The sequence below is a fragment of the Emys orbicularis genome, chromosome 1 (genome assembly GCF_028017835.1).
Source record: "Emys orbicularis isolate rEmyOrb1 chromosome 1, rEmyOrb1.hap1, whole genome shotgun sequence".
Classification (NCBI taxonomy): Eukaryota; Metazoa; Chordata; order Testudines; family Emydidae; genus Emys; species Emys orbicularis.
The window spans coordinates 119425215-119496623 of record NC_088683.1 but is presented as its reverse complement, the minus strand read 5'-3'; the positions used below and the strand labels follow the sequence as shown (position 1 = coordinate 119496623).

At 46.6% G+C, this 71409-nt stretch overlaps 2 protein-coding genes and 1 pseudogene across 2 annotated transcripts; all 3 read left to right on the top strand.

The window, feature by feature from the left end:
- The first annotated feature begins 16965 nt into the window (after positions 1–16965).
- Positions 16966–32680, top strand: LOC135890761 (aldo-keto reductase family 1 member C3-like). Its single transcript, XM_065418181.1, has 9 exons — positions 16966–17052; positions 21475–21642; positions 23035–23151; positions 24419–24496; positions 27259–27381; positions 28785–28894; positions 29133–29298; positions 30262–30344; positions 32641–32680. The coding sequence occupies exons 1-9, from the start codon at positions 16966–16968 to the stop codon at positions 32678–32680; spliced, it is 972 nt and encodes a 323-aa protein (XP_065274253.1).
- A 555-nt stretch (positions 32681–33235) lies between these two features.
- Positions 33236–38650, top strand: LOC135882304 (aldo-keto reductase family 1 member C23-like protein; annotated as a pseudogene).
- Positions 38651–55774: 17124 nt separating this feature from the next.
- On the top strand, positions 55775–67773 carry LOC135894591 (estradiol 17 beta-dehydrogenase 5-like). The gene is made up of 9 exons (XM_065422729.1): positions 55775–55861; positions 57687–57854; positions 58442–58558; positions 60454–60531; positions 62670–62792; positions 64428–64537; positions 64776–64941; positions 65857–65939; positions 67734–67773. Exons 1-9 carry the CDS (start codon positions 55775–55777, stop codon positions 67771–67773), a joined length of 972 nt encoding a protein of 323 aa, XP_065278801.1.
- The last annotated feature ends 3636 nt before the right edge of the window (positions 67774–71409 follow it).

Sequence of the window (71409 nt, the reverse complement as noted above, 5' to 3'; positions counted from 1 at the left end):
TGATCTCTCTCCTGCCATCCATCTCCACCCTCTGACAAACAGAGGCTAGGGACACCATTCCTTACCCATCCTGGCTAATAGCCATTAATGGACTTAGACAAACCCATGCATTTATCTGTTTCCTAGAGACTAGCTCCATAGGGTCCCTCACAAACGAGACGGTTACTGTGGGTTTGTCTTTAGTATAGCTTATGTACATACTCCATGAACTGAGCATTTGAGCTTGTTCCATAATCTGGGATGAGCCTATGTTGTGAAAACTGAAATGCTCAAAATAGCACATGCATGTGAATGGACACAGGGTGCTAAAATTAAATTAACCCAGGGGTTCTCAAACTGGGGGTCAGGACCCCTCAGGGGGTCACGAGGTTATTACTGGGGGTTGTGAGCTGTCAGCCTCCACCTCAAACCCTGCTTTGCCTCCAGCATTTATAATAGTATTAAATATATTAAAAAGTGTTTTTAATTTATAAGGGGGGGTCGCACTCAGAGGTTTGCTATGTGAAAGGGGTCACCAGTACAAAAGTTTGAGAACCACTGAATTAACCCCTCTGAAGCCTCGGGGAATGCAGGGGAGGGGGGGGGCCTCCCTTGGTAGGGTTGGGAAGGAGGTAGGTGGTGTAGGATATTGCTCTTCTCATGTGATCCCTCCCCCAGTGGCTAATTTTAAATGAAGTTACCCTCCGCTGACATGAATCTCCCTATGGCCCTGAAATTAAATATAAACTATAATTTGGCATTTGAGAATTGAAAGGGATGGTAGCCCTAAGGCAAAAGCTAACAGCTTGGCTCTTCTGCAAGCCTCAGACTGCTGAATGAGCTTTAGGGTAGGGAAGGCTGTGCCTCCCAAACAGCCTGGCCCTGCCCCCTATCCGACCCCCACCCACTTCCTGCCCCCCGACTGCCCCCCTCAGAATTCCCGACCCATCCTGCTCCTTGTCCCCTCACCATTCCCCAGAGACCCCCCCAACCACCACCCGGGACCCCACCCCCTGCTCCCTGTCCCCTGACTGCCCCAACCCCTATGCATCCCCCCCCCCCCCCCGCCAAGTCCTGACAGACCCCCGGAACGCCCACGATCCAACCCCCCCGTTCCCTGTCCGCCCCCGCAACCTCTGCCCCCTCCCTGTCCCCTGACTGTCCCTGGGACTCCCTGCCCCTTATCCAACCCCTCCCCGGCCCCTTACCCCTGACTCTCCCCTCACCCGGAGCCTCAGCGCGCCACGTCCAGTAGCGTCCCTGGACAGCGCTGCAGCGTGGCTCCGGTGGGGCCTGAGCTCCTCCCCGCTCAGAGCCGCGTGGTAAGGGGGCGGGGCTGCGAGCTCCAGGCCAAGCGGAGGGAGCTCAGGCCCCGCTGGAGCTCGCAGCCCCACCCCCTTACCACGCGGCTCTGAGCGGGGAGGAGCTCAGGCCCCACAGGAGCTAGCCGCTTTAGCTCTGTCCAGGGCCGCTCCTGGATGCGGCGCGCTGAGGCTCCGGGTGAGGGGCGGAGGTGGGGTCGGGCCGGGGAGGGAGCCTCAGCCATTCTCGTGGGGGCCCCTGCGGAGCCCGGGGCCTAAGGCAAATTGCCCCACTTGCCCCCCCCCCCCCCGGGCTGCCCTGGTGATCAGTAGTTCAAATTGTTAACAGTGTTATGCCCTAATGTTGTTCGCCGAGTTCAGTGGTGTTTAGTGTAAACAGTCTCATTACACTCTGTCTTTTCACTGAGTGTAAAGGTCCTTTTTAATGTCTCTTCTGTGTGTCATTCTTGGGTGAATGACCACAAGGCAAATCACTTGACAAGTTTGATTCTGTTTAATTTCAGAATCAGTTTAATTTATTAATCACAAAAAAAGGAACTCTACAAAATATTTTTCTCATTAATAAATTAAAGTTGATAGTGTGATTATTTGGGGGGGGGGTTACTGGGTTCAGACTGCATAAGCCAAACTTCAGCCTGAAATAAACATTTATGTCCAAGTGATATTAAGCTGCTATAACATATTCATGAGTTACCCAATACTGACTCCCACTAATGCCAAAATAACTCTCTCCTATTTTCTTTGCTGTTTCTTGGAACTGAAGAACATCTGAAGCCTGAGGGTGAGTCAGCCAGAGATCAAGCAATGGAATTAGCACGGTTTGCTGTTTCTACCTCAGCACTCCTTTTCAGTAAGACTCAGGGTATGTCTACACTACGAGAGTAGTTCGATTTTACTTAAATCGAATTTGTGGAACCGATATTACAAAGTCGAACGTGTGTATCCACACTAAGGACAGTAATTCGACTTTGTGAGTCCACACTAACGGGGCAAGCGTCGACATTGGAAGCGGTGCACTGTGGGCAGCTATCCCATAGTTCCCGCAGTCCCCGCTGCCCACTGGAATTCTGGGTCGAGCCCCCAATGCCTGCTGGGGGGAAAAAATGTGTCGAGGGTGGTTTTGGGTAACTGTTGTCATCCAACCGTCACTCCCGCCCTCCCTCCCTGAAAGCGCCGGCGGGCAATCAGTTCGCGCACTTTTCTGGTGAGTGACAGCGTGGACGCCACAGCACTGCGAGCATGGAGCCCGCTGCGATCATCGCTGCAGTTATGGCCGTTGTCAACACCTCGCACCTTATCATCCACCTTTTCCAGAGGCAGATGCTGAGAAATCGGGCGAGGAGGCTACGGCAGCGCGGTGAGGACATTAAGTCTGAGAGGGGCACAGACCTCTCACAAAGCACGGGACCCCGCGCCGTGAACATCATGGTGGCAATGGGTCATGTTGATGCTGTGAAACGGCGATTCTGGGCCCGGGAAACAAGCACGGACTGGTGGGACCGCATAGTGCTGCAGATCTGGGATGAATCACAGTGGCTGCGAAACTTTCGGATGCGGAAGGGAACTTTCCTGGAACTTTGTGAGTTGCTGTCCCCTGCCCTGAAGCGCAAGGACACCCGGATGCGAGCAGCCCTGACTGTCCAGAAGTGAGTGGCCATAGCCCTCTGGAAGCTTGCAACGCCAGACAGCTACCGGTCAGTCGCGAACCACTTTGGCGTGGGCAAATCTACCGTGGGGGTTACTGTGATGCAAGTAGCCGACGCAATCATTGAGCTACTGCTGTCAAAGGTAGTGACCCTTGGAAACGTGGAGGTCATCATAGATGGCTTCGCCGCGATGGGATTCCCAAACTGCGGTGGGGCTATAGATGGAACTCACATCCCTATCCTGGGACCGGACCACCAGGCCAGCCAGTACATTAACCGAAAGGGCTACTTTTCAATGGTGCTGCAAGCACTGGTGGACCATAGGGGACGTTTTACAAACATCAACGTCGGATGGCCGGGCAAGGTTCATGACGCTCGTGTTTTCAGGAACTCTGGTCTGTTTAGACGGCTGCAGGTAGGTATTTACTTCCCAGACCACAAAATAACTCTTGGGGATGTGGAGATGCCTATAGTCATCCTCGGGGACCCAGCCTACCCGCTAATGCCCTGGCTCATGAAGCCCTATACTGGCGCCCTGGACACTGAAAAAGAACTCTTCAACTACCGGCTGAGCAAGTGCAGAATGGTGGTGGAGTGTGCTTTTGGACGTCTCAAGGGGAGATGGAGAACCTTACTGACTCGCTGTGATCTCAGCGAAACCAATATCCCCATTGTTATTGCAGCTTGCTGTGTGCTCCACAATCTGTGTGAGAGCAAGGGGGAGACCTTTATGGCGGGGTGGGAGGTTGAGGCAAATAGCCTGGCTGCTGATTACGCCCAGCCAGACAGCCGGGCGATTAGAAGAGCCCAGCGGGACACGCTGTGCATCCGGGAGGCTTTGAAAGCTAGGTTCCTGAGTGAGCAGGGTAACCTGTGACTATTAAGTTTCTGTACAGAGAAGCTGAACCTGCTCCCGTTTCTTTACCAAGTAAATATTCACTATCCACTCCAGTTACATACCCCGTTCCCCCCCTTCCAACACACGTTTAAAAATAAAATCACTTGAATTTTGTTAATGAACACCGTTTTCTTTATTACTGTTTTCGCGGGAAAGTGTTGAACCTGGGACGCAGACTGTGGTGGGGAGCGGGTGTAGTGTAGTGATGCAAAGGACGCTTCTAAACTCCAGGAATGACAGGCTCCGCAGTGGTGGACTGGTTGTTTCAACGGAGCCTGCCACCCCTCCTATTCGGGACTCTGTGTGGGGGGCTATGTGACTTTGTGGCAGGGGGAGGATGGTTACAGATCCCCTGCTGCGTGGCTCTGTGATTCCAGGATAAGGACCGCTGCATAAGATCTCTAACCGCCCTCCCCCGCCACAAAGTCACATAGCCCCCCCCGCCTCCCCCACATAACATGAAAACCACCTCCCAGACTGACCAGGGTAACTAGTGACAGCAATGTGTGTGTGCCCTGCTGCTGAACCTGCCCCCGCCTCTGTACCCTGGTAAAGGTGACTGTCCTGTCTAATTACCATCCCCTTTCCTCCCCTTCAGACAGACTCTCCTGTAAAATAACATGATGGAAACAGTAATTAACAGAAACGTCTTTTTTATTAGCAACTACACATGAAACTGGGGGATGAAACTTGGACGGGGGCTTGGGTGAGGCGGGAAGGAAAGGACTTATCAAATTTTGGGGAATGACAGCCTTCTGGTACTTGAGCAGTCTTCAGGGGTGGAGTGAGAGTTTTCACGGACTCTGCCGCCCCTCCTTCTTGGGACTTTGGGTGAGGGGGGTATGGGACTTGGTGGCGGGGGAGGGCGGTTAGAGAGAGACTTCAGCGGGGCTCTGTCCTCCTGCCTCCAGTCCTGCAGAACATCCACAAGGCGCCGGAGCGTGTCCGTTTGCTCCCTCATTAGTCCAAGCAGCGTTTGAGTCACCTGCTGGTCTTCCTGCCGCCACCTCTCCTCCCGTTCCATGTGTGATTGGTGCATTTGGGACAAGTTCTCCCTCCACTGGGTCTGCTGGGCTGCCTGGGCTCGGGAGCAGCCCATAAGTTCCAAGAACATGTCCTCCCGTGTCCTCTTCTTCCTACGCCTCATCTGCGCTAGCCTCTGGGAGTGTGATTGTGACGAACTGGGACTGTTCTTACTGTGATCTGTAAGTGCTGACAGGGGAGTGTGGCTAGGATGGTCTCCATAGGGGGATGGGAGAATGACTGAAGGGAAATACCTGAGCCTGTAACATGAGAACCCAGGAGGGGGCTGGGGCGAGGTGACACCTTTGCCCGGGAAACTGAACAAAGGCTGTGGGAGGGGTCGCTGAAGGCAGACTCGGGGAAGCTGGCTGGGGAGGTGGCTGGAGGCAGGGAGGGCTCTGACCTCTGGAGGGGGGCTGGGATGCCCGAGGACCCCAAGATGGACCTAACTGAGGGGTATCCTGTTGTCTGTGCCTGCACGACCTGTCTCGGACTGTATTCCCGTCGTCTAAATAAACCTTCTGCTTTACTGGCTGGCTGAGAGTCATGGTGAATCGCAGGAAGCCGGGGGTGCAGGGCCCTGAGTCCCCCCATACTCCGTGACAACTGGTGGCAGCGGTGGGATCTACTGCACCCCGTGGACGGCGCTTCCTGCAGTAAGTGACTGGGGAGAAGTAAAACGAAGGGGGATTGACGGGGACCAGGCGTGCTGAGGAGTCAGAGAGAGACGGTTATCACACCTGGGAGTGTGTGACCAGCGAGAAGGACTTTTGCAGTAACAGGGTCCCCCGGGGGATCGCAGCGAGTGGTCCCAGGGGCGGAGGAGTCTGCAGCTCGACCCTGGCAGAGAGGTGGTGACCTCGAGAAGGGCTGGCACACTAGGGGTCTCCCTGGAGACTGTGGGGAGCGGTGAGCACACAGGCCTGTGAGTGGCCAGCAGGAAGATGTATGCCAAGCGGCTTAAGAGCGACCTGGTGGAGCTGTGCAAGCAGAGGGGGGTGCGCATTGGGAGGCTCACCAAAGAACAGCTCATTGCCCAGCTGGAGAAGGGAGATCGCGCGAATGAACTGATCCCTGTCTCTGAGGGAAGCAGCCTGGCAGATGCAGCGCAGGCCCCAGTGTCTGTCCCATCTGGGAGTGGTGAGCCGGCTGCTGAGGGCTTCCCGAGACCCCTCCTTCCTATGCCTAGGGGAAGGGTGGGGAGGAGCCCAGCAAATACCGAGGGCGCACGGTCCCCCCCGGCCAGCAGGGGATCCTCCCGGCAACGCTCGCCGGCCAGCAGGGGATCCTCCCGGTCACGCGCAGCATCCGTGGAGCGGAATGGGCTGGAATGGGAGAAAGAGCTAAAACTGAGAGAGCTGGAGGATCGTGAACACCAGAGACAGCATGAAGAGAAACTGAGGCAGCATGAACGGGAGGAGAATGAGAGACAAAGACAGCATGAAGAGAGACAAAGGCAGCATGAACGGGAGGAGAAAGAGAAACTGAGGCAGCATGAAGAGAGAGAGAGGCATCGTGAACGGGAGGAGAATGAGAGACAGCGTCAGCAGGAACTGGAACTGGCGAGGCTGAAGGGCCGCGAGACCCCGGCTGCGGTGAGTGAGGGGGGACCCAGGACTGCACGAAGCTTTGATAAGTGCATCATGGCCCCACGCAAGGAGGGGGAGGACATGGATGACTTCCTGGATGCCTTTGAGACGGCCTGCGAGCTGCACCAGGTTGATCCTGCAGACAAACTCCGGGCTCTCACCCCCTTACTGGACCCCAAAGCCTTGGCCTTGTACCGCCAACTAGAAGAGGCGGAAAAAGGGGACTATGAACTATTCAAAAAGGCCCTGCTACGTGAGTTTGGGCTGACTTCTGAGATGTACCGGGAAAGGTTCCGGAGTCAGGATAAAACCCCGGAGATCTCATATCTGCAACTAGCCGTCCGCATGGAAGGATACGCCAGCAAGTGGGCTGCTGGGGCCCGGACAAAGGAGGACCTGGTTAAACTGCTGGTACTGGAGCAACTGTATGAGCGGTGCCCATCCGACCTGAGGCTGTGGTTGAGGGACAAAAAGCCAGAGAACCCGCGACATGCAGGCCGGCTGGCCGATGAGTTTGTAAAGAGCCGGTCGGGGGCTGGCAGGGAGGAGTCCCAAAGGAACAGTCCCACCTCAACGCAGAGCGAGAGTCACCATGGGCCATCCCAGCGGGAAAATGCGGAGAAACCCCACCAAAGGGGAAGATCCAGCGTCAGGTCCATCCAACCCACTCGAGGGGACCCCTGGGACATGGTCTGCTATCACTGTGACCAAAGAGGTCACATACGGGCCCAGTGCCCCAGGCTCAGGGACAGACTGAGCAGACCAAACCCACAGAGGGTTGACTGGGTAGAGACCCAGCCGGGCGAGAGGCAGCACTCCCAGGGAAGGGGGGCTGGCAGAGTACCACCTGCTAAGGAGGGAGGAGAGCTCCAGGCCTGCTCCTCTGCGGGGCGGGATGCTCCAGACTCAGGGTTTTTGGTTTATACGGTGGGCGCGGGGCGGTCCCTCCGGAAAGAGTACCTCGTTCCCCTGGAGGTGGATGGGAGGAAGGTCGATGGATACTGGGATACGGGCGCAGAGGTGACGCTGGCCCGGCCCGAGGTGGTGCCCCCAGATCAGGTGGTGCCCAACACCTACCTGACCCTGACGGGGGTGGGCGGGACACCAGTCAAAGTGCCCGTGGCGAGGGTACACCTGAAGTGGGGGGCCAAGGAGGGCCCCAAGGATGTGGGGGTGCACCCGTATTTGCCCACTGAGGTGTTGATGGGGGGGGACCTGGAGGACTGGTCAAGCAACCCACCAAGTGCACTGGTTGTGACCCGCAGTCAGAGCCGGCGAGGGGCACTGCGCCCTGGCCTTGGGGAGGGTGCCTTGCCCGAGGCGCAGGACCCTAACCTGGTGGGGAGGGAACGCCCAGGGACACGGCTCAGGGAGGCTGCGGCCTCAGACCCAGCCGGCAAGAGAGAGCAGGTGGCCATCCCTGTCCCAGCTGCTGAGTTCCAGGCCGAGGTGCAGAAAGACCCCTCCTTACGGAAGATAAGGGACCTGGCCGACCTCGGTGCGGTACAGGCCATGGGGAGAGGTGGCCGGAAAAGGTTCCTGTGGGAGAAGGGGTTCCTGTACCGAGAATGGGCTCCCCCAGGGAAAATGGAGTCAGGGGGGTTCAGGAGGCAGCTGGTGGTACCCCAGAAGTATCGCCGCCAGCTGCTGTACCGGGCCCATGACACCCCCCTCTCAGGGCACCAGGGAACCTGGCGTACCCAGCAGAGGCTGCTACGGAGCTTTTACTGGCCTGGGGTCTTTGTTACTGTCCGGCAGTACTGCCGATCCTGTGACCCCTGTCAGAGGGGAAGGAAGGCCCGGGACAAGGGGAAAACGGCTTTAGGACCCTTGCCCAGCATAGAGGAGCCTTTCCAGAGGGTGGCCAAGGTTAAAAGGGGGGCTCTGAACCAAGAGAGCCCGAAGCACAGACCTCCAGACTGGAGCGCTGGGAGAAGACCGCAGCCCAGTTGGAACCCCAGGGGTATTGGGGTGGGAAAAGGGCACAGGCCGCATAACCCTTCCCCCATGCGAACTGCAAATGCCCTCGAGCACCCCCGACCTAAGGGGGGGAGTGAAACTGGAGGGGCCTGGTGTAATTCTCACCCAGGAATGGGAGGGATGCTGGGGCATCCATGGGAACGGGGGTAGGTTCGAACTTCCCCGGGTCACTGGCTAAAGTGACCCCGCTCAGTTCGGTCTCGAAGGGGGGAGATGTGACGAACTGGGACTGTTCTTACTGTGATCTGTAAGTGCTGACAGGGGAGTGTGGCTAGGATGGTCTCCATAGGGGGATGGGAGAATGACTGAAGGGAAATACCTGAGCCTGTAACATGAGAACCCAGGAGGGGGCTGGGGCGAGGTGACACCTTTGCCCGGGAAACTGAACAAAGGCTGTGGGAGGGGTCGCTGAAGGCAGACTCGGGGAAGCTGGCTGGGGAGGTGGCTGGAGGCAGGGAGGGCTCTGACCTCTGGAGGGGGGCTGGGATGCCCGAGGACCCCAAGATGGACCTAACTGAGGGGTATCCTGTTGTCTGTGCCTGCACGACCTGTCTCGGACTGTATTCCCGTCGTCTAAATAAACCTTCTGCTTTACTGGCTGGCTGAGAGTCATGGTGAATCGCAGGAAGCCGGGGGTGCAGGGCCCTGAGTCCCCCCATACTCCGTGACAGTGATGCCAGGCTAGGTCGGGAGACAGTCGCAGCTGTGGGATGGGAAAAAGGGAGTGAATTCCTCCAAAAGATAAATTTAGTTGTGAACAAAGAACATAGTCTTTCTCTGTGAACAAGACCATGCACAGCACCTATCACATGCGCACTCAGGACAAGGTCGAATTTTCGGCCTTCGCATTCAATGCCTGGGGTCTTGCAGTGCAGATCAGAGAAGCGGGGCAGGACAACAGAATTTGTGTAGCAGGCCGACATGGTAAGCCGTAGACTTTTGGCTGCTTAAAACTTTAATAATAGCACTGGCCTCCTTTCACGTTGAAAGCAATGCCAGTCCCTGCTGCCAGCAATCCGGCAAGCATGAACTCTGCCCCTGTCCCACCCCCTCGCGGCTGTCCCAGGGAAAGATCCCTGTATGCTGCCCCTCTCCCGCCTCCACCACGTGGCTGTAAACCGCCGGTTACAGTTCTGTAAAGGAACAGGCAAGCAGTCCCAATACTAACATTCCCCTACCTAATTCAAAGCAGGTCACCATGAGCGACATCACTCTGATGAGGATTTCAGAGACCGAGAAAGAAAGGATGCTTCGGGAAAGCCTGCAAAGACCAGGGCCGTATGCCGCCATGCTCTGCAAGGCAATGATCCCGGAGTACTTGCTTGTCTCCTGGCGCAGAAACGTTTCCTACTACGGAGGACCCAATAAGGCCGCTCTCCCCAGGAACCTGATGCAAAGGCTTTCCAATTACCTCCAGGAGAGCTTCGTGGAAATGTCCCTGGAGGATTTCAGCTCTATCCCCGGACATATAGACCGGATTTTACTGTAGCTGCACTGGCAGGGACTAAACAGTAGAGCGGCTAGGGCAGAACAATCATGCTAAACCGGACATTGTTAGATTTTTTTTCAGTAGTTGCACTGCCAAGGACTGAAACGTTAAGCGCCTAGGGCAAAGTAATCATGCACAACCCATTGTTAATATTCTTAATATTCCTGTTCTGTTAAAAATAAATGTTTACATGTTTAAAACACTTACTGACTGATCCTTCCCCTGATTCTGTGTCCGGGTTAACGCCTGGGGACGGTTGGTAGGGGATCTCTGTAAGGGTGATGAAGAGATCCTGGCTGTCGGGGAAATCAGCGTTGTAAGCGCTGTCGACTGCCTCGTCCTCCTCATCTCCTTCCTCATCTTCCCCGTCCGCTAACATGTCCGAGGAAGTGGCCATCGACAATATCCCATCCTCAGAGTCCACGGTCAGTGGTGGGGTAGTGGTGGCGGCCGCACCTAGGATGGAATGCAGTGCCTCGTAGAAACGGGATGTCTGGGGCTGGGATCCGGAGCGTCCGTTTGCCTCTTTGGTCTTCTGGTAGCCTTGTCTCAGCTCCTTGATTTTCACGCGGCACTGCGTTGCATCCCGGCTGTATCCTCTCTCTGCCATGGCTTTTGAGATCTTCTCGTAGATCTTTGCATTCCGTCTTTTCGATCGCAGCTCGGAAAGCACGGACTCATCGCCCCACACAGCGATCAGATCCAAGACTTCCCGCTCAGTCCATGCTGGGGCCCTCTTTCTATTCTGGGATTGCACGGCCATCTCTGCTGGAGAGCTCTGCATCGTTGCCAGTGCTGCTGAGCTCGCCACGATGTCCAAACAGGAAATGAGATTCAAACTGCCCAGACAGGAAAAGGAATTCAAATTTTCCCGGGGCTTTTCCTGTGTGGCTGGTCAGAGCATCCGAGCTGCTGTCCAGAGCGTCAACAGAGTGGTGCACTGTGGAATAGCTCCCGGAGCTATTACCGTCGATTTCCATCCACACCTAGCCTAATTCGATATGGCCATGTCGAATTTAGCGCTACTCCCCTCGTTTTCGAGGAGTACAGAAGTCGAATTTAAGAGACCTCTATGTCGAACTAAATAGCTTCGTGGTGTGGACGGGTGCAGGGTTAATTCGATGTAACGGCGCTAAATTCGACATAAACTCCTAGTGTAGACCAGGCCTTAGATTAGCCAAGCTTTCACTTTGAGTAGAAGGCTATACATCTATACAATTTCTTGTATAGATCGATTTTTTCCAACTCGGTTTGAAAATTTGCAATAACTAGTATCTGGAGAAGCAGAAAGTTCAGTTCAAGGTAGCTTTTGATTTAGGTGAAATGTCTCGTTACAATGGAGAAGAAAGTTAATAAATAAGTTTATCTTAAATGACTCTTAGGTGTTACCAGTAGGGAGAACTCTTCATGGTGAATGCCCTAGTGCAAACGAATGCACCTAGGAGTATAACAATTAGGGTTGGAATAGGACTTTGCAAGTCATCTATTCGGTTGTCCACTGTGTGGCAGGATTGAGTTAAATAAATCAAATTCTGCTCTACATTACTCTAGCATAAATCCACAGTAAATGACTGCAACTGAGTTACATTGCTACATAAAAGTTACATGTGTTTAAATCCAGAGTAACATGTAAGCTCCTGTGTAATTCTTCCCTTAGCATTGCTCAGCAGCTACTAGGCACAATGCAGAATTGAATCTTCTGCATACTAACGTTCCTGTGGGAAAGTTTGCATCTAGCTTCAAAATTGTCAACTGGCCCTTTTGTCTATAAATGATGGGAACAAATTCCCAATTTCTGGAGAAGTTTGGATCCAAGTCTGGAGTTGAATTTAGAGTTTGAACCATATGTGTGTTAAACCTAAATAATTCCACTGCATCCAAAATCAATTATTCTAGGTTCAATGTTTACTAAGAATAAATATCCCCTGTAGCATCCTTCTACTTTCTGTGCCTACAGACAGTTATAGGTATGACCCAATTCAGCTTTATATAATGTTTATAAATGTTTGTTTATATATAAGCTTTATATAATGGTTGACAATTATATTTTGAGTTTATTTTACTTCCAAGTGAATAAAGGTATTGCTTATAAGCTCTGCCACAATGTAATATCTCAATGAGGACTGTACAGTAAGGTTTATTATTATTTTATTTATCAGTTGTATTACCATAGTGCCTAGGAGACCTTGTCATGGAGTAGAACCCCATTGCGCTAGGTGCCATGCAAACACACACAAAAAGATGGTCCCTGCCTCATGAAGTATTAGAGAAGACGACAGCTGGATACTGGAAGACCGGGGAGTACAAGGAAACAATGTACCCCCTCAGACTGGGAGAATCGCGCCACCACTCCCAAGAGAAATCAAAGGGGGGTGGTGGTTAGTGACTCCCTTCTAATGGGGACAGAGGCATCCATCTGCAAGCCTGAATGGCATGCTGGGAGGTGTGCAAACCTAGTAAGGTGGCTTTAAACTAGGTCCAACGGGCAGCAGGCAAAAGCCCACAGGTGAGTCCAAAACACGGAGACTTGGGTGAAAGGTCAGAATGTGGGGCGAACATTGAAAATCGCAGCATGGACAAAGTCGAGACAAGAAAATATAGTGGAGAAATCTAATAAACATCTTTAGATGTCTGTATACTAATGCAGGAAGTATGGGGAATAAACAGGAAGAAGTAGAAATACTAGTGAATAATCACAAATACCTAGGGCCCTACCAAATTCATGGCCACGAAAAAAGTGTCATGGACTGTGAAATCTGGTCCCCCTCCAGCAAAATCTGGTGTTTTGTGTGCTTTTACCCTATACTATACATATTTCATGGGGGAGACCAGCGTTTCTCAAATTGGGGATCCTGACCCAAAAGGGAGCTGCGGGGGGGGGGTCACGGGGTTATTTTAGGGGGGTTGCAGAATTGCCACCCTTACTTCTGCACTGCCTTCAGTGCTGGGTGGCTGGAAAGTGACAGCTGTGTGACAGTGACAGCTCTGAAAGCAGCGTCCCACCAGCAGCAAAGCAGAAGTAAGGATAGCAACACCGTACCATGCCATCCTTACTTCTGCGCTGCTGATGGCAGTGGCTCTGCCTTCAGAGCTGGGCTCCTGGCCAGCAGCCACCGCTCTCCAGTTGCCCAGCTCTGAAGTCAGCGCCACTGCCAGGAGCAGCGAAGAAGTAAGGGTAGCAGTACTGCAACCTCCCCTACAATAACCTTGTGACCCCCACCCCCACAACTCCTCCTACAATTACAACATCATGAACATTCAGATTTAAGTAGCTCAAATCATGAAATTTACTATTTTTAAAATCCTATGACTGTGAAATTGACCAAAATAGACCATGAATTTGGTAGGGCCCAACAAAGATGACATAATTGGCATCATAGAAACTTAGTGAAATAATTCACATGACTGGAATATTGGCATAGAAGGGTACAGCTTGTTCAGGAAGGACAGGCTGGGGAAAAAGGGAGGAGATGTTGCCTTGTATATCAAAGATGTATACACTTCCATTGAGGTTGTGACAAAAGTGGGAGGCAGACCTCTTGCTAGTCTCAGGATAAGGATAAAAGGGGGGGAGGGGAAGGGTGATGTCATGGTAGGGGTCTACTATAGACCAGATAACCAGGAAAAAGGGGTGGATGAGACTTTTTTTAAAACTAATAAAATCATGCAAAACACAGGAATTGGGTGGTGATGGGGGACTTCAACTAACCAGACATCTGTTGGGAAAATAATACAACAGAGCATAAATTATTCAGCAAGTTCTTGGTATGCACTGGAGACAACTCATTATTACAGAAGGTGGAGAAAAAGACTAGGGGAGAGGCTATTTTGGATTTGATGTTGACAAACTGGGAGGAAGTAATTAAGAATCTAAAGGTGAAAGGCAGCTTGGGTGAAAGTAGCATGAAATGGTAGTTAACGATTCTAAGGAGTAGTAGGAGGGAAAACAGCAGAATAAAGACAAAGGTCTTCAAGAAGGCAGAGCTTAGTACTCACAAAATTGTTAGTTAAGAGCCCGTAGGAAGAAGTCTGAGGGGGGGGGGGGGAAGAGTGCAGGAGAGTTAGTAGTTTTTTAAAGGCACGAGCAAACTGTACCAATACATAGGAAGATAGGAAATATGGTAGGAAGCCACCCTGGCTTAACCAGGAGATCTTCAATGACCAAAAACTCAAAAAAGAAAGGTCAAATTACAAAGGATGAATATATATATATAACACTCCACATGCACGTAGGAACAAAATTAGAAAGGTAAAGGCCAAAATTAGATTAAACTAGCTAGAATAAGAAAGCATTTTGTAAATACATGGGAAGCAAGAGGAAGACTAGGGACAGGTTAGGCTCACTTTTAAATGAGGAGGGAAAGATGACAACAGAAAATGCAGCAATGGCCAAAGTGTTAAATGCTTTTTTTGTTTCAGTTTTCACCAGAAAGTTAGCAACGATCAGCTGGCCAACATAGAGAACAACAGTGTAAATGGGATAGGCTCTGAGGCTAAAGTAGGAAAAGAACATGCTAAGAATTACTTTGACAGGGCTTGATGAAGTACATCCTAGAATACTTAAGGAACTGGCTGAAGAGATCTCTGAGTCATTAGCGATTATCTTTGAGAACTCATGGAGGACACAAGAGATACCCGAGGACAGGAAAAAAAGTGCAAATATAGTCCCTATCTATAAAAAGGCAAACAAAGACAATCCAGGGGATTATCACTCCTCTTAACTTTGGTCCCGGGAAAGATAACGGAGCAAATAATCAAACAATCTGTAAGCACCTAGAAGATAATAAGGTAATAGTCAATATAGATTTGTCAAGAACAAATCATGTCAAACCAAGCTGTAGCCTTCTTTGACAGAGTAATAAGCCTTGCAGATAACTGCTACTGCTTCCCCTATCAGTGGCTCACAATTGAGCTGGAAGGGCATATTGAGTGGGGTCTTCCAAGGATCTGTTCTGGGTCTGGTTCTAATCAATGTATTTGTAAATAAATTGGATAATGGCATAGAGGGTACATGTATAAAATTTGTGGACGATACCAAGCTGGGAGGGATTGCAAGCACTTTGGAAGACAGGAATAAATTTCAAAACCATCTTAACAAACTGGAGAAATGGTCTGAATTAAATGGGATGAAATCCAATTAGGACAGATGGAAAGTACTACACTTGGGAAGGAATAATCAGTTGCACAAGTACAAAATGGGAAATGACTGCCTAGGAAGGAGTACTGCAGAAAAGGATCTGGGGATTATAGTGGATCACAAACTAAATATGGGTAAACAATATAATATTGTTGCAAAAAAAAGCAAACATTCTGGGATTTATCAGTAGGAGTGTTGTAGGCAAGACGCAAGAAGTAATTCTTCTGCCCTGCTCAGTACTGATAAGACCTCAGCTGGAGTATTGTGTCCAGTTCTGGACACCACCCTTCAGGAAGGATGTGGACAAATTGGAGGAAATCCTGAGGAGAGCAACAAAAATGATTAAATGAAAGCCCTGCGGGAGTGGCAAATGGACAATGGGGAGGAAAAATGTTGCCAAGTATGCTTCTGCAACTGCCCCTGCCAGCTACCTGGAGTTTGTCTTCATTCCCACGTATGGAGGAGAAGAGTAAGCAGCCAGGCTGTACCAATGGATCCCTGTAGATGGTGGGTATCTCAGGAGTGGAGCAGCTCACAGGTGCATTTGCAACAGTCCCTGCCAGGTAGCTGGGGTTCATTGTACCTCCCAGTTCAGGGGGGGAAGAGTAAGGGTACATCTACACTGACTTTTAAAACCCACAGCAGTGAGTCTGAGTCTGGGTCCAGAGACTCAGATTTGTGCTACAGTGTCTACACTACTGTTTTTAGCATTCAGGCTCAGCCCCTGAGGCCCGAGCTCCGGCCCAAGCCACAATGTCTACGTTGCTGTTTTTAGCACCCAGCCCTTATCTGTAGACCCAGGCTCTGAGATCCCTGCAAGTTTTGCAGACATATCCTGAGTGGCCTGGCTGTGCCACTGAATGCTATGGTCATGGGCTGTATTTAAAAAAATTTAGTAGAAAGCATTGCACGTCTGCTCTTTGAGAGGCCTGCAGTGTGTATTCCGTTGTTCTAGCCATACAGTTGCATGTAGATATTTTATTAAAACTATTGTCTTTAGATTTGTGGTCCACCCCAAGTATTCATTTAAAGATGTATATTAAAAAGGATCCTTTCACTATTCCTGAATTTTTTTTTCTTCCACATAATAAAGAATCAGACCCACATTTCTTCTCCTTGTTGCATTATTGGAGTTATTCCAAGAAGAACACACTGCTCTGGGAGCCCAGAGCATACTGGTGATGTCAAGAGCTCTACACTGTACATTTTAAATAGAAATTCAGAACAACTTCTCTATCATGGTTCTAGCTTATTGGGAAGGAATGAAGGTCTCTTTGTAATGCAGTGATTGAGTCTTGTTTCTGATCTTGATAAAAGTTTCTTATCTATATTCCCTGAGCCAGTAGATCAGGGCCGCTCAAATTTGTAATTCATAGGAGCAATTAAACAGTAGGCAATTCTCTTGTACTGTTTTCACATGTAATTTAATTTTTAGTTGCTTCTTCTGAGTGTGAAAATTTAGTAACATATGTGATAAGTGTTAGTTCTAAAATGCTTTGTTAGAGGTTATATCACTTTTCCTAATTATATTTTTCTGGAAATGCTTTGCCCCCATTGTAGAGCGACTGTGAATTTGAAGGGAGATCTTTTGTACGCTTTTCTTCTATGTCACATGGAAACAGTATTAAGTCAATAAAGTTTGAGGAAAGAGACTGATCTTTGAACCTGTTGATAATGCTAGTGGGTTTTCTGAGAGCTTTGTCATTTTGCATTTATACTTTTTTTCCCCCCCTTTATGCGTGCTGCACCAAACTTGGCTACTCCTTTTAGGACACATCATAGAAAAATATAATTAAAATAGAAATTCATACTGTGTTTCCTTTCTAAAGCTCTCGCTGGCCCATACAGCAGTGCTGCAAAATTTCAGCATTCAGAAACGAATCGAGGAAATACTGTAAAGAGATGGAGTTTGACAACGACCACTGTATTAAGATGAATGATGGGAACAAAATTCCTGCAGTGGGATTTGGTACCTATTCCCCTGATGCAGTAAGTAAATCTTTCGTGGATTTCTTTGTCCTTAACCTGTTGATTAACATTGCTGGGCACTGCTATAACCATTGCCTGTATCAGTCCAGAAAGATCTGCAAGATGAGATCCCTGTATATCTAGTTTATAAAACTATTGACAATGTCTGAAAAGTGCTTTGGGGGGTTGAGTGAAAGATGATGCCTGTATATAAGTGTAAGAATATCATCATTCTGTAAGAAATGGTTTTTGTTTTTTATTATTTGAGTGAATCTCATGCTGATTCATGACTCCTTGACCTAGCTTTGCCAAAACACCTGATCGATAGCAACCCCAACCATTCACACCTTGAACCCCCACATGCATCTGTCAATCCACCTCTGTCCTGACCTCCAGCACCCAGCTAGGCTAGTCCAGAGCCACTATATAACTACCCATGCATCTTTGCCCTGACCTACAGCACTCCCTTTTCCAGTTTTCGGCCCGTATGTCTCTGCCAATGCATTTTGGTCCCAACCTGAGCTAAATGGAAACCAATTTCCTTTAAAGAGAAGTTAGTTATATTTAGCCCTTGTAGTGCTGCTCACTGAATTACACTGAGGGAAGGAAAATGAGTATATTTCCTTTTTTCTCCCTTCTCAACAGTCCTGCTATCTGCTGATCCCAGTGTGGAGGGGGCTGGTCTAGTGGTCAGAGCAGGGGACTTGGAGTCAGAAGATCTGATTCTGCCTCTGAGTCACTTATGTAACCTTTGGGCATCTTACTTGCCTCTTTGTGTTTCCCCAGTTTTGTAAAATTCTGATAATACCTGAATTACCTCACTGGGTTTAGCTCATAAGGATAAAATTTTCAAAAGCACATAAAAGACTTAGAAGCCTATGTCTCACTGAAAGGCACTTGGAAATGGCACTGCTTTTGAAGATTTTACTCTAAGAGTTTGTAAAATTGCACTGGGATTCTCAGATGGAAGGTGCTAAAATGTGCAATTTATTACATTTTTTAAAGTCTTTACTTATTTTTCGCTCCTTATTCCTATCCATGACTTGGGGAGAATTAAGCCTGACTAAATACTGTGGTTAAAAAAAAAAAAAAAAAAAAGTAAGGGCCCCTCTGAAGAGGACAGCTGCATGTGGATCTTTTTCCTTCTACCTGGTACGTATAAGCCTTGTGGCACCATTACATGTATATTGTCATAGGAATAAAGGTGAAGCATAGACATTTTCTGTAGAGCTCAGTGACTCAGCTCTTTCCAGTGAGTCCTTCTAATCTTCTAATCAGCAGGACTGATATGATCTCTCTCCTCTTCCTCCTTCTCCTCCTCCTCCCAGAAAAGACCATCTCCTAAAATATGACTTTCCTACACACTACAATCTGTGTCAACTGCAGCTGTTCACTCAGGCCTGTTTCTCAGTTATACTAAGGCTAGGTCTACACTACAGCGGGGGTCCGACCTAAGATACGCAACTTCAGCTACGTGAATACCGTAGCTGAAGTTGCGTATTTTAGGTCGGCTTACCTAGCGGTGAGGACGCGGGAAAGTCGACCGCTGCCGCGCTGCCGCCGACTCCGCTGCCGCCTCCTGCCGAGGTGGATTTCCGGAGTCGACGGCAGAGCGATCAGGGATCGATTTTACCGCGTCTTCACTAGACGCGGTAAGCCGATCCCCGATAAACCGATTGCTACCCGCCGGATCGGCGGGTAGTGAAGACAAAGCCTAAGACTCCTTAGGACCTCCACGCTAAAGTGGGTGTAATTTAAGGCCCCATCACACTGCCAGCAGAGGTGATGCATGCGATTTGAAAACCGTCGCCTGCTTCCTGCCAGAAGCTGGCAGATTGGAAGCTGGTGGGAGCCGCCTGGCCAGCTCAAGCCCTTGGCTCTCCGCAGTGTCTGGCTGCCCGGCAGCCCTCCCTGCCCTTCTCTCTGATCCGGGACACCTATGCATAGCCAGGGGCTCCCCAGGCAGGGAGGGTGGCACAGGTCCGAGCTGCTCTCCCAAAGGAGCCCGGCTGCCATGAGATACTCTTCAGGGTGCTCGCTCACTGCTGCCCTGGTGCTCCTGGCTCTGCTGCTTTTCCTCAGCCCAGAGGTGACATGTGGGTCGATCAGATGCAACCCCTCCCCCAAAAAACTTTAAATTGTGCCCACCCATCATCAAGAGTTATGCATCATCTCTGACTGCCAGAGTGATGTAAAGGGTGTGACGTTGCACTCCATATGTTTTATGGAAATATGCTTATGAGTGTGAATATGATGTAACTGGAATATGCTTTATGCAAAAGGTCTCTTGTAAGGTATCATAACAAAGGTTATAACCTACTGAATATATTCCTCCTATTTGTATGCATGTAGCATTCCTGCATCTGAAGCTAGAAATATGAAGTATAACTCTGAGGTCCTATTGTAATTACGCAAAGTGTGGGCCATTAATGGTGGTTTAGAATCTTCATGGCTCCCATTGACCAGAAAAAATCAGTTGTAAATGGCCTTAGTTACTTGAAAGCCTTCCTGTGTACATGTGGGCCAGCCCATGGGGAATGGAGACTGGGGGGTCTTACAGTGACATGTGACCGTGTCACCTGATAATGAAATCCATCTCAAATCTGATACTTTTCTATTTAGAAGGAGGGGTGGGGACCCAGAGAGACAAAATATTCCCACCTTGTGCCAAAGCTAGAAAAGGAGGTTGAGCAGGACAAAGGGGGGCCAGTCATGACAAAACCCCTGATTACCACCTAAGATGTCTGCTGGAACTAACAAGGACTCTATCAGGGGAAAGGATTGGGCCCAGACTAGGAAAGAGTCTAGTCTGTGAAAGAAGCTTATTGGAACATCTCTGAGGGTGAAATATTACCTGTAATCAGTTTCTTAATGTATTAGGCTTAGACTTTATTTTGCTTGGTGACTTACTTTGTTCTGTCTGTTATTACTTGAAACCACTTAAATCCTACTCTTTATACTTACTAAAATCACTTTTGTTTATTAATAACCCCAGAGTAAGTGATTAATACCTGGGGGACCAAACAGCTGTGCATATCTCTCTATCAGTGATATAGAGGGCGAACAATTTACAAACGTACCCTACATAAGCTTTATACAGAGTAAAACGGATTTATTTGGGGTTTGGATCCAATTGGGAGCTGGGTGTCTGGGTGCTGGAGACAGGTAACCTGCTGAGCTGTTTTTAGATAAAGTCTGCAGCTTTGGGGGTGTGACCCAGACCCTGGGTCTATGTTGCAGCAGGCTAGAGTGTCAGGCTCAACAAGGCAGGGTTCTGGAGTCCAAAGCTGGCAGGGAAAACGGGCTGAGAGGTAACTTCAACATGTCAGGTGACAGTCCCAAGGGGATCTCTGTGACCAAACCTGTCACAAAGGGGCCTTAGTGTAATGAGAATCAGGCCCACTTGTATTTATAAGGCCTGATTCTCCTTTCATACTAGGTTTTACACCACTGTAACTTCACTGATTTCAATGAGAGCAGATTTAGGCCCACAGGCTAGATTTTCTTTGATACTGGGAGAGAAATTGTTCAACAAATCCCTAGCTGAAGCTTGAAAATTAAATTTAAAAAAAGGCAAATGGGAAATCAGAAACCAATTTAGGAACTAGGTTTCTTTGCCCTTCTCTAGTATCCCCAAGAAGTTCGTTTGCCCCTCCCTTAGGTCTTGCTTATCTTTTTATTTATTTATTTATTTTGTCTTTATCACACCTGATTTCTCTGCTAGGAAGCATGGCTGTTGTCAGATTTTTTTAAAATCATTAATCTCAACAGAGTCAATATGGACCTAGCTGGAAGAAAGCTGAGTCATTATCAAGAACAAACAGGGGTTCATAAAATCATAGTTCTCACCAAACAGTTCTAATAGCTGCCTTTGTTACAAATACTCATGAAAGGAATGTGGTCCTGCCAAACCAAGAGTTCAAAACCATAAATCAGTTTGGGCAAAATCATAAATTTGACTTACAAATCATGAGATTTTATTTTTAAATAAACAGGCAATAGCTCAGCCAGACTGGGGGTTCTAATCCATAGTGAATGTTGATATTTGATTCTTACAGATCCTGCTCTTGGGGTCCTGTACTAGTTGTCCTTTGAATCTTGTAAAAAGGAAAGCTGAAATAATGGGCCTGATTCTCTGTTGCCCTGAATTTTAAGGCGTCATTTACTCCTGTGCACAGTGAGAGCAAAAAATACCTGCTATATCTGAATAGTAGCTTTTTACACCTACGTTCCATTTACTTTGCTGTGGTGTAAATGATAACATAAGATGCAGGGCAACAAAGGATCGGGGCCAGAATCCTGGAATTTCCTTTAAGGTAAATTCAAAATTCTAAATGTGCTACTCTACTTTGAAGTCTTTCTGATGGTGATCAAAGCTCTAGGTGACTGACATACCATATCCCTAATCCCGAGAGATTGACACTATACCTTCTTAACCGGTAGGTTCAAAAAAGTAAATGTGAGGAGGCTACAAAGGTGGCTATTGAAGTTGGCTTCCGCCATATTGATGGAGCCTTTGTATATGGGACTGAGGAGGAGGTTGGGCGAGCCATTCACGAGAAGATTGCAGATGGAACAGTCAAAAGAGAGGACATATTTTACACAGGAAAGGTAAGTGGGTTTTGTTTTAACACAAGTATTTTTACCCTACTGCTTCCTGTGCTAATTTTTTCTAATTTATAAAGAATGGTGTAACCTACTCAAGGCCAGCATTGAAAGGATTCCCTTTAGGGGAGTATTATTCACAGATGTGGGAAATTGCTTTCTATACAAAGTTACAGGTTTGAGCACCAGGCTCATCTCTACATGTGTGAAAGTGAAGCTAAAACGGCCTCTTCATGCCCCTTAAAGTACAGATCACCAGACAGAACATTTTTTTATTTAGCCACAATGAGCCATTCTAAGCTTCCTGTGCACAATGGTGACTCTGCTTGAAAGTGTAGATTTCTTTTGAAAAGTGATTGTGTAAAAATGGCACCTTCTTATTCAACCAACTTGTTCCCTGTGTGCATTCACAGTCCTATCTGTGTTTTCAGTGGAAGAAAAAATAAGCTGTCACTCCTTTCAGCTCTATAGAAACAATATGGCTAAGGGAGAGTCAGGTGGATTTTATTCCTCCTCGGGTCTCATGAACAAAATTGTTTACTAATTTCCAATCAATTACACTTCCACAAATGAATTAAAAGCAAGGGATTATCACTGAGAGCAAGATTTTTAGACATTGGGGTTGCAAAGGTGTCACTGAGAGTATAATTTGTTCTCCAGCATCTTTATTTCTGGAGGTGATGGACAAGAAGCAAAGAACCCAGCTTGATCCAGATTGAGTTTGTGGAGCTGTCAGTTGGAAAAGCATCCTTTTACTTGTAAATGGGGCACATTTGTATTGAATCACTGAGAGTCAATATTTAACACCAAAATCTCATTTTTACAGAGTCACTTTTCAGAGCAGAACCACATAGTAAATGGAGAACCGATGGCAAGAAAAGGAGAAAGGGGTTCTTGGGGTGGGATTCTTTCCACATTAGAACTGACATCTTGTTAGAAATGGCATTTGTATGAACTCCCATCTCCTGGTTCCCAGAGACAGACCAGAATTGTGTACAGAACTCAGTCACATACCAAGGGATATCTTCCATTCCATTCTTCTAAGGGCCATCTAATTAAGTCAGACAATAGAGTGACTCCTAATAACCAAGGAAAACAAATTTAGCCAGAAAGATTTTAACCCTGAGAGTGGCCTCACATAGGGTTCCTGTACTGAGCAAGTGCATTTCTCACATCCTGGCTGTATTTCAGGCCCTAACCCTGCTTCTTCAGGAAACATTCACTTCTCACTCTCATGTGCAGCTTTGCACACAACCACCTCACAACACAACCTTTCTGCCAAAAAAGTTAAGCCAGTAGAATGTCATGAATAAGACAATTTAGAAAAGTGTTTTTTACAGAAAGAAGAGACAAGAGAGGACTTTTTCAGAAAGAACAGTTGTTTTTGAATCATTACAGCTTGGGAGTACCTTTCACCGTCCTGAACTTGTCCGAAACTGCCTGGAACAATCGCTGAAGAAACTTAAGTTTGACTATCTTGATCTCTTCATTATCCATATCCCTGTGTCTCTAAAGGTAAACATTTATTTAAAAAATATACACAGGAAAACAAATGTTTGGTAGTATATCCATGGGCCAGAGCAGAGCTGTTTTAAAAAAAAGACCCGTAGTCCATCTAGTCGTATGTCCAGCCTACAAAAGTAGCCTATGATGGGTGCTCGAGGGGAAGGCAAAAGACAAAAGAAAAACTAATGCATGAGGCACACTCTATAATGCAAAAATTTTTGGGGGGGGAACTCATATTGTGTCTCATTCACAGTCGATATATAGTAATCATGTAGGTTAACAGTCTTATGCTTTTAATCCTTGCTATTAAAACATCATATGCTACCTGGGTTCACTCTATGCCACTAAATATATATATCTTAGTGCACTGGCAAATTTACAAACTGTCTGGAAAACTCTTTACATTCAAATAAACACTTAATGATCAAAAGCTAACTAGTTACTCTGGAAATGCACCAGTAATCTATAAAACTAATCTGAGGTTACTGTGATTTCTTATGGAGGGGTTATAGTTAATCAACTATAACCTCTTTAGTTCATTAAGTGAAGCTTCTTTCTCTTTGTCAATGAAGATGTCATTTTGTGTGACACCATATCATGATTTATCTGTACTATCTCTAAGCCCTAATTGCTTTCCACATGCATGCTTTGTTTTCATGGCGTATAAACACGATTTCTTATGAAAATAGTGTTTCGCTGAGCTAATTAATTTTCCAGTATTAACATTTATTGTCTTATTTACTCAAAATTATTTCTAGGCATCTAGGGTGACATTTACTCATGGAACACAAGGTATGCTATATATTTCAGTCATGTATAGGCCTTTTACTCAAAAGTGATGTGTAGCTAAATTCTCTAGCTCAGTTTGACAATTTACAGTGGCTGCTCTGCCTCTAGAGAAGTAGAAAATTCAGTTCAGTTCAAGGTAGTTTTAATTCAGATGATATCAGTTTTGTTCTGGTGCTGCTGGAGTCTTCCATTAGGGACTTAAAAGAAAGGGAATTGATAAGATAACTCTTAGGTGTTACTGGTAGGAAAATTCTTGGTGACTGGGCAATGATCCAGCTCTCAGTCTCTCATCCAAATGTTTTTAGCTTGTGGTAATCCAAATGGTTTAGATAAAACCATTCTATTATTTTTACCAGCTTTAGTGTTCGACACTTTCCCTCCTTCCCCACTCCTCCTGGTTACAACTCCTTCCTTGACCACAAAATAGTTAAAATCCACTTGTGTAAAAAACATCACGACCAAGGGGGATTTTCCTTTTGTTTTTAAGCCTGGGCCAGATTTATCACCAATGGATGAAAATGGAAAACTCATTTTCGATATTGTAGATCTGCGTCAAACTTGGGAGGTGAGTGACATGAATAACACAGTGTTAATTAAGAGCCCATCCAGTTTCCTTAGGCAGCCAGCTGACTGTTATCCAGAAAGTGTTCAGAGTTCTAGCTGTTTTTTAGTCATGTGACCTTTTTAGAGAGCTAGGGAGAATGTAATTGTTATGTATGTGGGAGGCTGGGATTGTGAGTAAGATATGTTCTTGAACTGCCTATTGATAAAGTGCAGATTCACACCAGCAAGTAACTATAAACAAATGGCACCTTCACACTTAACAGATCTGACCCTTGTGTGTATTGAGCATCATTGCTGCCAGCTTTAGTGACCAAAATAAGTTTAAGCTGCTTTTTGCTCCAGTTAGCCCAGCAGCACCAACCAGCGATGCTCCTTCTTGTGAATCATCAACAGATTTTCTTACTAAAATCAAATCAGTGACACCTGTGTTAAGAAAATGATGTTGCTCAAGTGTCACTGAGGGTATAATCTGAAGACGTTGGGGCTGCAGAGGTGTAATTGAACTGTTCTTATTAGTGATGATGCGCAAGTTGGAAAGAGTCCAGCTCAATTGTCAGACTTCAGCCAGGTCTGCATACAGTTTTCATCCCACTTTAACTATTTCATTTAGGGGTGTGATTTTTTTTTTAAACAAAATAGTTGAATTGGTGCAACCCCTAGAGTGAAGGCAGTTTTACCAGTACAGTGGTACCTTGCACTGGGGTATTTTATTCCCCTAAATTTATGGGAATAAACTATACCACTATAGGCTCCTTTATAGCAGCATGACTGTACCCACTGTGATAAATTATATCTTTCTGACACTCCCCTGGGGCAAGAAGGGGCATCTCTCTTGTCTCAAATATCCTTTTCTGGACAATTACATTACTATAGATCTGGCTCAAAGTGCGGCGTATGGCCCTCTGCCTGCACCTGATAGACAGCCTGTTCCCTTCTAGGGGTATAAAATAGTCCAAATGAAGAAAAGGGCACAGTAATTCTGCAGCCCTCAAAAAAGGCCGGGTCCCTGCAGTCTCACACAGAGTGAGGATTTGCAGTCCCTTGGCAGGAGATCTGGACTTCTTGTCCCCTATGTGCCCAAGCAACCAAGGCAAAGTCCCAGGGCTCGAAAAAGAGAAGTATAGAAAAGCCAGTCCCTCTACTTCCTCAGAGGGCCCAGGAGGCCAGTGCGCTCAAGCAATTTCCACAGGAAACAACCCCTGTCCTCTGGGGAGCTCTAGCTCTGCTAACGCCAGAGTCCCGCCCAGACTGAGCCAGTATCCTCCCTTTTAAACACTTGCCATTCGCCAGGCTTGACAAGCCTCATAGGTGTGGTGGATTGTGCCCAGAGAAGCTCTTTAACCCTTTCTGACTGCTGTGGGAGCTGCCCCATCATACTAGGAGAGGTCTACTACATCCGTGTCAGACTGATATAGTTAAAGCAGCACAATAACTGTGCGTAGACCAGACCTTCAATGAGTGTTCAGGGCAGCTAGTTAAGTGAAATATATTTTCAATTGTAAACGGAGCAGATTTGAGGGGGAAATCACTGAGACTCAACAAACATGAAACCTCACATGCCATTTTTACAGAATCATTTTGTAGAGCAGAATCGCACTTTGAGATGCTTTGGCCTTCCCTGGTCTTAGGGCAGGGATATTGTCAGGGACAGAATTGTAGTCTGGGCTTTACATGTGGTGATTTCCACAGAGGAGGGATGAAATATTCTGCCCTAGAGTCAGCCAAGATGAGGACTCCATCAGATCCCTAATTCTTTAGCTAATGCTCTTTGAGTAGCTTGGCGTTGCAACTTATTAGTGGGCCAGCCTGTCAACACTGAAGAACTAGGTTCAAAGTCTGTCCACGCTTACCCACATTACAAAGTCCACCACTCAGTTTAATACCATTGGTGCTTCTATATCAAGAGAGGCTAGAAATGAAATACAAAGGGACATCAGGTCAGAATCAAGGTGCATTGGTAGAGTTTTGGGGGTTCTAATTATCCATTTATCCCTGGTTCTAATTGGTGCTATAGGTTCCTCATTTTCATGAGTACTAACTTAACTACCTCATTTAAAAAGAAAAAGCTAAAACTTCTCCTGTGATATGTGCTTTCCCTTCAGTGGACTCTAGCAAGCTTTTTCTATTAAATGTAAAAAGTAAACCGAATTTACAATATCTGTTTTCATAGCACTGCCTGTGATCTGAGATTCTGCAGTCATTTCCTGGTGTATCTCAGACACCACAGTATGACTACTATCAGTAAATACAGACATTCTAATGGTGACCACTGCATTTGTCCATCTCCTTCAGTGTTTCTTGTGTTTCCCCCTTAATTTTCATTCTGAATTTTTTTTGTGCTATAAAGCTCTTAAACTGGTGTTCATAGTCCCATACTTATGTGGTACCCTTATTTCTGTATTGTTCATGAGCAGTGATTGGGTATTGTTATGTCTTTGAGTTCTTTATGTATGAAGGATAAATTAGAGAGGAAGCTACAGAGAGAGGCGGTGGCCAGATTGTCTACTTTCTACTGGGGGGAAAAGATTACTTTATTTCACAATGGATTGGACAGAGATCTGATGCCTAAGTGAACAGTTGGAAAATGTCTCTAAATCAGAGTTTCGTTCTAGAATAAATCAAACTTCCCCTACTGTACGTGTAGTAATATTTTGGTGGAATAATTTTATATTGAGTGGGCCGAGTTGAGTGTAATTTTTCTAGTCTCTCAGAAATTATACTACCAGTAGTGATAATAGAGCTGTCTGTTGTTGTTTTCCACAGGCCATGGAGGCATGTAAAGATGCAGGCTTGGTGAAGTCCATTGGAGTGTCCAACTTCAACCGCAGACAGCTAGAAATGATCCTGAACAAACCAGGGCTCAAGTACAAACCTGTTCTCAACCAGGTAAAATGCTGACCTTTGGGTAGAGACCTAAAAGTATTGAGTTAGAAGAAATTCAGAACTTGTAGTCAGTGAAGAGTTTCATTTCTGGGGGGAACTATTGCTCCACTTCAAGTAGACACAAGCCACAACAATTAGACCTGATATTGAACTCCTCAGAATTTGTGGGTGTTGCGACAGCTGACGTTAAAGACAGGGGCCATTAGCAACTATAGATTCAGGTTCTGAAAAAAAAATAGTTCTATGTTGTTTGGAACAAGGGCTTTGTTTGTGCCCATCACTGAAATGATGAAAAACTTATGCATATCAAGAAAGAATGAAGTAGAAAATACCCATAAAGGAAACAGTCTCTGAGAGAGGCAGGAGAAAGATAAGCTCTGTACATCCAGAGATCCTCATTCCGCTGCTATGGGAATAGACTTTCATAGCAGCAGCCCTTCTCTGCTTGGAATGTGAGGATGTTTTGTTACCGGGATGTCCAAACTCATACTCAGAAATGTGGCTTTCAGGCAGTAGGCTCAGAGAGAGATGATTCAGATGGACTATGTTGTTTTCTTATCCATTTTCCTACCCTTCACATAGATACCCAGATATATTCCATACATACTGAATAAAGAGAGAGAATTGAGTTATATATGATAAGCAAAATAACCCAGGATATGCACAGCATCCCATAGTCAGGTTTTGAAAGTAATTTTGCCTCTTAACTAATTTTTTTTCAAACTTAGCATAGAACAAGTTCTGTATGGAGGATACTATATAGGTAGGAGGTAATTTTAAAGTTTTAAATCTGAACTGTTTTAAATTTCATTAAAAATAATTTGTGAGTTGAGACCAAGCATGAGAAATTTGGACCAAGAGACTACTTTAGGGGAAGTTATCAGCCACTGAAAATAAGGGCTTAGAATGAGAGTGCCATCTCGTCCATAACTGGTCCCAGTACAGACCCATAGAACATCCACTAGTAACAAACTCAGTCTCTCTCTCTCTCTCTCCAACTAATGGTCATTGCTTTAATGGCAGTGTTAGTCCAGGCAATGATCCATATCCTAGCTATGTAACAATACACGATGGGCCAAAATTAGTATCAAAACTGAGGTTTCAGTGGGACTAGACACATGAGTAAGGCAAGCAGGACTTGGTTCTGACTATAAATCCTTATTAAGCCTATCCTCCCACAACATGTCTTGGCTTCTGTCCTTTACTAGATAAACTGTTGCTTGGGATTTATCAGCTAAACTGCACCCCAGGGTCACTTGCACTTCCAGGCTGTATTTTAATTGAAGGATATTTGATATTTTAGTATACTGTGTCCCGTTGACATAATGTCTGATGTTTCTTTTGTCTGACTGCTGCTGTTCATATGATCTGAAATCTCAATTTTGGGTTGCGGGTTGATTCTGCAGGTTGAATGTCACCCTTACCTCAACCAAAGCAAACTGCTGGCCTTCTGCAAATCCAAGGATATCCTCCTTGAAGCCTATTGTGCTCTAGGCTCACAGAGAGACAAGATGTGGTAAGGAAAGAAACTGGACTGTGCTCCCATGTTTAGAACCTCAATAATGGGTTAAAGGGTACTTTCCCCTCCTTCCATCTTCAAAGTATCTGATATTTATAAAGTTATACAATACAAATGAGAGCTGGAAAAGACCTACTAGTTTATTTTCAGATTGCACAGGCATTGTCCTCACTAGGCTGCGATGACTACATTCCTGATCCCAGAAATGCTCCCTGTTTCACTGTTTCCTTTGTAGGATAGACCAAAGCACCCCAGTTCTGCTGGAGGACCCAGTATTGGGTGCAATTGCCAAAAAATACCACCGAAGCCCCGCTCTAGTAGCCCTGCGCTACCAGCTGCAGCGTGGTATCGTGGTCCTCTTTAAGAGCTTCACCAGAAAGCGTATTGAAGAAAACTTCCAGGTAAAACAGGAGTGCAGAGAGAAGATGGTGAGGGAGACACCTCCCTATGTACAGATTTAGATGGGACACCATGGAGGGTTGAGAACTTTTGTGCCCTTGTACAATATGGCACTGCAGGATCCTGCCTGAGAACTATCAGACATTGTGTAGCGCAGTTCTCAGGCAGGTTCTCTATTCTTAGAGAAGGCTTTTGCCACTTTAATATTTGAACTGTGTAACTTGGCACCCACTAGAGAACAAGTAATAATATGGGGAGAAAAAACCCTGGAGTCCTCCTTGTGTCTCCAAAAGGAAACATTTTGAGGGAGCAATTGATTTATGGAGCCCTTTCCCAAAATGACTAATGCTACTCTTGATATCAGATGGGAATATAGGCCCCTCTGAGCATTGGAAAGACAAATGATCTTCCAGTAGGAGTGTGCCCCTTTCCTGCCCTCAGCCTCTTGCTTAGACCATGGGTCCTCTCCAAACTCTGATCTGTCCTCCCCTGCCCATTTTAGTCCAGAATCTTAAACATCCCAGGTAAATCAGGGTATAGCATCCCTAGGTCTATTTTCCATACCCAAGGAACAAACCTTACAATATCAGTCTGACAGATTTATTCTAGATTAAGGGAAAAACAAACCAAGAAAGAACATCTGTGTAAGAGAGCACAGTGTGTAACTCCTCTGTAAGCAGCCATTTATATCTCAAAATGGCAGCTGCCTCTACAGACAGCAGATTGCTAAAAGTACAAAGGTGAAATACACAGAAAATAAAATCACAACAGTTACATAGCTAGATAACCTTCACCTCTGAAATATATAAAATACAGTGGAAATAGCAGGCCCAGATTAATATACCTATTTCATTTCTTTTCACTTAACATGGGCCTTGGGCTTCTGTAAATGCACATACATCCCACTATTAGAAGGGCTATGCCCGGCAGGAATAACCAATGTTTGATCCTGTCTTCTGTGTCAGGTTTTTGACTTCCAGCTCTCTGAGGAGGACATGAAAACCATTGATGGGCTGAATAAAAACCTTCGCTACCTGAACTTAATACAGTGAGTCACAATACTTTGTATTTTAGTACTCTGTGGAGAGCAGGAGAAAGGCAGCAGTGGTCACCCCACAAAGAAATAAGGTGTTGTGTTATACTGACCCTCGTGATCACAAAGGATGTACTTAGGATCATAGCTATTAGGACTGGAATGGATCATGCAGTTTAAGGCCAGAAGGGACGACCAGATCATTTAGTCTGACCTCCTGTATTTCACAGGCTATCAACACCACCCGCTTGCTGAACCCAACAACCAAAACCAGACTGAAGCATTATAGCCCACAGGAGACCAGGACACAAGGTCGGTGAGGTAATATCTTTTATTGGACCAACTTCTGTTGATAGAGAAACAAGCTTACACAGAGAGCTCTTCTTCATGTCTGGGAAACTTGTCACAACTAAATACAAGGTGGAACAGATTGTTTGGCATAAGTAGTTAACACACATTTCAAGGGGCCATTCAAGGTTACACCCCTTTAACACCCCTCCATTGATAGGGGGAAAAGAAAGGAGGGGAAGGCAGCTGGGTGTGTGTGTGTGTGTGTAAATAGATTGTTGTAATAATCCATAAATCCAGAGTCTCTTTTTCAGTCCGTAATTTTAAGTGACTAGCAAAATTATGAAGTTAAGCTCCCAGGTTCATATTTTGAAAATGTTGTGCAGGTTTCCTTTGAGGATGAGGACTGATAGGTTTGTTAAGTGTTCACCCACAGGTGATAGGGTGTTTTTGTATTATCACTTTCCTGGGGGAGTTCATTTGGGAATTTAGTGATTGTCTGGTTTCACCCATATAGTTCTTATTAGGGCATTTAGTGCACTGGATGAGGTTTACCGCATGTGTAGGATCCATGGATCTTGAAAGGTGTATTGGGGGTGGGAGAGGGTGGATCCCTGTACCAGTGGCAGGATTGCATGTTAATCCGGCAAGATCTGGTGCAACTTTGAGTTTGTGTATCCTGGTCTGTGAGGAGCTTGCTTCTGGTGATGAGATTGGGGAGATTGTTTGAAGGCCAGAAGAGGGGGGTTCAGCTCATCAGAAGCAAGCTCCCTACAGACCAGAGCCTGTCCCTCCGACCTACAGAAGTTGGTTCAATAGAAAATATTACCTCACCCACCTTGTCTCTCTAATATCCTGTGACCGACAAGACTACAACAACAGTGCACACAGGAGACTAGAAAATTATGTGCCACAGGCAGTGAATAAGAGAGACCGAGGTGCACCAATGCCCGAGGCTCCCACAATGACAGGATTTGGCCCATTATCCCAACACATTCCTAGTAGTCGTTTATCTCGTTTAGCCTTGCTCCAGTTGCAAGGCAAAATAACAATTTCCCTTGAATGCCAATGTCATTGTGTCATCATCCTAATGGTTATAAATGTTTCCAATGTTCTGGAAACTCTGGGATCAGTCCAAGGCCCCTCTAGGACATTTGTTGTGTTCTAGTGGCATCAGCATAGGGATCTCCCTGGTGGTGAAGAACCCACAGAGCAAGGTCCTGTGCCATAACCTCCAAGATGTTGGCATAGGGGATTCGCTGAAGGCACTTCTGGGGAGAGAGTGTGGCCAGAGTGCTGCTGTGCTCCAGCAATCCCCAGCTAGCAGAGAGCATCTTAGGAATTAGCCCAAGGATCAGAGAGTTGCAAACTTCTCCTTTTGTGGATACACCCCCTTCTCCCCTACCCCCACCAGCACCACCCCCACCCCCAGCTCTGCACAGTGCCACAGGGTGCAAGGAGTTCAGTTCTCAGCTGCACCCAAACAACCCTGATCTTTGCAGAAGTTTGGGTCTAGATTAAACATTCTTTGATCTGGATGGCCTTTACATCTGCATGGACTAACCCAAAATACACCGACATTTTGGATCCAGATTGGGATCTTAACTTTACAGTTTGGGCCTGTCTGTATTTTAAATACAATTTTTCTGCTTCATAAAAGCCCACTATTATTTGTTCTAGCCTCACTGTTTACTGAGAATAATCCTCTCTTGTAACAGCCTTCTGCCATAGCCAGTCACAGACAGATATGAGACCATTCTGTCATGTTTTCTCCAAGCTTTATTAAATTCCAGGTGAACACAGGTATTAGTTATAATAAACTCTGCTGTAATGTAATGTCCTCTCAGTAGAGACTATACATTAGAGCACTCATGTGCTGAGATAGTACAGTGATGGGCCTAAAGAAAACCCTAAAACAGATAGATAGCATTGCATGTCTGCTCTTCGAGATTCCTGCGGTTTGCACTCAGATGTCCTAGGAATGCAATCACATGGGGATATTTAATAAATGTTTTCTTTTTAGACTTGTGGACCACCCTCAGTTTCCATTTAAAGATGAATAATGGAAAGGATGCTTTCAGTGTTCCTGGTTTTATTTCGCATGTGAGGAATCAGACACACATTTCATCTCCTTGCTCCATTCCAGTGATTAGTCCTAGAGAAGAGCCCTGTTCTGGAAGTCCAGCTAGTGCTGGTGATATCAAGAGATCTACACTGTACATTTAAACAGAAATTCAAAACAACTCAGTCTCTGAATGGAATGGTTCTGGATTGCTAATGGGGAAAAATAAAGGTGTCTGTGTAATGCATTTATTGAGTCTAGTCTCTATTCTTTAATAATTGTTTCTTTTCTTCATTCTCAGAGCCAGCAGACCCAGGCCCCTTAGAAGTGCTCTGTGTGAGGTGCTGTAGGTCCCCAAAGTGTGGTTGGCTGAGCTAGCTTGAAAAATGATAGGGTCTGTCCACTTTGGTGGGCATTGATGTCACTCAGCACCTTGCAGCAGCTTGACTACTCCCTCAGTCACCATGCCTCAGTAAATAAAAGTAATACTCAGGGTCTGTATTTGCTCACTGGCTCAAGCAGGAGCGAAGCAATGTTACAAGCTTCAAGAAAGACAATGGAGCTCTGCAAAGATACATCCATGGGGATGAATGATGGGCACAGAATTCCTGTGGTCAGATTCAGTATCTATGCACCTTTTACAGATTATTACACAATAGGAAGTTTGTGTTTGTTGTATGAAATTTGGTGCTGTGCATGAAAATGAGTGACTGACAGCACTAAGATCTAGATAGTGAGGGTAGGCACGGTACAGTTTCCTCCACAGAGCTCTCCATCCCGGCATGCAGCACTTTCTGCAGTTCCCACAATGGGCCCCATGCAGGTCTGCAATGAACTTCAGCTCTGACTTGCAGTCTGGTTAGCTGTTCCATTCATGGGCCCACATGCCTCTCTGCAATACACCTCAGTCCTGACCTGCTGCTCTCTTTGTAGTCCAGTTCTTTCCTCATTTAACTGCCAATTTGTTCTATACCGGGTAGTTTTTATACACTTGTGAAGGATTTCTATACTGCGATATTTGGAAAGAAAAGGAGGCAACGCAGCTTATCTTTGTTCATCCAGCTATTTGTTCACAGCTTGTTCTCTATTGAGTTATATCTTCTAAGTGCCTGTCTGACTATAAAAATGTATTCACAACTGCAGCTCCTACTGTGGTTTTTGGGAGTCCATTCCACACCTGAATTCACATGCTGTGCTTAAAGGCATGTCTCCATGTCTTTCAGATCCTTTTGGAGCTTTAGTTCATGGCCCATTGTTTTTCACCCTATTTACCTTTTGTTGCATCTGCTTTCTCTGGGCCATTCAAAATGTTATAACCCTCAATCAGGAGATGTGCCCTCAGCATTACCCTGTATTTCTGGAAGAACCCGCCAACGATAATACTAAGCTGATGACACTTTTTGTAAACAGGCAGAAGAACTAGGTGATCTTATTTGTAACTTAACTACTTAGTCTAACAGCAGCACCCTTTTTTCGCTAGCTCACTCACTCGCTTATTGTGTAGTACATGTTCTGTGCCAGATAAACAATAAATGTGCTGACACCATTCAAAACTGTATTTGCTTCATGGGATGAGCAAACAAAGACTGACCTTGAAAGGAATAGGCGACTTAGGTAATGGGATACAAAGCCTTTTATCTCTTTGTCACTCACTGGTTCAGAGTCCACCCAAGTTAGTAGTGACTAAAAATCACTATGTTGTACTTACGGCTCTCTCACCCACAGATCCCAAGCATTTTGCAATGGAAGGTCAGTATCACTATCCTAATGTTATACATGGGGAACTGCAGTAAAGAACTTGCCCAAGGTCACCCATCAAGACCCAAATCTTGAAATCAGATCAGCACAGGCAGGCTCTTGAGCCCATGCAGAATCCCTTTGATGTCACACTCACTCATGCCCTTACTCGCTCAACTAGCCGCATGGACTTCAGTAAGATTACTTGTGTGAATAAGGTTTGCAAGAACAGGCCCTTCATTTCCAAATACATTGCAGTCAATCAATGTGGGGTCAAACCTTGAGCTCCTTACTCGATTGCTTGACGGACTGGATAACAGAACTCTCATTGACTCAGATAAATAAGGACCTGAGGCCTTGACTCATTATGCAGATTATCAGTGCGCCAATGGTTCAACTTGTGATATTCTCTGCTGTACATCAAGCGCTGCTGAAATCAGTGGAGGTTGCACTGGTGTAAATGAGGACAGAACTTGCCCCCTCCCCCCCTCACACACTTTTGGATAATTGGTGATTTAGTAACTCTTACAGAGTCCCTTTTCAGATTAGAACCACACTATCTGGTTCCATATTTGTCTTTCAGGTGACTTCAAGAATAAATGTGTTCAGTTTACAACTGAAAAGATGTATTTTCTGACTGCTAGCCCTGCAAAATTGACCTTCAACCTAAGAGGCAAGCTGTGTTCTTTTCTTCTTGTGTATCATCGTCAGTAAAAGGGTTGTGAAAGCCAAGTTCTGCTCTCAGTGACACCTGAGCCATCCCATTATCTTTAATGGTCTGACAGAGATTGGCCTATAGAATTTGATAGGGATTAAAGTAATAAGATTCTATAGAAATTCAAGAGTTCTCTATACAGTCTCTACTATTGATCACTTTTCTGAAGCATTTTTAAACCAACCTGAGTCTTTATTAGAGAATTACATCTGTTCTATAGACTTTTTTTAGATTGGTTTAAAAATTCTGTAGCACTATGGTCATTGTCTATTAAATTCTATAGGACTTTTCCATCATGGAAAAGTTACTTTTTTCACTAAAGTAAGCAGAGGTGAGTGTCAGAGTAAGAAGGTGACATTTTTACACAGTCACTTTTCATACCGGAACCACACTTTAAAATATCATCCCTGAGCCAGACATGTTGAGGCTTTTTGTCTTTCTGTTTTTAATTCATAGGTTCCAAAAAGTAAGTGTGAGGAGGCTGTAAAGGTGGCTATGGAAGTTGGCTACCGCCATATAGATGGAGCCTATTTCTATGAGAAGGAGGTTGGGTGAGCCATTCGAGAGAAGATTACAGATGGAATGGTCAAAAGAGAGGAAATGTTTTACCCAGGAAAAGTAAGTTGGTTTTGTTCTAAATGCCATCACTTGCTCTCTGCTTATTTCTGTGTTGCTTTTCAGCAGCAAGAAAACAGTGACTTCAGTGAGGGGGTAAGTACAAGTTGTAGCAGGCTGACAGGATTTGCCTGAAACACCCTTCTTGTTACCAAAGGTGCTAATCTGTGGGGAAAGTGTTATATGCATTAGTGCCAGCTGGAGCTTTAGCAGGCCTGGTGCCTAGATACAGTTACCAGATAAAAACTACATTGAACTGAAGTGAAGGGGGAGTACGTGTTAGTAACCTAAGAGTAAAAGCATTACAGGGATGCTGTAATTATCCCAAAACCAATCATTACAGACCAGGTGATAGAGATTTAAGGTTACACTTCAAAGAAATCCAAATATGTTAGGCTATGGAAATGCACAGGTTAGGCACCTAAACAATTTTAATTCCGCCAACCGCAATTATGTATGCAATAGCCATAGAATTAGGATTAGTTCATTGTTTGTGGTCCCAGACTGCACTTATTTGATTTTGAAAGACACATTAGATGTTTCCATTTTCTACCCTCATGTTATGAATGTTCATTTTTAATACTGCGGGGTATGATGACGCAACATTAATTGTCAGGGCACCTATACACATTGTATATAGGTGTCATTTTTATTATTTAAATGTAAATAAAATAATGCATACTATGCTGTATATCAGTGACATTTCATGCCTGAGATAAAGTTATTTAGGGAATCAGCAGAATAAAGTTATTTAGGGAATCAGCCTTCTCAACATACAAATCTGATGGCATTTGTTCTCTCTTCACTCTTTACAGCTTTGGAGCACATTTAACACTCCTGAGATGGTCCTCTCAGCTCTGGAAAAGTCACTGAAGCGCCTGCAGTTTGACTATATTGCCCTTTATATTATTCATACACCCCTATCTTTAAAGGTAAAAAGGAGTTCTGTCTTAACACTGCAAAATCCTTGTCCCCATAGTTCCCCTTTTGCTTTAAGACAAGACCATATGATAACTGCTTGATTCAGAAACATTGCTATAAGGAACAAGGAGCTTTACAATACTAAACAATTTCCCCATGTATATTTCTTCCAGATCAGATGTAAAATGGGCTTTTGTTTATATTAGAGATACGGAGATAATCAAGAGAACTAATGGACTGAACATCCATCAGGTTTCAGAAAGAACTTTGCACTTAATAATAAAGGTTAAATGTGCTGTGAATATTGAGTTACCAACATGTCGCAATAGCTCAATAGATTTCCAGAATTTCTCCAGAAAGCAATTCATGTCAAGTGTCATACCAAAGGGAAGTTTATCTAATGAATTTTTTTTTGTTTTCTTTTTAAGTCTGGAGATGATTTACTCCCAGAGGATGGAAAAGGAAAATTGATTTTTTACAATGTAGACCTGTGTGCCACTTGGGAGGCAGGGCAGCTAGTTAAGTGAAATGTATTTTCACTAGTAAATGGAGCAGATTTGAGGGGGAAATCACTGAGAGACAACAAACATGAAACCTCACATGCCATTTTTACAAAATCACTTTGTAGAGCAGAACCGCACTTTGAGATGCTTTCGGCCTTTCCTGGTCTTAGGGCAGGGATATTGCCAAAGGCATTTTCAGGGACAAAATTGTAGTCTGGGCTTTACAGGTGATGTTTTCCACAGATGAGAAATGGGATATTCTGCCCTAGAGTCAGCCAAGACGACGACTCCATCAGATCCCTAATTCTTTAGCTAATGCTCTGAGTAGCTCAGCATTGCAGCTTATTAGCTGGGCAGATTGTCAACACTGAAGAGCTAAGCTCAAAGTCTGTCCACGCTTACCCACATTACAAAATCCACCGCTCAGTTTAATACCATTGGCGCTTTTATGAAGAGAGGCCAGAAATGAAATACAAAGGGGCATCAGGTCAGAATCAAGGTGCATTGGCAGAGCTTTGGGGAAGTTAGCACAGTGTCTGCTCACATTATCCCTGGTTCTAACTGCTGCTATTGGTTCCTCATTTTCTTGAGCACTAAATTAACTCCCTCATTTAAAAACAAAAAACCCAAAACTTCCCTTGTGATATGTGCTCTCTCTTCAGTGGACTCTAGCAAGCTTTTTCTATGAAATATAAAAGTAAACAGGATTTGGCTACAGTATCATTGTTATTGTAGCACTGCTTGTGATCTGAGACTCTGCAGTCATTTCCTATTATCAGAGCAGGGAAACACTGGCGCATCTCAGACACCACAGCATGGCTACTGTCAGTAAATACAGACATTCTAACAGTGACCACTGCACTTGTCCCTCTTCAGTATTTCTTGTGTTTTCCCTTTAATTTTCATACTCAATTATTTTGTTGCTATAAAGCTCTTAAACTGGTGTTAATATTCCCATACTTATGTGGTACCCTTATTTCTGTATTGTTCACTAGCAATGATTGGGTATCGCTATGTCTTTGAGGTTCTGTATGTATAAGGGACAAATTAGAGAGAAAGCGACTGGGAGAGGTGGTGGCCAGATTGTCTGTCTACTTTCTACTGGGGGAAAAGATAACTTATTTCAGTGGTTTGGATGGAGATCTGATGCCTAAGTGAATGGTTAAAAAATGACTGTCTCTAAATCAGAGTTTTGTTCTAGAACAAATCAAACGTCCCCTACTGTATGTGTAATGATATTTTGGTGGAATAATTTTATATAGAGTGAGTCCACTTGAGCATAATTTTTCTAGTCTCATGGAAATTATACTAAAAGTATAGTTGTATACAACGAGGCCGTTGTTGTTTTCCCCAGGCCATGGAGGCATGTAAAGACACAGGGTTGGTGAAGTCCATTGGTGTATCCAACTTCAACATCAGACAGCTGGAGATGGTCTTGAACAAACCAGGGCTCAAGTACAAACCTGTTCTCAAACTCTGACCTTTGGATGGAGACCTAAAAGTGTTGAGTTAGAAGAAATTCAGAACTTGTAGTCAGTAAAGAGTTTCATTTATGGGAAAAAAGCCTCAATGCTTAAAGGAAGCAGACTCCAGAATGTCTTTCTCAGCAGGAACTTATGTCCAGCCTTTCTTTTAAATCAAAAGGGAAACTTCCTTAAAACTCCACTTCAAGTAGACACAACCCACAACAGTTAGACACTGATATTGAACTCCTCAGAATTTGTGAGGGTTTGGACCAGCTGACAGTAAAGACAGGGCCCATTAGCAAATACAGATTTAGGTTCAAGTTTTGAAAAAAACATAGTTCTATGTAGCATGGAACAAGGGCTTTGTTTGTGCCCATCCCTGAATTCATGGAAAAACTTATGAAAATTGGGAAAGAATAAAGTAGAAAATAAATTAAAGGAAACGGTGTTTGAGAGGGGCAGGAGAAAGAGAGGCCCAGATGCTTCCCTGCATATCCAGATATCCTCTCCTGCTACCTCATTCCCCTGCTATGGGAATGGACTTTCAGAGCATCAGCCTTTCTCTGCTTGGAATGTGAGAATGTCATGGTGCAAAAGTTATCTAGATACCACGTTATCCAAACTCATACTCGGAAATGTGGCTTTCAGACAGTGGGCTCAGAGAGAGATGATTCGGATGGACTATGTTGGTTTTTAATCCATTTGCCTACCCTTCATATAGATACCCAGATGTATTCTATAGACTGCTTACCCAAGCCCCACGCTCAGCTAGCCTGAGCCCACTGACGGTCCCCCCTCCCCCACCCGGCACAGCGCTCGACCGAGCCCCTCTCCCTTTTCACCTCCTCCATGCGGCGCTAAGCTCCCCCGAGCCCCTCTCCCCCTGTGCAGAGCTGGCCCTCTCCCTTCCCCCATGTGGGTTGGCCCAAGTCCTGCCACTCACCCCCCCCCCAAGCTCCTTTTTGGGTTGGCTCAGTGGTTTGAGCATTGGCCTACTAAACCCAGGGTTGTGAGTTCAATCCTTGAGGAGGTCATTTAGGGAACCGGGGTAAAAATCTGTCTGGGGATTGGTCCTGCTTTGAGCAGGGGGGTTGGACTAGATGACCTTCTGAGGTCCCTTCCAACCCTGATATTTTATGATTCTATGAAAACTGGGCATTTGTCCCATATGCTCTTGCCAAAAAAATTGGGATGTCTAGGTCCAAAATGGGATGTATGGCCACGCTAGGCCAGGGGTCCCCAAACTTTTTCTGTCATGCCCCTCCTTACCCAGTCCGTGCCCCAACCCCAGGAACCAGGGCCAGGAGTGGGACTGGGTCTGCAGTCGGGGACTGTGAGTGGGGGTGCGGCAGGGAGCAGAGCCACAGCTGGGGCTCAGTGCAGCCAGAGCGTAGCTGGGCGGTAGGGCTGGGCCCTGCGTCGCCCCACCAAACATTTCTCCATGCCCCCTAGGGTGGCATGCCCCACAATTTGGAGACTACTGCCCTAGGCTGTGGTAAGAGTTGCCCACAGAGCCTGGGCAGCTGAGGGGACCCCAGGACCTTGCACCTGCCTTGGGTAGGGGCCCAGGGGGCCCAAGACCAGCCCTTGTCCTTGCCCCACAGGGCGCACCGCCCAGGGCAGGTGGAGGATCCAGGGCTCTCCACAGTTGCCCGGGCTCCCTGGGCAGCTCTTACCATGGTCCAGCTTCTGACCAGGCCAGGGGGCGGGGACTTGGGGGAAGGGGAGGAGCAGGGGGTGGGTCCCAATGGTGGGGGGGGAGCGGGGAGAAATGTTCTTTGTGCCCGGGGCCCCAATATATCTTAATCCATCCCTGAAATATCCAAAATAGAGTGGAAAGAGCAGACCAGGATTATTATACCGTCTTTCATTTATTTTGGCTCAGCATGAGGCTTGTGTTTCTGTAAATGCACATTCATCCTGCAGGAATAACCCAATGTTTGATCCTGTCTTCTGGGTCAGGTCTTTGACTTCCAGCTCTCTGAGGAGGACATGAAAACCATTGGTGGGATGAACAAAAACCGTCCCTATGTGCATTTAAAACAGTAAGTAGGGTGACCAGATGAGAGGAAGAAAATATTGGGACACATGGGGGCGGGAGGTCCTGCCACTGGAGCAAAAAAACAAACAAACCCGGAAGTGCGAAATATCGGGACAAACTGCGTCCCATCCAAACATCGATCGGGATGCAGGATAAACACCTCAATATCGGGACAGTCCCAATTTTATCGGGACGTCTGGTCACCCTAACAGTAAGTCATAATACTTTGTAGTGTTTTAAAACTGTGTGGAGAAGCAGGGGAAAGGCAGCAATGGTCACCCCACAAAGAAATAAGGTTTTGTGATATACTGACGTTAGTGATGACAAAAGGATGTACTTAGCATCATAGATATTAGGACTGTAATTGAGTCATGCAGTTTAAGGCCAGAAGGGACAACCACATCATTTAGTCGGATCTCCTGTATCTCATGGGCTACCAATACCACCCAACAACCAAAACCAGACCAAAGCATTAAAACCTACAGGAGACTAGACACTTATGTGCCACACGCAGAGAATAAGAGGGACTGAGGTGCACCAGAGCCTGAGGCCCTCACAATGACAGTGAAATGGATTTGGAGGGTCATTTATTCAAACCCCCACAGTGAGACAGGAGTGATTTCATTGGCTCAAATTCTGCTCTTCATTATTCTGGTAAAAATCCACAGGAAATGACTGCGCCTGTTTTCCTCTGGATATACTGAAAGCTACATTTGGCCCGTTATCCCAGCACATTCCTAGTAGTTGGTTATCTCGTTAACCCTGAATTTTTCCAGTTTGAACGGAAAACCACAACTTCCCTTGGATGCCTATATCATTGTCTAATCATCCCAATGGTTATAAAGGTTTCCAATGTTTTAAACTAGAGATGGGCCTGAACTAAAACTCTGTGATCAGTCCAGAGCCCCTCTCTGGGGCCTGTGTTCTGTTCCAGTGCTATCCGCATAGAAATATCCCCAGCAGAGGAGAGCCCGATGGAGCCAGGTCCTTTGCCATACCCTCCGGGACCTTGGCATAGGGCAGGGGTGGCCAACCTGAGCCTGAGAAAGAGCCAGAATTTACATGTACATTGCCAAAATGTACATTGCCAAAGAGCCACAGTAATACGTCAGTAGCCTCCCCCCATCAGCTCTCCCTCCCCCTCCACCACTCCCAGCACCTCCCGCCCACAGGCAGCTCTGCCAATCAGCAGTTTCTTGGCATGCAGGAGGCTCGGGGGGGGGGGAGCGAGGGCACAGCAGGCTCAGAGGAGGGGGTGGAGTGGGGGCAGAGCCAGGGATTGAGCAGTGAGCACCCCTGGCACACTGGAAAGTTGGCACCTGTAGCTCCATTTCCGGAGTCGGTGCCTATACAAGGAGCCGCATATTAACTTCTGAAGAGCCACATGTGGCTCTGGAGCCACAGGTTCGCCACCCCTGGCAAAGGTGGATACGCTGATGGCATTTCTCAGGACAGAGTGAGACCGGAGTGCTGCTATGCTCCAGCAATTCCCAGCTAGCAGAGAGCACCCTGGGGATTAGCCCAAGGCTCAGAAAGTTGCAAACTTCCCCTTTGTGCCATACCCCTACCTCTGCACAGTGCCACTGGGTGCAGCTGAGAACTGAACTCCCTGCACCCTAACAACCCAGATCTTTGCAGAAGTTTGGGTCTAGACCAGTGGTTCTCCAAGCCGGTCCGCCGCTTGTTCAGGGAAAGCCCCTGGCAGGCCGGGCCAGGCCAGTTTGTTTACCTGCCGCGTCAGCAGGTTCGGCTGATCGCAGCTCCCACTGGCCGCGGTTCACTGCTCCAGGCCAATGGGAGCTGCGGGAAGGGCGGCCAGCACACCCCTCGGCCTGCGCCACTTTCTGCAGCCCCCATTGGCCTGGAGCGGCGAACCGCGGCCAGTGGAAGCCGCGATCGGCCGAACCTGAGGACACAGCAGGTAAACAAACCGTCCCGGCCCGCCAGGGGCTTTCCCTGTACAAGCAGTGGACTGGCTTTGAGAACCACTGGTCTAGATTAAACATTCTTTGATCTGGGTGGTGTTTATGTCTGCAATGGGCTAAACCAAAACACACTCAGGTTTTGCATCCAGATCAGGATCTCAACTTTACAGTTTGGGCCTGTCTGTATTTTAAAGACAATTTTTCCATCTTCATCAAAGCCCACTATTACTTGTTCTAGCCTCACTGTTTACTGAGAATAATTATCTCTTGTAACAGCCTTCTGCCATAGCCAGTCACAGACAGTTATGACCCAATGTTTTCTCTGACCTTTATTAACTTCCAAGTAAACACAGGTATTAGATATAAACTCTGCTGTAATATAATGTCATCTGAATAGCTACTGTATATTAGAGTACTCACGTGCCGAAATAGTAGAGTGATGGGCCTATAGAAAACCCTAAGATAGGTAGAAAATATCACATCTCTACTCTTTGAGATCCCTGCATTTTGCACTCAGATGTCCTAATAATATAGTTACGGGTGGATAGTTCATAAATGTCACCTTTTCTTTTTAGATTTGTGGGCTACCCTCAGTTTATATTTACAGATGAATGATGGAAAGAATCTTTCCATTGTTCCTGATTTTATTTCACACATAAGGAGAATCAGACATACATTTCATCTCCTTGCCCCATTCCTGTGATTAGTCCTAGAGAAGCACCCTGTTCTGGAAGCCCAGATAATGCTGGTGATATCAAGAGATCTATATTGTACATTTAAACATAAATTCAAAACAACTCAGTGTCTGAATGGAATGGTACTTGATTGCTAGTGGGGGGAAAATAAGTGTCTGTGTAATGCACTTATTGAGTCTAGTCTCTATTCTTCATTCTCGGAGCCAGCAGACCCAGGCCCCTTAGCAGTGCCTTGTGTGAGGTGTTATAGGTCCCCAAAGTGTGGTTGGCTGACCTAGTTTGAAAAATAAGGGGGTCTGTTCACTTTGGAGGGCGTTAACTTCACTTAGCAGCTTGCAGGATTAGACCCTGAATATAACAGAAACAGAGACTAAAAATCCCACAAAGTGGATTCCTTAGCTCACACAGATCTAAAAACAGGTAACACTTCATAAAAATTAGACATAACACAGTCTCTGTTCACCAAGCAAGGTACTATTTAAATATTACTCAGGGCCAAATCCACCCCAAGCACTATGTAGGCCACTGTGCAGTTGTGAAGGCCAAGACCAAAAGAGTAAAATCTAACAAGATTTTTTTTTATTAAAGCATCAATCCCACCACTGCAGAAACACTTGCAGCAGCAGCAGCCCCTGACCTAGTCTTGACACAAGCCCACTCCCACTTCCTCTTACATTTTTTAAACTCAAAGACTACAATTCCCAGCATGCACTACTGGATCTTGCAACACCACAGCCAGCTTTGCCCAGAATTCTATTACCAATGGGGAATGGCAGCAAATCCATTGCATGCTGTTAACAACCTCTTCGGTCTGCAGTAGTGTCTGTTACTGCTGCTCTCCGACTCCTTGGGATGAAGGAGGAAACAGCTGGTGAATCCGTGTAGTGGCTGATCTAACAGCTCCACCCCTTCTCTGATCTTGGCCATCATGTAGGGTGCACAGTTGTTTTGCACTGGGATTTTTCTTCCACTGCAAAGAAGGGTCAAGACTCTAGCTTTAAATGCAGAATTCCAGTTCCTCAGTGAGCGTAAATCAGCGCAGCTCCATTGAGGTCAATGGATGTGATGCTCCTCTTACTTCCACCTTCTTAGTACACCACTGAGTCACATCTGTGTAGCTGAGAAAGGAATTTGACTCACTGGCATTATGCGAATTTAAACCAGCTCATGAACTGGTCCAGAATATTTTAAGGTAATGCAGACAATGTGGCCAATAGAGATACGTAGAATACACCAATGAGCCATGATAGTGTTGGCCGCTCAAGGGGCTCGAGGGGACATCAAAGGTCCGTGGCCCGGTGTGCTTAGCACCAATAAAGACACCGAGGGGAGAAAGCAAGCCAAGTTTATTTCAGAGCTCTGAAATGGCACTAGGAGACCAGCATGTCTCAAATCCAGTGCAACAAATACAAATAACTTTTACCTTTTATACCCCAAACTGTTTCGATGTAAGCCTTTGTCTGGCTATTCCCCCACCCCTCCCTTCCAGACAACTGTTACAATAAGCTCTACATAAGCTTGTGAGAAAACTTTCCCAGTCTCTGCGACCTTGAGTTAGACATCTGCAAACTAACTACCCCTGCTCCTTATCTCTATTATTTCTGCTAGTGTGAGTAAAACTGCAGCCATCTGCTAGAAACGCTGACCAATACATTTCTGCTTCAGCCTACTACAGAGCTTGTAAAGCAGTAAACACAGAAGCAGGTGAGAGTTCACAAGATGGAGTTTGGGGGTTCAGATAGGCCCAGAGCAAGAGAGTTTCATCGACACTTTGGTCTTCCGCTCTCCCGAGTTACCTGGTAGCTATGCCTAGTGGACCCCAACAATCCCTCCTTTGAGAACACTCAGCAAACCTTTGTCAGAGTTTTCTCATACTCTAAAGACAAAATGCGATTAAGCTCCATGCAATCAGGATTATCAATAAGAGGGTATAAGGGAACTTCTGGGGTATGGGAGGTACAAATCTTACCTATGAGCACTTTACAGCAAATGAGCAAAAGAACAAGAACAAAACATATCACCACACCTGTGAGCAAGATGCGAACAATGCTTCCCCCTATATCCTCTAGTTCCCCTAAACCAGGTATCCAACCCCAAAGGGAATCCAAAATAGTGGGTTCCCCTTCCTGGGCCTTCCACTGGTTAAAGGCCCGTTCTGCTGACAAGATGTGCTTGTTAATGTCCTGTGAAAACTCTGGGACATAGGTACAACACTCTTCTCCAATAAGGGCACAGACCCCGCCTCGTGAGGCTAACACATAATAACAATACCAAATACATAGGCCAGGTCAGCCTTCTGTGAGAAAATAAAACCAATGCTCAGGGTTTTCGCGGGGAGTATGCTGTGACTGTTCAGAAAGATCACAACGCATTCCCAGCGACCCTTACTGTTTTTTGAATAGCAGTTTAAGTCCCAAATCGTCGTTAGCAGTCTTCTCCGCAGGCTGGACAGTCCACTGTTTAGGAGCGGGCACTGTTTTCAGTCGGGAGTGATGAATCCAGTTCTTGTGTCCTTCGATCTTTGCCGCTGTATGGGTGACAAGCAGGACGGTGTGAGGTCCCTTCCACTTCTCTTGGAGAGGCTTGTCCTTCCAGGTCCGCACGAGAACGGAGTCACCAGGCTGCAGGGAGTCTCACCCAGACATCCAGCAGAAGAGGCTGTGAATCTTTGGTGTACCTGTGAAGAAAAGAAAGAACAGCAGACAGAGGGCACATGTACTGAGACAAGAAACCACACCCCACTTCCCATTCCCCTGCCAGAACTGGGGTACCATTCATAGGCCATGCCCTTCCAAACATAATCTCGAAGGGACTAAGCCCTATCCTACCCTTAGGGAGAGCACGAATGCGAAGTAACACAAGGGGCAAGGCATCAGGCCACTTAAGAGAGGCCTCCTGACAGACCTTTGAGAGGTGTCGCTTGAGCGTCTGATTTGTGCGTTCCACTACTCCACTGGCTTGTGGTCGCCAGGGTGTGTGGAGTTTCCAGGGGATTTGCAGAGCACTTGATATCTTTTGAACAATTTGAGATGTGAAGTGTGTTCCATTATCAGATTCCATCCACTAGGGGAGGCCGAAGCGAGGAATGATTTCCTTGACAAACTTAAGAGCCACTGTTTTGGCAGTGTTGTTGCGACATGGGAAGGCTTCAGGCCATCCGCTGAATCGATCCACTAAGACGAGAAGGTACCTGTACCCTTGGGTCCTGGGAAACTCAGTAAAGTCTATTTGCCACACCAATCCTGGGCCTGGGGTAGGTTCCAGGGTGGCTGGTGGCACTGCTACTCCTGGTCGTGGGTTATTCTTTTGGCAGATTAAACATTCAGCTTGTACCTGTGATGCTAGGGGGTTAAGTCCAGAGGTTAGAAAATATTTATTCATGAGCTGGGTAAGAGCCTCTCTGCCTGCGTGTGTGGTTTGATGCAGTTTCTGCAACACTGGTCGAATCAGGCCCTTGGGCAGGAGGATTTTTCCCTCTGTGGAATAAAGCCATCCCTCCTTTTCCTGGAGACTGAGACTGTCAGCCAGGTTTCTGTCCTCTTGGGAGTACTGAGGGGCTGCAAGTTCACCCACTGATGGGATGAGGGCATGCATTTAGGCATTCTCCTCTGTTGGTGATTTCAGGGTAGCAGCTCGCTTAGCTTCCCTGTCTGCTCTGGCATTGCCCCTGGTTACATCTTGATCTTCCCTTTGATGGGCTTTGCAATGCACCACTGCTACTGCTGAGGGGAATTGTACTGCTTCTAAAAGCCGGAGAATTTGAGACCCATGCTTGACCGGAGAGCCTTGAGCTGTTAGCATTCCCCTTTGCTTCCACAAACCAGCGTGAGCATGCAATACCCCAAAAGCATACTTTGAATCAGTAAAGATATTAACCCGTTTGTCTTTTGCCAGCTCGAGGGCACGGGTCAGGGCCACTAGTTCAGCAAGCTGGGCAGACGTTCCTGCCGGTAAACTCTCAGCTTCCACGGTATCATGAAGAGACACAATAGCAGAACCAGCCCTCCTTTGCCCATCCACAACAGTACTACTTCCATCTGTATACCATTCCAAGTCAGCATTTGGGAGTGGCTGATCTTTTAGATCTGGGCGGCTAGAATACTGAACATCTATGATTTTAAACAGTCATGTTCCTGCTTTTCTGTCTCTGGTAGCAGTGTAGCTGGATTAAGGGAGGGACAGATCTGTAGGGTGACTTCAGGATTCTCTAACAGCTTCGCCTGGTACCGAGCAACCCGAGCCTGTGTGAGCCAAAGACCACCCTTAGTGTCCAGCAAGGCTCGGACCATATGGGGAACATACACTTGCACAGTTCCTCCCAGTGTCAGTTTCTCAGCTTCCCCAAGCACTAGAGCAGTAGCTGCGACCGCCCTCAAAGAGACTGGCCATCCCTTTGAAACTTGATCCAGTTGTTTAGAAAAGTATGCCACAGGACGCTTCCAGGCACCTAATAGCTGGGTAAGCATTCCCAAAGCTACCCCTTTTCGTTCATGCACATACAGTTGGAACGGCTTAGATATATCAGGCAAGCCCAGGGCTGGAGCTTCCATTAGCTTCCTTTTCAAGATCTTAAATGCCCTGTCCGCTTCTGGGGACCAGTGAAAGGGGTCTTGATCCGCTCCCTTAACACATTCATACAGAGGTTTAGCCCACAGTCCAAACTCTGGAATCCATATTCTGCAAAAGCCTGCCATGCCCAGGAATGCCCTAAGCCGTTTACGGTTGCTGGGGATGGGAACTTGGCAGATAGCCTCCTTCCTTTCGTTTGAGAGCTGTCTCTCTCCCTGCCTGATGTGAAATCCCAGATATTGAACCTCTGAAAGAGCAATTTGGGCTTTGCTTTGAGATACCCTGTATCCTCGCAATCCAATAAAGTTTAGGAGACTCACAGTAGCTCTGAGACAAGGGATTAGACCCACAGCAGCAATTAACAAGTCATCTACATATTGCAGCAGGAGGGCTCTGTCTGAATTATCCCACTCCTCCAAGTCTCTGGCCAAAGCCTGGCCGAACAGAGTGGGGGAATTTTTAAATCCTTGAGCCAATACTGTTCAGCAAAGCTGCTTTTTAACCCGTCTGTTGTCTTCATTATGCCTTGCAGTATTTTGCTGATCTCACAGTCGCTTGGGCACATTCAGGCCCCCCTTTCTCTTGGTTGTCAGCCAAGTCTTAGCTGTGTACACTGTCCTTGGATGAGCCTGCTAGCTGTATTTTCCTCTCAGTTAACTCATTCTGTGCTTTTTCCTCTTCTCCCTTTCTCAGCTTCTTCTAACTTCCAAAGGAACCTTCCACTCTTCACTTATACACCTTTCCTCCAACCATTAACACATACACATTGCCATCATACACCTTTCCAGTAACATAACTTCTATACAGAGCTTTGAAGCAACAAACCAGGATGAGCACACTCACTTCTGAGGATTCCCCTCTGTACAACCTCTGGAGTCCAATAGCTTTCCCTTTTAAACCTTAAATGCCTTCCCCGTGCCTTCTCCTTAGCCTTGGCTATAACCTAAATCCGCTCCACTTCAGACAACAGGGTTCTCAAAAGTATATTGCAGTCATCCCAGTCAGGCTTATGGCTAGCTAGACATCCTTCAAAGATTTCTTGTGTTCCTGGACGGGCTACCACACTCTCAGTAATCAACGGATACAATCCCACCAAGGGGGGGGGTACTCTCTAAAGCCTGTGGGGGTGGAGGAGCCGAAGGGGACACCGATTCTGGCATTACAACAGTGGGAGGGTTCTGGGGTTTAGCAGCCAATACTACCGAGCCTGTCGGAGTCAAATGGCACTTGAGCAAAATATCAGTCCTATTTCTTAACACCATAAACGTATACGCACAGAGATGTTCATTCCATTTACCTGTTCTCTGACAAAACAAAAGCAACTGAAGGATCGTGTTGTAATTAAGTGATCCTTCCGGTGGCCACCTTTCTTGGCACTCCAGCTGGTACTGAGGCCAATCAACTGTACAGAACCTTTTCAATTTACTTTTAATCAACTGATCAGATCCAAACACTTTCCAGTTCACCAGAATGCATTCTAAGGGTGTACACTGTACCCTGCCGGCTGTACTCTGTCCCTGCCCCATACTGAGGGAGACTCTGGGCGTCCCCAGGTCAAAACAGGCAGACACTGGGCGTCCCCAGGTCAAGACAGATAAAGTCCCCACTGGACTGTTCCTACCTTATCCAAGGGTCCAGTCCTGCACCGTCGCCCTATCCACGGGACCGGTTCCCCACCGTCGCCCGCAGCTGCTTCTCCACTGTCTGTGTGCGTTGCACCATTGTGCCCTCCGGGGTCGAGCAAACCACGTCTCTGCCGAGGCCCCCGATGAAGTCACCGGTGAGCGCTCTGGGCGTCGGTCGTCGTCGTAATCCATCGGCCACCAGGAGGGATCCGGGCAAGGCTAAATTTCAGCCTCGAGCCCACCCAGGGACGCCAAAACTGTTGCCCGCCTAAGGGGCTCGAGGGGACATCAAAGGTCCGTGGCCCGGTGTGCTTAGCACCAATAAAGACACCGAGGGGAGAAAGCAAGCCAAGTTTATTTCAGAGCTCTGAAATGGCACTAGGAGACCAGCATGTCTCAAATCCAGTGCAACAAATACAAATAACTTTTACCTTTTATACCCCAAACTGTTTCTGTGTAAGCCTTTGTCTGGCTATTCCCCCACCCCTCCCTTCCAGACAACTGTTACAATAAGCTCTACATAAGCTTGTGAGAAAACTTTCCCAGTCTCTGCGACCTTGAGTTAGACATCTGCAAACTAACTACCCCTGCTCCTTATCTCTATTATTTCTGCTAGTGTGAGTAAAACTGCAGCCATCTGCTAGAAACGCTGACCAATACATTTCTGCTTCAGCCTACTACAGAGCTTGTAAAGCAGTAAACACAGAAGCAGGTGAGAGTTCACAAGATGGAGTTTGGGGGTTCAGATAGGCCCAGAGCAAGAGAGTTTCATCGACACTTTGGTCTTCCGCTCTCCCGAGTTACCTGGTAGCTATGCCTAGTGGACCCCAACAATAGGGTATGTTACATTGCTCCACTATGGCTTCAGGCACGTTGAGGGTCACTTCTCTGCTAAAATGGAGCTGTGCCAACGTACCCCAGCTGTGGATCTGGCCAATAACCTCCAACAAGCCCAGCTACCTGTGATGAACCATAACTGGGCTGCGGGAGCAGAACTTTCTCTTATAATGCAGCTCCCAGTTCTGCTTAGTCTATCTATGCATGAAGAAGATAAATTGGGAGTTATTTGAATTCTCCCAGACAGACACTTTGTAGGTGTAGCGAGGCGGTAGGATACCCCACAGCCCCGCTGAGGGCCGAACCTCCCCTAATCCCAACGTGGGCGGAGCCACTGGGTCCGGTGCCCGCCCCTCCGAGGTCACGGCCCCGACCCGGAAGTATAAAAGCCCGCCTGCAGAGCTCAGTGGAGCCCAGGCCGGCGGCGAGAGGAGACGTCCATGGCCGAGCTCCCGCTTGGGAAACAGCCGCAGGCCGCGACCAGCCTGCTGACTCACCGGGCCGATCGAGCCTACCTCTCGCCCAGTACCCCGAGGAGGACTGGCCAAGCTTGCCCCGTGCCAGGTATCCCGAGGAGGACTGGCCAAGCTTGCCCCGTGCCAGCTACCCCGAGGAGGACTGGCCAAGCTTGCCCCGTGCCAGCTACCCCGAGGAGGAGCCGAGCCTGCCCCGTGCCAGCTACCCCGAGGAGGAGCCGAGCCTGCCCTTCGCTACCTACCCAGAGGAGCCAATGCTGGTGGAGAGCACCGACGACACTAAGACGGCCCAGGTACCATACGAGGGGGAGGGTGGAAGTAGCCCGGGGGCAGCCGACCCCAGTCTGGCTGCTGCACTGCCAGAGCCGATGTCAGTGTGTTGCAGCCAGGATCCCCACTGACAGCAGCGAACGTCCGTCGCTGCTAGGGCCCCGGGCTGGGACGCAGTGGAGTGGGAGGGCCTGCGTCCCCCCTGCCACCCACTCCTTGGGTGGCAGACTCCCCCTTGTTCCCCTGGCCTAGAGAGGCTGGGCTGCCCCAAACTGACCCAGCCCCTGCTACAAGGCCTGGGCCGCTGTTTGACTATTTGCTTGCTGCCCCGCCCTGACCTAGGGCCTGGGCTATCACAAACTGACCCAGCCCCTGCTTAAGGGCCTGGGCCTCTGACAGACTAGTTGCTTGCTGCCCGCCCTGATTTAGGGCCTGGGCTGCTATAGACTTTGCCTCAGCCCTTGCTTAACGACCTGGGTTTCGGACCTCTTGACTCAGCCCCTGCTTATGGGCCTGAGCCCCTAACTGTGTGTCTGTTGTCCCCGACTGCCGCTGGACCAGAGCGAGGCGGTGGGACACCCCACAGCCCCGCTGAGGGCCGAACCTCGGCCCAAACCTACTACACGTGGTACCAGAAGTGGGGACCTCTTGCCCAGAATGTGGGCACGAGCCCTAGACCCCTGTGAGAAGGGGTCCGGGGGGGAACGGTCCCCCACAGGAGACATGGATTTAACTAAGCTTTTCACGCTCCTGACGGAGAGCCAGGAGCGACAGCAGGCGGCCCAGTTTCAGCAGCAGCAGCAGGCCGCCCAGCACCAGCAGCTCGTCCAGCAGCTGGGAGCCCAGCAGCAACAGTTGATACAGGACCTGACGGTGCAAAACCGGGAGTTCCAGCAACAGTGTTTACAGCAGTTGGCAACCGCTCTGCCCCGGCCCGCGGGCAGATGTCAGTGTGTTGCAGCCAGGATCCCCACTGACAGCAGCGAACATCCGTCGCTGCTAGGGCCCCGGGCTGGGACGCAGTGGAGTGGGAGGGCCTGCGTCCCCCCTGCCACCCACTCCTTGGGTGGCAGACTCCCCCTTGTTCCCCTGGCCTAGAGAGGCTGGGCTGCCCCAAACTGACCCAGCCCCTGCTTAAGGGCCTGGGCCTCTGACAGACTAGTTGCTTGCTGCCCCGCCCTGACCTAGGGCCTGGGCTATCACAAACTGACCCAGCCCCTGCTTAAGGGCCTGGGCCTCTGACAGACTGTTTGCTTGCTGCCCGCCCTGATTTAGGGCCTGGGCTGCTATAGACTTTGCCTCAGCCCTTGCTTAACGGCCTGGGTTTCAGACCTCTTGACTCAGCCCCTGCTTATGGGCCTGAGCCCCTAACTGTGTGTGTGTTGTCCCCGACTGCTGCCGGACCAGAGCGAGGCGGTGGGACACCCCACAGCCCTGCTGAGGGCCGAACCTCGGCCCAAACCTACTACAGTAGGGAATAATCCTGCGTTTGCTGGGAAATGGGCTGGATTATTATTGTTGAAGTACCAATAATGTGCTCAGCCCTGTACCAGGCATCATGATGTGGATAACCTAGCAGGTCTTTCCCATCTCTAATGTCTGAGAGTCATAGCAGACAGCAGCTGAACAAGTCAGAGATGGGCATGAGACAAAATTAGAGGGTTTATTTTTCTTCATGCTCAGTTCCTTTTCTGAGATAGCAGAAACCCCCAATGTTTAACTTTGTGCTTGTTGTTACTTTTATATTAATGTGAAACAAAGCACACAAGGGCAAAGGCCATGATTCTCACACTTGGGAATGACCTGGGATGTTTTCTCAGATAATTCCTGCACTGATCCACTGAAAGCACACAGTGTGTGTTGTTCTCTGGAGGCAATGATTTAAACATGCAAACATTTCAGCAAACAACAAAAATCGTTGGCTCGGGGCAATTATCCTTCCGAGACACTAACAGTCATTCTCTTCTCACAGGCTATTGGCTCATGTCCCTACTCAGCAGAGGCAATGTAAAGATTGATGTTCATTCAGACAGCATTTGAAAGCCAGATGTACGAGGTTTGGGGGTGAACATTTACTTTTAACTCCACTGAAATACAGGGAATGCTATCCTGGAACTCCTTCCTTTATCAGTGAAAACTATAAGGAGAATAGCTAGGGGAATGTGTGTGTTAATGTCCCAGCAACATCAGTGCCAAAGAGAGAATGAATTTCAAAGCGAGTTGTTTGTCCCCTTTCCAGCTTTAGAAAAGAGGAGACCTTAATTCAGAAGTCCCCAAACTGTGGAGGAATGTTTAGGGAGGTGGGGCTGGTCTGGCCAGCCCCCATGGGGAGGTGGAGAGGGAACGCCACCAGCCCCACCCTGCCCCCAGTTGTGCTCCAGCTTCACCCTCAGCTACAGCACTGGGTCCAGGGCCCAGTCTTGGCACAGCTCCACAGCTGGCCACAGGCCCAGCTGCTGGCCCCACTATGGTCAGGCTGCAGCTCCACTCCCGCCCCCAGCCTCGGCCTCTTCCCACAGCTCCATTCCCAGCCCCAGTCCCGCTCCCAGCCCACCCACCAGCTGCAGCCGCAGCCTCAGCCCTCTTACTCTTATCTTCGTCCGTCCCCCCTCCCCCAGAGCCGTGGCCCCATTCCCAGCCCTGGATCGGGGGCAGGCACAGACAGGGGTAAGAGAGGGCTCAACTCTGAAAAGTTTGCCTTAATTCTCTTTTCAGCTGTTTCTCCTGAAGTGATCTGATTAAATATTCCCCCTCCCCCCATTTTTAGCATGTGCATTACAAAAACTGACTAATCTTTGTATTAAGCAATGCTGAATATCTCCCAGCTGGTTTGCAGTGTGGTGTTTTTCACCCCCCTGGAGACTGCATTTGTAGGCTTGGCCAATCCCACAATTCCATGCCTTAGTAAATAAAAGTAATATTCAGTCAGGGGCTGCATTTGCTCACTGGCTCACGCAGCAGTGCAGCAACGTTTCAAGCTTCAAGAAAGAGTTGACAGAAACCATTCCATTGTTCTAGCCATACAGGTGCATGTGGCTATTTTAATAAAATTATTTTCTTTTTAGTATTAGTTTAAAGATGAATATTAAAAATGACCCTTTCACTATTCCTGATTTTTTTCTTCCACATTATAAAAAATCAGACCCAATTTTCTTCTCCTTCCTTAATTACTGGGGTTAGTCCTAGAGCAGGGGTGGGCAAACTTTTTGGCCTGAGGGCCACATCTGGATGGGGAAATTCCATGCAGGGCCATGAATGCAGGGTTGGGGCAGAGGGTTGGTGTGCGGGAGAGAGTGTGGGGTGCAGGAGGGGGTGCACAGTGCAGGAGGGAGCTCCGGGCAGTGGTGCAGGGAGAAGTGCAGAGTGCGAGAGGGTGCTCAGGGCAGAGGTTTGGGGTGCAGGAGGGGTGTGCGGTGTATGAGGGGGCTCAGGGCAGGGAGTTGGGGTGTGGGGTGCAGGAGGGGTTCAGGGTGTGGGTTCCAGCCCAGCGCCACTTACCTGGAGCGGCTCCGGGGTGGCAGCAGCGCGCACCAGGGCCAGGGCAGGCTCCCTCCTGCTGGCCCAGGCCCTGGACCTGGACCTGCGCCACTCCGGGAAGCGGCCAGCACCACGTCCCTATGGCCCCTGGGGAAGGGGAGGCAGAGGGCTCCGCGCGCTGCCCTCACCTGTGGGTACCTCCCCCAAAGCTCCCATTGGCCGCGGTTCCCCGTTCCTGGCCAATGGGAGCTTCGGGGGAAGTACCCACAGGCGAGGGCAGCGCACGGAGCCCTCTGCCCCCTCTCCTCCAGGGGCCACAGGGACGTGGTGCCGGCTGCTTCTGGGAGTGGCGCGGGGCCCGCGGCGCCATGGGGGTGGCAATCCCACAGGCCAGATACAAAGCCCTGAGGGCCCGGATCTGGCCTGCAGGCCATATTTTGCCCACCCCTGTCCTAGAGAAATACTCTTCTCTGGGAGCGCAGACCGCACAAGAGATCTACACACTACATTTTAAACAGAAATTCAGAACAACTAATCTCTAGCATGGTTCTAGATTATTGGGGGAGGGGAGAATAAAGGTCTCTATGTAATGCAGTTATTGTGTTTTGTTTCTGATTTTGATAACAAAGTTTCTTATCTTTATTCTTTGAGCCAGTAGATCAGGGCCACTCAAATCTGTAATTCATAGGAGCAATTAAACAGTAGGCAATTCTCTTGTACTGTTTTCACATGTAATTTAATTGTTATTGTTTTCTTCTGATGAGTTTGAAAATTTAGTAACATATGTGATAAGTGTTAGTTTTAAAATGTTTTCTTCAAGTGTATAACAGTTTCCTAATTATATTTTTCTGGAAATGCTTTGTACCCATTGTAGAGTGACTGTGAATTTGAAGGGAGATCTTGTATACGCTTCTATTCTGTGTCACATGGAAGCAATATTAAGTCAATAAAGGTGAGGAAAAAGACCGACTTTGAACCCACTGTTTAATAATGATAGTGTGTTTTCTGATTTTACTTTGTCATGTTGAATTTGCACTTTTGTTCCTCCCTCCCTTATGCCTGCTGCCTGTAACTTGGCTGCTACTCCTCATCCACGCCCTGGAAAAATGCATATAAAATAGAACTTCGTACGGTTGTTTTCTTTCTGAAGCTCTCGCTGGCTCATACAGCAGTGCTGCAAACTTTCAGCGTTCAGTAAAGAATCGAGGAAATACTGTTAAGAGATGGAGCTTGACAACGACCACTGTATTAAGATGAATGATGGGAACAAAATTCCTGCACTAGGATTTGGTACCTATTCCCCTGATGCAGTAAGTAAATCTTTCATGGATTTCTTTGTCCTTAACCTGTTGATTAACATTGCTGGGCACTGCTATAACCATTGCCTGTAGCACTTCAGAAAGGGCTGCAAGATGAGATCCCTGTATATTAGTTTATAAAACTATTGACAATGTCTGAAAAGTGCTTTGGGGTTTAGAGTGAAAGATGATACTAGTATATAAATGCAAGAATATCATCGTCTGTAAGAAAAGGTTGTTGGTTTTTATTATTTGAGTGAATGTGGTGTTGATGCACGATTCCATGACCCAGAGCTGCCAAAACACCTGATCTACAGCAGATCTACCACCTAGAGCCCCACATGCATCTGTCAATCCACCTCTTTGACCTCCAGAGCCACTATCTAACTACCTTTGCCCTGACATACAGCACTCCCTTTCCCAGCTTTTGGCCCGTATGTCTCTGCCAATGCATTTTGGTCCCAACCTGAGCTTCTTTAAAGAGAAGTTATTTATTTTTAGCCCTTGTAGTGCTGCTCACTGAATTACACTGAGGGAAGGAAAATGAGTATATTTCCTTTTTCTCCCTTCTCAACAGTCCTGCTATCTGCTGATCCCAGTGTGGAGGGGACGGGTCTAGTGGCCAGAGCAGGGGGCTTGGAGTCAGAAGATCTGATTCTGCCTCTGAGTCACTTATGTAACCTTTGGGCATCTTACTTGCCTCTTTGTGTTTTAGTTTCCCCAGTTTTGTAAAATTGTGATCATACCTGAATTACCTCACTGGGTTTAGTTCATAAGGATAAAATTTTCAAAACCACCTAAATGACGTAGAGGCCTATGTCTCAGTGAGTCCTTCCAATCTTTGCACGGTATTAGCCAGACTGATATGATCTCTCTACTCCCAGAAAAGACCACCTCCTAAAATATGACTTTCCTACACACTGCAGTCTGTCAACTGCATCCATTCACTCAGGCCAGTTTCTCAGTTATACTAAGACACCACTCTAAAGTGGGGGTAATTTAAGGCCGCATCACACTGCCAGAGTAGTGTAAAGGGGCCTTTGTGTAATGAGAATCACACATGCCTCAACAGAGATTTGTCCTCTATGAAGCATGGCTGTTGTCAGATATTTTTCAATTATTAATCTTAATAGAGTCAAGATGTAACTAGATGGAAGAAAGCTGAGTCATTACCCAAGAAGCAACAAGGGTTCATGAAATCATAGTTCTCACCAAACAGTTTTAATAGCTGCCTTTGTTACAACTACTCATGAAAGGAATGCAGTCCTGCCAAACTCAAGAATTCAAAACCATAATTCAGTTTTGACAAAATCATGAGTTTGGCGTATAAATCATAAGATTTTTTTTTTTAAATAAATAGGTTGTAGCTCAGCTCAGCTAGACTGGGGGTTTTAATCCACAGTGTATGTTGATATCTGGTTCTTACAGCTCCTCACTCCTGGTCTCAGGGTCCCGTACTGATTGATCTTTAAATCTTGTAAAAAGAAAGCTGAAATAATGGGCCTGATATGCTGTTGCTCTGCATTTCAAGGAGTTATTTACTTCTGTGCACAGTGGGAGTAAAAAACCTATGTCATGTCTGAATAGTAGCTTTTTACACCTACATTCCATTTATTTTGCTGTGGTGTAGATGATGACACAAGATGCTGGGCAACAGAGGATCAGGCCCAGAATCTTTGAATTTCCTTTAAGGTAAATTCAAAGATTCTAAATGTGAAGGTATCAGAATCTTAAAAACTCCACATCAGGTCTTTCAGATGGGGATCAAAGCTCTAGGCTACTGGCATAAAATATCCCTAATCCAGAGAGATTGACACTACACCTTCTTAACCGGTAGGTTCAAAAAAGTAAATGTGAGGAGGCTACAAAGGTGGCTATTGAAGTTGGCTTCCGCCATATTGATGGAGCCTTTATATATGGGATTGAGGAGGAGGTTGGGCGAGCCATTCACGAGAAGATTGCAGACAGAACAATCAAAAGAGAGGACATATTTTACACAGGAAAGGTAAGTGGGTTTTGTTTTAACATCGGTATTTTTATCGTACTGCTTCCCGAGCTAATTATTTTGTCTAATTTATGAAGAATGTTGTCAATGTCAAGGACAATTTTAAAAAGATTGCATTTAGGGGAGTATTATTCACAGAATTGGGAAACTGCATTCTATAACAAGTTACAGGTTTGAGCACAAGGCTCATCTCTACCTGTGTGAAAGCAAAGCTAAAACGGCTACTTCATTCAGGGCCGACTCCTGAAGTCAGACAACAGAGTGACTCCCAATAACCAAGGACAACAAATTTAGCCCAAAAGATTTTAACCTTGAGAGTGGCCTCACATAGAGTTCCTGTACGGACCAAGTGCACTTCTGACATCCTGGCTGCATTTCAGCCGCTCGCCCTGCTTCTTCAGGAAACATTCACTTCTTACTCTCATGTGCATCTTTGCACACAACCACCTCACAACACAACCCTTCTGTTAAAAAGGTAAAGCCAGCAGTATGACACGACTAAGACATTTTAGAAAAATGGTTTTTACAGAAAGAAGAGACAAGAGAGGACTTTTTCAGAAAGAACAGTTGTGTTTGAATCATTACAGCTTTGGAGTACCTTTCACCGTCCTGAACTTGTCCGAAGCTGCCTGGAACAATCACTGAAGAAACTTAAGTTTGACTATCTTGATCTCTTCATTATCCACAACCCCATGTCTCTAAAGGTAAACATTTCTTTAAAAAATATACACAGGAAAACAAATGTTTGGTAGTATATCCATGGGCCAGAGCAGAGCTGTTCTGAAAAAGACCCGTAGTCCATCTAGTCGTACGTCCAGCCTACAGAAGTAGCCTATGATGGGTGTTCGAGGGGAAGGCAAAAGACAAAAGAAAAACTAATGCATGAAGCACAGTCTATAATGAAATATTTTTGGGGGGAAACTCATATTGTCTGTCCTTGACAATCAATCTATATTAAGCACATAGGTTATGCTTTTAATCCTTGCTATTAAAACATCATATGCTACCTGGTTCACACTATGCCACTAAAATATACATATATATGTGTGGACTGGCAAATTTACAAACTATCTTGGGAACTCTCTAAATTCAAATATACACTTAATGATCAAAAGCTATCTCTAGTTACTCTGGAAATTCACCAATAATCTATAAAACTAACCTTGGGTTACTGTGATCAGTTGTAATCAACTACAACTTCTTTATTAACCATGTGTTCATTAATTCAAACTTCTTTTTTTTTGTCAGAGAAGCGATCAGTTTTCTGTGACACCACATATGTTTTATCTATAATATCTCTAGGCACTAATTGCTTTTGACATGCATGCTTTGTTTTCACTGCGTATAAACAGAATTTCTTATCAAAGTAGTGCTTAGCTGAGCTAATTAATTTTCCAGTATCAACACATATCCTCTTATTGACACAAAATTATTTCTAGGCATTCATTTCAGTTCAAGGTAGAATCATAGGACTGGAACGGACCTTAAGAGGTCATCTAGTCCAGTCCCCTGCACTTGTGGCAAGACCAAGCATTATCTAGACCAGTGGTTCCCAACCTGCGGCCCACGTGCCACTTGCAGCCCAATCAACACAGAGCTGCGGCCCATGTGACATCCTCAGGGCCATACAGGTAGTATTGGATATGGCCCACAATAGTAAATAGGTTGAGAACCACTGATTTAGACCATTCCTGGCAGGTGTTTGTCTAACCTGCTCCTAAAAAACTCCAATGATGAAGATTCCACAACCTCCCTAGGCAATTTATTCCAGTACTTAGCCACCCTGATAGTTAGGAAGTTCCCTGGTTTGTCCTTATTTCCCCGTTTATAGATTGGCACTATATTTGCCCTTTTCTAGTCCTCTGGAATCTCTCCCATCTTCCATGACTTTTCAAAGACAATCACTAATTGTTCAGATATCTCCTCAGTCATCAGGCCCTGGTGACTCAAAGACATCTAACTTGTCTAAGTAATTTTTAACTTGTTCTTTCCCTATTTTAGTCTCATATCCTATGCAGGAGTGGCGGAAGTACCCTAAAAGGATGGGAGGGCACAGGCGCCCGAACCGAGGCCCCACACCACCCCTTTTCTCCAAGCCCCCGCCCTGATGCTACCCCTTCTCCCTGATCCACCGCCCTCAAACTGCCTATTCCCCCAAAGACCCCGCTCCCACATTGCCGCCTCTTCCCCAGAGGCCCCGCTCCCATTGCTCGTATTCCCCCCTAGACACCATTCCCTGCTCGTTCTTTTCTGCCTCCTGTCACTCGCCCTTATGACTGGTAAAAAATGGTGGGGGGGGGGGGGCATAGCCACCTGGCCCCTCCTGTTCCGGCACCCCTGATCCTACCTCATTTTCATGGGTAGAGATCCAATCAGTACTAACCTTTTCGGTGAAAACTGAAACAAAAAAGTCAATTAGCACTTCTGCCATTTCCACATTTTAGATAAAACCATTCTATTGCTTTTATCCAGCTTTAGAGTTCAACACCTTCCCTCCCCCACTCCTCCTCCTTACAACTCCTTCCTTGGCCACAAAATAGTTAAAATCCACTTGTGTAAAAAGCATCATGACCAAGGGGGATTTCCTTTTTGTTTTTAGCCCGGGACAGATCCACTCCCAAAGGATGAAAATGGAAAATTCATTTTCGATGTTGTAGATCTGCGTCAAACTTGGGAGGTGAGTGATGTGACTAACACAGTGTTAATTAAGAGCCCATCCAGTTTCCTTAGTCAGCCAGCTGACTGTTACCCAGAAAGCGCTCAGACTTCTGGGATTTTTCAGTCATAGGACCTTTTTAGAGGGCAAAGGAGAATGTATAGAAAAGCCAGTCCCTCTACTTCCTCAGGGGGCCCAGGAGGCCAGTGCGCCCACGCAGTTTTCCCAGGAAACAACCCCTGTCCTCTGGGGAACTCTAGCTCTGCTCACACCAGATTCCTACCCAGACTGAGCCAGTATCCTCCCTTTTAAGGTCCTACCCTACTCCAGGCTTGACAAGTCTCATGCCTGTGGTGGGTTGTGCCCAGAGGAGCTCTTTAACCCTTTCTTGACTGCTGTAGGAGCTGCCCCATCATACTAGGGAAGGTTAACTCCATCAGTGTCAGGCTTTGTCTTCACTACCCGCCGATCCGGCGGGTAGCAATCGGTTTATCGGGGATCGACTTACCGCGTCTGGTGAAGACGCGGTAAAATCGATCCCTGATCGCTCTGCAGTCGACTCCGGAAATCCACCTCGGCAGGAGGCGGCAGCGGAGTCGGCGGCAGCGCGGCAGCGGTCGACTTTCCCGCGTCCTCACCGCTAGGTAAGCCGACCTAAAATACGCAACTTCAGCTACGGTATTCACGTAGCTGAAGTTGCGTATCTTAGGTCGGACCCCCGCTGTAGTGTAGACCTAGCCTCAGACTGATAGAATTAAACCAGTACAATAACTGTGCATAGCCCAGACCTTCAATGAGTATTCAGGGTAGCTAGTTAAGTGAAATGTATTTTTACATGTGAACTGAGCAGATTTAAGGGGGAAATCACTGAGAGACAATAAACATGAAATCTCACATGGTTTTTTTTTTTTTTTTTTTTAACAGAATCACTTTGTAGAGCAGAACCGCACTTTGAGATGCTTTGGCCTTCCCTGTTCTTAGGACAGGGATATTGCCAAAGGCATTGTCAGGGACAGAATTGTAGTCTGGGCTTTACAGGTGATGTTTTCCACAGAGGAGGGATGAAATATTCTGCCCTAGAGTCAGCCAAGATGAGGACTCCACCAGATCCCTAATTCTTTAGCTAATGCTCTTTAAGTGGCTTGGCACTGCAGCTTATTAGCCAGCCAGCACTGAAGAGTTAGGCTCAAAATCTGTCCACACTTATCTACATTACAAAATCCATCAGTCAGTTTAATACCATTGGCGCTTCTATATCAAGAGAAGCCAGAAATGAAATACAAAGGGGCATCAGGTTAGAATTGAGGTGCATTGACAGAGCTTTGGGGAAGTTAGCATAATGTCTGCTCACCTTATCCCAGGTTCTAATTAGTGCTATTGGTTCCTCAGTTTCATGAGCATTAACTAAACTCCCTCATTTAAAAGGAAAAAGCTAAAACTTCCCCTGTGATATGTGCCTTCCCTTCAGTGGACTCTAGCAAGCTTTTTCTATTAAATGTAAAAAGTAAACAGGATTTGGCTACAGTATCATTGTTATCGTAGCACTGCTTGTGATTTGAGACTCTGCAGTCATTTTCTATTATGAGAGCAGGGAAACACTGGCGCATCTCAGACACCACAGCATGGCTACTGTCAGTAAATAGAGACATTCTAACGGTGACCACTGCACCTGTCCATCTCCTTCAATATTTCTTGTGTTTTCCCTTTAATTTTCATACTCAATTATTTTTTTGCTATAAAACTCTTAAACTAGTGTTCGTAGTCCCATACTTATGTGGTATCCTTATTTCTGTATTGTTCACTAGCAATGATTGGGTATCGCTATGTCTTTGAGGTTCTGTATATGTAAGGGACAAATTAGAGAGAAAGCAACTGGGAGAGACAGTGGCCAGATTGTCTACCTTCTACTGGGGGAAAAGATTACTTTATTTCAGTGGATTGGACGGAGATCTGATGCCTAAGTGAACGGTTAGAAAATGACTGTCTCTAAATCAGAGTTTTGTTCTAGAACAAATCAAATGTCCCCTACTGTATGTGTAATGATATTTTGGTGGAATAATTTTACATGGAGTGTGCCTAGTTGAGCATAATTTTTCTAGTCTTATGGAAATTATACTACCAGTAGTGATAATGGAACTGGCCGTTGTTGTTTTTCCCAGGTCATGGAGGCATGTAAAGATGAAGGCTTGGTGAAGTCCATTGGAGTGTCCAACTTCAACATCAGACAGCTGGAGATGATCCTGAACAAACCAGGGCTCAAGTACAAACCTGTTCTCAACCAGGTAAAACTCTGGCCTTTGGATGGAGACCTAAAAGTGTTGTGTTAGAAGAAATTCAGAACTTGTAGTCAGTGAAGATTTTCATTTATGGGAGAAGAACCTCAGTGTTTAAAGGAAACGGAAACTCCAGAATGTCTTTCTCAGCAGGAGATAATGTCCAGTCTTTCTTTTAAATCAAAAGGGAAACCTTCTTATTGCTTCACTTCAAGTAGACACAAGCCACAACAGTTAGACCCTGATATTGAACTCCTCAGAATTTTTGGGTGTTAGGACCAGTTGACGTTAAAGATGGGGGGCCATTAGCAAATACAGATTTAGGTTCAAGTTCTGAAAAAAAACCCATAATTTTATGGAGTTTGGAAAAGGGCTTTGTTTGTGCCCATCATTAAATTCATGGAAAATCTAATGCAAATCAAGAAAGAATAAAGTAGAAAATACCCATAAAGGAAACAGTGTTTGAGAGGGGCAGGCGAAAGAGAGACACAGCTGCTTCCCTGCACATCCAGAGATCCTCTCCTGCTACCTCATTCCCCTGCTATGGGAATGGACTTTAAGAGCACCAGCCTTTCTCTGCTTGGAATGTGAGGAGGTTTTGTTACCAGGTTATCCAAACTCATACTCAGAAATGTGACTTTCTAATCTATTTGCCTACCTTTCGTGTAGATACCCAGATGTATTCTATACATGCTGGATAAAGGGAAAGAATTGAGTTATATATGATAAGCAAAATAACACAGGATATGCACAGCATCCCATAGTCAGTAGTTGAAAGTAATTTTACCTCTCAAGTGTTTTTCTTTTTAAACTTAGCATAGCACAAGTTCTATATGGAGGATTATATATAGGTAGAAGGTCATTTTGAAGTTGAAAATCTAAACTTCTAAATTTCAATATTAAAATATGTAAGAGTAAAATGTCTTATCTTGAGGAAAAAACTATTGTTTCATACTCAAAAATGACTGAACTGATTTTGATTCAATTTCTTCCCTCCCCCTCAAAAAATTCATTTATGAGTTGAGACCAAGCATGAGACCAAGCATGAGAAATTTTAGACCAAGAGACCACATGAGGGGAAGTTATCAGCCACTGAAAATAAGGGCTTAGAATGAGAGTGCCATCTCGTCCATATCTACAGTTACAACTGGTCCCAGTAAAGACCCATAGAACATATATTAGTAGTTATCTCACTACAACTAATAGCCATGGCTTTAATGGCAGTATTGGTCCAGGACATGATATTGATCCATATTCTAGCTGCGTAACAATACACGATGGGCCCAAACCTCCTTGTAGAAGACTTAGTGAGGTGTCAAGTGGGACTACAGGCATGCGTAAGGCAAGCAGGATTTGGCCCTCAGTTTATAAGTCCTCATTAAGCCTGTCCCCACACAGCATGTATTGGCTTCACTGTCCTCTACTAGATAAACTGTTTCTTGGGATTTGTTATCAGCTAAACTGCACCCCGTGGTCACTTGCACTGCTAGGCTGTATTTTAATTGAAGGATATTTTACTGAAATTTACTTTGCTTTTTTAACATTCTGTATCCCCTCGACATAACATCTGCTGTTTCTTTTGTCTGTCTGCTGCTGCTTATATGATCTGAAATCTCAATTTTGGGTTGGGGGGTGATTCTGCAGGTTGAATGTCACCCTTACCTCAACCAAGGCAAACTACTGGCCTTCTGCAAATCCAAGGATATCCTCCTCGAAGCCTATTGTGTTCTGGGATCACAGAGAGACAAGATGTGGTAAGGAAAGAAACTGGACTGTGCTCCCATGTTTAGAACCTCAATAATGGGTTAAAGGGTACTTTCCCCTCCTTCCATCTTCAAAGTATCTGATATTTATAAAGTTATACAATACAAATGAGAGCTGGAAAAGACCTAGTAGTTTATTTTCAGATTGCACAGGCATTGTCCTCACTAGGCTGCGATGACTACATTCCTGATCCCAGAAATGCTCCCTGTTTCTCTGTTTCCTTTGTAGGATAGACCAAAGCACCCCAGTTCTGCTGGAGGACCCAGTATTGGGTGCAATTGCCAAAAAATACAACCGAAGCCCCGCTCTAGTAGCCCTGCGCTACGAGCTGCAGCGTGGTATCGTGGTCCTCTTTAAGAGCTACACCAGAAAGCGTATTGAAGAAAACTTCCAGGTAAAACAGGAGGGGAGAGAGAAGAGGATGAGGGACACACCTCCCTGTGTGCAGATTTAGATGGGACACTGTAGAGGGCTGAGAACTTTTGTGCCCTTGTACAGTATGGCACTGCAGGATCCTGCCTGAGAACTATCACATATTGTGTAGCGCAGTTCTCAGGCAGGTTCTCTATACTTAGAGAAGGCTTTTGCCACTTTAATATTTGAACTGTGTAACTTGGCACCCACTAGAGAACAAATAATAATATGGGGAGAAAAAACCCTGGAGTCCTCCTTGTGTCTCCAAAAGGGAAAATTCTGAGGGAGCAACTGATTTGTGGAGCCTTTTCCCAAAATGGCTAACCCTATACTTGACGTCAAATGGGAAAGACAAATGATCTTCCAGTGGGAGTGTGCCCCTTTCCTGCCCTCAGCCTCTTGCCTAGACCATGGGTCCTCTCCAAACCCTGCTCTGTCCTTCAATGCCCATTTTAGTCCAGGGTCTTAAACAGCTTTCCCAGGTAAATTAGCTTCCAATGGGATCCCTTGTTCTATTTTCCATACCCAAGGAATATCAGACTGACTGATTTATTCTAGATTAAGGGAAAGAACAAAACAAGGAGGAACAGCTACATGAGAGAGCACAGTGTGTATCTCCTCTGTAACATGCCCTTTACTTCCCAAAATGGCAGCTGCCTCTGCAGACAGCAGATTCCTAGAAGTTTAAAGGTAAAATGCACAGAAAATGAAATCACAACAGTTACATAGCTACATACCCTTCACCTCTGAAATGTCTAAAATACAGTGGAAAGAGCAGGCCCAAATTAATATACCTATTTCATTTCCTTCTCACATAACATGAGGCTTGTGCTTCTGTAGATGCACATGCATCCTGCAGGAATAACCCAATGTTTGATCCTGTCTTCTGTGTCAGGTTTTTGACTTCCAGCTTTCTGAGGAGGACATGAAAACCATTGATGGGATGAACAAAAACCGTTCCTATGTGCTTTTAGAACAGTAAGTCATAATACTTTGTAGTGTTTTAGAACTCTGTGGAGAGGCAGGAGAAAGGCAGCAGTGGTCACCCCACAAAGAAATAAGGATTTGTGTTATACTGACCCTAGTGATGACAAAGGATGTACTTAGGATCATAGCTATTACGACTGGAATGGAGTCATGCAGTTTAAGGCCAGGAGGGACAACCAGATCATTTAGTCTGATCTCCTGTATATCACAGGCTACCAACACCACCCAGCACCCGCACACTGAATAGGGTTGCCAGGTGTCCGGTTTTCGACCTGGCTCCAGTCAGCATCACTGACAGGTCTGTTAAAAGTCCGATCAGCAGCGCACCAGGACTAAGGCAGGCTCCCTGCCTGCCATGGCTCCATGCAGCTCCCGGAAGCAGTGGCATGTCCCCCCTCCAGCTCGTACGCATAGAGGCAGCCAGGGGGTTCCGCACGCTGCCCCCTCCCCAAGCGCTGGCTCCACAGCTCCCATTGGCCGGGAACCATGGCCAATAGAAGCTGCAGGGGCGGCGCCTGCGGCTAGGGCAGCACGCAGAGCCACCTGGCCACGCCTCCGCGTAGGAGCCGGAGGGGGGATATGCCACTGCTTCCGGGAGCTGCCTGAGGTAAGTGCCACCCGGAGCCTGCACCCCGACCGCCCCCCCAGCGCCCCAATGCCTGCCCCAACCCTGATCCCCCTCCCACTCTCTGAACTCCTCAGTCTCAGCCCGGAACACCCTCTTGCACTCCAAACCCCTCATCCCCAGCCTTGTCAGAGCCTGCACCCCCAGCCAGAGCCCTCACCCCCCCCCCCACATCCCAACCCCCTGCCCCAGCCCTGATCCCACTCCTGCTCTCCGAACCCCTCAATCCTAGCCTGGAGCACCCTCCTGTACCCCAAACCGCTCATCCCCAGCCCCACTCCAGAGCCCGGACCCCCAGCCGGAGCACTCACCCCCTCCCACATCCCAACCCACTGCCTGAGCCCGGAGCCCCCTCCTGCACCCTGAACTCCTAATTTCTGGCCCCATCCCAGAACCCAGAGCCCTAACCTGCTCCTGCACCCCAATGCCCTGAGCCAGCCTGGTGAAAACAAGCGAGTGAGTGAGGGTGGGGAGAGCAAGTGACGGGGGGGTGGGGGGTGGAATGAGAGGGAGTGGGGCTTCAGAGAAGGGGTGGGGCAGGGACGGGGCCTCGAAGGAGGAGCAGGGCAGAGGCAGGGCAAGGGTGTTGACACTGAACCCAACAACCAAAACCAGACCAAAGCATTAAAGCCTATGGGAGACTAGACACTTATGTGCCACACACAGAGAATAGGCGGGACCGAGGTACACCAGTGCCTGAGGCCCCCACAATGACAGCAAAATGGACCTGGGTGGGGTCATTTATTCAACCCCCCCACAGTGAGGCAGGAGTGATTTCATTGACACAAATTCTGCACTTCATTACTCTGGTAAAAATCCACAGGAAGTGACTGCAACTGAGTTCCTCTGGATACACTGAAAGCTGAATTTGGCCCATTATCACAAAATGTTCCCTGTAGTGGGTTATGTAGTCTAACCTTGAATTTTTCCAGTTTGAAGGGAAAGGTATTAGTTATAAACTGTGCTGTAACTTACTGTCATCTCACTAGAGATGATGCATTAGAGCACCCACATGCTTAAATAGTACAGTGATGAAAGAAAACCCTTAGACAGGTAGAAAGTGTTGCATGTCTGCTCTGAGATCCCTGAGTTTTGCCCTCAGATGTCCTAATAATATAGTTACAGGTGGATAGTTCATAAATGTCACCTTTTCTTTTTAGATTTTTGGGCCACCCTCAGTTTCCATTTAGGGATGAATAATGGAAAGGATCTTTTCACTGTTCCTGATTTTATTTTACGCATAAGGAAAATCAGACATACATTTCATCTCCGTGCCCCATTCCTGTGATTAGTCCTAGAGAAGCACCCTGTTCTGGAAGCCCACCTTCTGCTGGTGATGTCAAGAGATCTACACTGTACATTTAAACAGAAATTCTAATCAACTCAGTCTCTGAATCGAATGGCACTTCATTGCTAATTGAGAAAAAATAAAGGTGTCTGTGTAATGCACTTATTGAGTCTAGTCTCTATTCTTTGATAATTATGTTTCTTTTCTTCATTCTCAGAGCCAGCAGACCCAGGCCCCTTAGTAGTGCTCTGTGTGAGCTGTTATTGGTCTCCAAAGTGTGGTTGGCTGAGCTGGTTTGAAAAATGAGGGGGTCTGTCCACTTTGGCAGGCATTGTTGTCACTCAGCAGCATGCAATACTGGATTTCGCAACACGACAATTAGCTTTGCCCAGTATTCTGTTGGGGTATAGAATGGCGAATGGCACAAAGCCATTCCATGCTGTTAACAGCCTCTTCAGTCTGCAGTAGTGTCTGTTACTGCTGCTCTCTGATTCCTTGGGGTGAAGGAGGAAACAGCTGGTGAATCTGTGTAGTGGCTGATCCAACAGCTCCACCCCTTCTCTGATCTTAGTCAAGCCATCAGCCTGGGATTGCCAAGCATCTGTTTTTTGACTGGAAGGCCCAGTCAAAAAGGGACCCTGGCAGCTCTGGTCGGCACCGGCCTTTAAAAGTCTGGTCCACAGCACAGCGGGGATCCGGGGGCTAAGGCAAGCTCCCTGCCTGCCCTATCTCTGCGTGGCTCCTGGAAGTGGCCGTCGGGTCCCTGCAGCACCTAGATGCATGTGCAGCCAGGGAGGCTCCATGCACTGCCCACGCCCCAAAGGCCGGCTCCGCAACTCCCATTGGCTGGGAACCCCAACCAATGGGAGCTGCGGGGGCAGTGCCAGCAGCTGCGAGGGCAGCACATGGAGTCTCCCTGGCTGCTCATGCGTCTAGGAGCTGCAGGGACCTGGCAGCCACTTCCTGGAATCTGTTATGCTTATAAGAAGCACATGGGATCTTTTTCAGGGGAAAAGGAAATACGCTGTGTTTATTGAAAATACAACAGTTAGAATATGAATTCAATCACACACACACACACAGGTCCTGCAGATGGTCTTATAGTTACCAGTCTGTTGTAGCTCGAGTCAATCCAATGGCCAGTTAGATAGAGCATGAGTGAGGAGCTGGACTGTTGGTCACAATCCGATGCTCCAAAGCTTTGCAGGACTGAATCCAGAGTTCTATGGCAAAACACCCCAGCTTTATACTTGTAAATTCCCACTTTCGTCTATGGATTTGCAATGTCATCCTGTAATTGTTAGTCCTTAAGTGGTGTTAATCTTGGGGTTTTCTGCTGTTATCTCTTATTTGTTGCCTTGACTTTGGGGGTGTTTGCCTCACCTCTGAGGTTGTCCATGCTGCTAACTCGTTTAGCATCAGATACAATGGATGTTTTCTGATTGTTTCCTGCTGTTTCTCCAAGTCTCTCACTTCTTCTTGACCAGCTGGACATTTGTGATGGCTTAACCATGCACACATCCTTTACTCACACCAAACAATTTTACAGAGAATTTCAGACAGGATTACATTTTAGATTACAAAAAAACCTTACACAACTTTGTTTGCAATGCAGATAAGAAACAAGACCTTATAGCAAATACTGTAATGAAAACTTGTCCTAAAACAAAAGGTGACCATAATCAGCCATAAAGACTGTTCTGGTCTGTTCCTGCCTTAACATCAGTTCAGACACAGGCAGCCTGTCTGATGTGTTTCTACCACTGGCCCCTTTCTGCTATTCAAAAAGGGTGGCTGGCAGGATATGGTCAAATCATACATCAATACATTTAATACATGCTACATTATTATATCCTTCATTGTAAATTATACAAAATACAAACATAAAATCCTACTACTACATCTGGAGGACAAAAGACTGAATGGGGGAGGTGGTCCCAGGCGGAAAACAGGAATCCTAGCCTGTGTATGAAAGAACTATACCGTCAGGTGAGACACTGCTTGATTCAAATCCTGTCTAGTGTATAGAACTCAGATTGCAATGCTACTTTTATTTCTTAGGTGACCAACTTTGATCTGTACGCTTACCACTTATAGTCACTTAAAATCTATCTTTCTATAGTTAATAAATCTGTTTTATATTCTATCTAAAACAGTGTGTTTTGGTTGAAGTGCTTGGGAAATCTGCTCAGGAACAAGAGCTGGTGCATGTCCTCTCCACTTTGAGGGAGGGTTGGACTGAGTAATAAACTTACACTGGTCAGGCTTCTGACCAGGGCAAGATGGTACAGATTTGGGGTCCTAAGCAGGGGAGCTGTGGGGAATTGTCTGGAGCCTTCCTATTGTCAGTTCATGAGTGGCTGGTGAAAGAATTCATGTAACTCAGTTGGGCATGTCCCTGCCTGTGGGTGTCTGTACAAGTGCAGTACCTGGAGGGGTTTGCAGCTTGCCACAGGGTCATAGTGTGAGAGGGAACCCAGGCTGGTAAGACAGAGGGCTCAGCGGTACCCCAGTTCCAGATTGCACCCCAGGTAACCCGTCACAGTTGGGAATCCTGCTTCCCCTGCACAACAAAATTTGCAGTTGTTTTGCACTAGGATTTTTCTTTCACTGCAAAGAAGGGTCAAGCCTTTAACTTTAAATGCAGAATTCCAGCTCCTCAGTGAGCGTAAATCAGCGCAGCTCCATTGAGGTCAATGGATGTGATGCTCCTCTTACTTCCACCTTCTTAGTACACCACTGAGTCACACCTGTGTAGCTGAGAAGGGAATTTGACTCACTTGCGTTACGCTATTTTAAACCAGCTCATGATCTGGCCCAGAATATTTTAAGGTAATGCAGACAATGTGGCCAATAGAGATACATAGAATACAGCAATGAGCTATGATAGGGTATGTTACATTGCTCCACTATTGCCTCAGGCATGTTGAGAGTCACTCTCTGCTAAAATGGAGCTGTGCCAACGTACCCCAGCTGTGGATCTGGCCCATAATCTCCAAGAAGCCCAGCTACCTGTGATGCACCACACCTGGGCTGCGGGAGCGAGGTGTTAGTATATAGGCCTCTTTGTTAGCCTGAGATAGAATTTTGGGTTTGATTTTTGATACTCTTATATCCTTACTAATATGTGTGAACAATGAACAAAGACACTGTGTGTTGCTTCTGCCTAGCCAGATGGATTTGTTAGTACAATGAGAAAGATAAGGAACAGCGCTAAAGTGTTACTGGGTATGGTGGGAGTGTAATATATGGGCATACACTGGAAGGCTGCCTGGCTCCTCTCTCAAGCCAAGGTCAAGCAACCAGTTAGAAGGGACAAGGAGGAGGCAGAGGGGGAGGCATAAGACACACTAAAAGCCAAAGAAAGGCCTGGCCTTGGCCAGGACACAATCTCACTCCTTACCCCTCTCATGGGAGACAAAAGAGGTGTTACCAAGCCCCCAGACTCACGACCCTCCAAAATGAAACATGACCATAAATTGTAAGGGGTGGGACCAGGGGCGTACACTGCAGGTATATTTGGGCCTGCTAGGAGGAGGTGGGAATGG

Excerpts from the sequence above, each read along its gene's own strand:
- LOC135890761 (XM_065418181.1), top strand. The coding sequence starts at position 16,966 with ATGGAGTTTGACAACGACCACTGTATTAAGATGAATGATGGGAACAAA. Across the intron at positions 27,382-28,784 it reads ACAAACCTGTTCTCAACCAG|GTTGAATGTCACCCTTACCT; the intron begins GTAAAATGCTGA and ends TTGATTCTGCAG. Across the intron at positions 30,345-32,640 it reads CGCTACCTGAACTTAATACA|ACTTGTGGACCACCCTCAGT; the intron begins GTGAGTCACAAT and ends TTTTCTTTTTAG.
- LOC135894591 (XM_065422729.1), top strand. The coding sequence starts at position 55,775 with ATGGAGCTTGACAACGACCACTGTATTAAGATGAATGATGGGAACAAA. Across the intron at positions 57,855-58,441 it reads ACATATTTTACACAGGAAAG|CTTTGGAGTACCTTTCACCG; the intron begins GTAAGTGGGTTT and ends GAATCATTACAG. Across the intron at positions 62,793-64,427 it reads ACAAACCTGTTCTCAACCAG|GTTGAATGTCACCCTTACCT; the intron begins GTAAAACTCTGG and ends GTGATTCTGCAG.